General features: G+C 30.8%; 3 protein-coding genes across 4 annotated transcripts; 1 reads left to right on the top strand and 2 right to left on the bottom strand.

Annotated features, from left to right (window-relative positions):
• Window positions 1-10339: 10339 nt before the first annotated feature.
• On the bottom strand, window positions 10340-15140 carry LOC124938016 (solute carrier family 35 member F1-like). The gene is made up of 11 exons (XM_047478373.1): window positions 14749-15140; window positions 14586-14680; window positions 13578-13635; window positions 13109-13303; window positions 12509-12585; window positions 12245-12327; window positions 11440-11491; window positions 11284-11352; window positions 11084-11170; window positions 10938-10999; window positions 10340-10840 (listed from the first exon to the last, which is right to left on the bottom strand). Exons 1-11 carry the CDS (start codon window positions 14864-14866, stop codon window positions 10606-10608), a joined length of 1131 nt encoding a protein of 376 aa, XP_047334329.1. The 5' UTR covers window positions 14867-15140; the 3' UTR covers window positions 10340-10605.
• A 43315-nt stretch (window positions 15141-58455) lies between these two features.
• LOC124938622 (DNA-directed RNA polymerases II, IV and V subunit 6A-like) lies at window positions 58456-61427 on the top strand. Its single transcript, XM_047479094.1, has 6 exons — window positions 58456-58585; window positions 59803-59836; window positions 59927-60099; window positions 60187-60238; window positions 60961-61028; window positions 61147-61427. Exons 1-6 carry the CDS (start codon window positions 58557-58559, stop codon window positions 61214-61216), a joined length of 426 nt encoding a protein of 141 aa, XP_047335050.1. The 5' UTR covers window positions 58456-58556; the 3' UTR covers window positions 61217-61427.
• A 652-nt stretch (window positions 61428-62079) lies between these two features.
• Window positions 62080-67850, bottom strand: LOC124937460 (DNA topoisomerase 1-like). 2 transcript variants are annotated; one of them, XM_047477727.1, is made up of 10 exons: window positions 67626-67850; window positions 67406-67551; window positions 66675-67298; window positions 66143-66594; window positions 63835-65556; window positions 63185-63293; window positions 62997-63086; window positions 62738-62803; window positions 62550-62645; window positions 62080-62448 (listed from the first exon to the last, which is right to left on the bottom strand). In XM_047477727.1, exons 2-10 carry the CDS (start codon window positions 67502-67504, stop codon window positions 62317-62319), a joined length of 3390 nt encoding a protein of 1129 aa, XP_047333683.1. In that variant the 5' UTR covers window positions 67505-67551; window positions 67626-67850; the 3' UTR covers window positions 62080-62316. The 2 variants fall into 2 exon arrangements, with proteins under 2 accessions (XP_047333683.1, XP_047333684.1); XM_047477728.1 differs by having other exon boundaries at window positions 67406-67545.
• Window positions 67851-72089: the final 4239 nt, after the last annotated feature.

Genomic DNA, 72089 nt, shown 5'->3' with positions numbered 1-72089 from the left:
ATATTCGAATGAAAATATTCAAACAATATCAATGGGATTGAGAATGATTAATACTCATAACCAAACACTACACTTTTATTAATCATACTCATTCTCATTCCATTCATCTATCAATCTCATTTCTATTCTGATTCTCTTATTTGAACCAAGCGCACCCTTAATATTTTTCTTTATTTCATCTTATTTATCTTATCACTCATTTTATCCATTAAAATATCATTTATTTAATATTTTTTTATCTTTCTACTTCATATACTTTGAGGGTAAAATATCATTAAACTTTAAAAGTCTAATTTTTTAAATTAAGTTAAACAAAAAAAAACTATCCAAAACTCAAATAAAATCTAAAAAACCTGAATATCAAACAAAAAGGATGGATAGATGCAAAACAAACAAATACAATATAAGTTTGAGTCGGTTTAAAATATCCCCAATATTACTATATATATATATATATATATATATATATATATGCAAAATAAGGACAAAACTCATAATCAATTGAACTGGATTAGATCTGCTTTGAAAAGCGTAACAGTTGACTTGTTATTACTTGATTGATTCAAGGTATTAATGATAAAGTATTATTTGGATTAAATGATTTTATGTATTTTTATTATTTGATATTTTATTTTTAAGAAGTAGGAGTATATATTTTCAAGTTGTTTAGTATAGATTATTAAATGTAAATTGAGTTATTCGACGGGTAAAAGTCGACCAAAATGTTATGAGTTCAATTCAATCTCTAAATATTTTGAGTTTAAACGAGGGATAACTATGACGGTAACGTGTTATATTAGTTCTCCTTAATTAGAAATAAAATAATTATTAAATAATTAATAACACAACATTTCTAATACAAGTTAGGAAATAAATTAACCCTCTAATTAAGTTAAAAAAACATTCCAAGTAGCTTATAAACAATAACGATTCCTAAGCACACATAAATAATGTGCTGAATTAACATAAAACATTTTGTCATTCATCAAATATTGAATATATATATGTCTAGAAAAATAAATTAATTCCAAGATTCTTGAATGAGCTAAAATTAACATGGAAGTAAATACTCTTTACTCTTTTAAGTTAGTTTGTAAAAAAAAAAAAACTTGTTGTAGACATTTTTAAGTTTTTTATTCCTTGATTAATTGAGTTGATTATCCTTAATGTTTAGAAATAATAAAGTAAAGATGTTTTTAATAGTTTATTTGATATTTGTAATTGACTTGATGAAAGACATGATTAATTTTGAAATATTAGTTTAGCAAACTATATATAATTTATCATAGTGGTTCAAGTATAAGAGTTTTATTTGGAGAACAAATGTCATGAAACATTTTAAGTTAAAATTTAATTTAGACAAGAAAATATAGATAGCTTTCTAATTTAAAATAATAAATAAATAAATAAAGCTTCATTAAGACTGCAGTCCTAAAGTTTGTATTAACTATAAATAATTCAACTAATGTACCACAGCTTTAAACAGATAGACAAGATAAAGATTAAAGAAAAGGAAAGGAAATAAAAAATAAATAATAGTTAGAAAGGCATCATTATATACCATTCCCCTTTATTATTGTTATTTTGTTTTTTCTTTCTAAATTCATCTTAATGCAAAACTATTTTAAATGAGATTTTGCTTTTTCATTATATTATTATAGAATTATCTTCTAATTAAAACATTTGCATCTATTCACTTCACCAAATTGAATTGCATGTCATAATGAATAAACATCATTACAATTTGTAATTTTGAATTACAAAAAAAAGAACATAATAACCATTAACTACAATTGTCTTTAATTTAAGGTTGAAGACATAATTTTCTTTGAAAAAAACTTCTTGGGGAAGATAGAATTGATTCTTAATAGACTATAAGCAACCATAAAAATCAATGGTTGTTTAATAAGAAGAAGTGGAATTATCATTTTAAAGATCTTCGTTCTTACTATTTTGTTAAAATAAATTTGAATACTTGACTTAAAGTCATGATTTTTTTATTATTATTATTGAGAGGCAGTGTTCTGTTTGGGTTATTTAAATAACTTAAACCACTATAATATTTTTCTCCATCTATTATATCATTTAATTCATTAATAAAAATATTAAAATATATTTTATTTTAAAATATTATTATCTATTTTATTTATATATATCAATACCTTTTAAGTATTTTTATCAAAAATAATATCCTATCCTCAAAATCACCCATGATCGATATTTTTTTTTCTCAACATCAATTACTACCTGCTAATATTAATTAAGATTAGATATTATTTTAAAAGATATTTTAATTATACATATATTTAATATAAAAAAAAATTATATTCAAACTCAATTCCATTTCAATATGTTTTAATCTGATAAAAAAAATTAACTTTATTTTATATTAATGTTATAAATAATTTTTTTTAGTTGTTTTACTAGTACATTCAATATTTGTATGATTAAAGGGTGTGAATTATTTAATTTATTATCGAATTGTTTAAATTGTCAATTAAAATATTAAATACTTGTTTTTATAGTATTTTTTTTTAAAGGTACATGTATATTAAAATGATTTTATAATATTTTAAAATATTAAATAACTCATTTTTGATATTTTAATTAACAAAGTATAACTCAATATGCAATAACTAATTTTTTTTTATCAATCACATAATTGAAATTATCACCTAAATAATAAACTATATTAGAAACAAAACATTATGTATATATACTTCAAATATCTTAATTTATATTCAAACAATTTTTTTAAATAATTAATTGGTTATTTTTAAATAATTTTATTTGGCATATAAGTTATCTAAGATTAAGTTGTTTAGATCATTTTTTATTAAAAGTAAATATATAATATAAAGATATTGTTTTCTTAAAATATAAATAAAAAATATTTTAGTTTGATGGTTTGAATTATTTAATTGTTGATTGAATGTTAAGATATTTGAGACTATTTAGAGCTCATTTGATTTTGGGTTTTAAGGTATTATTTTTTATTATTTTATTATATTTTAAAAATTCAATTATTTAATTTATCAATTAAAATATTGAAATATGATTATTTTTTTATTAAATTTAAATTCTATATATAAGACATTTTATTAAATCATCGTACAAAAATTTGAAATAATTTTTTTTTATTAAAGAATAAAATTTTTAAAAGCCTGTAAAAATTCTAAAAAATCTTAAATCAAAATAATTAATACCTAAGTTATTTTCTCAAATTAAAAAACAAGTGCGGAAAAGATATCAGACATTATGTGCTCGTTTTATTTTATGTAGGGGTTTTGTTAAGTTTTTTAGGATTTTATTATAAAATTTAATTATCATTTCATCTATATTATATCAATCTAATCAATCTTTTTATATATTTAAATATCAAAATTATTCTTTATTTAATTATATAAATTTAATTTATTTTTAAAAAATAAAATATATTTTTTATTTTTAACCATAAAAACTGTTTTTTTTTTTTAAACAAAAATTAATCAAACATAACTTTTTAAGAAAAAAAACTTCTATAACCACTCCAACAACCCAGTCCAGATATGGTCAATTTAGGGCAGCCATGAATATTAAACTCTACTAATCTTTGTTTCATCTTGTTTTTTTTTGTTTGATAGTTAAATAATAATATGATAGAAATACAAAAGTGATAAAAATTCCAATAAAAACCCAAAAACTCATATTAAGCTAGCTCTAATAGTTAGCAACTTATCATTTAAAAGAAAAGAAAAGAAAAGAAAGTCACAGACTAAACCGAAAATGTTCTTATAATTTGCAAATAAAAAATTTCAATCTAATAACTTACTATATCGAACTAATGAAGTTTATGGCTCATCAAACCAAATCTTTCTTAATTGAATTTTAGAAAATTAATTTCAACCAAGTAATGAATTTTTCAGTGCAAAAAGACTCAACTAAACCAATATTCAACTATTCTTTTATTTATTTATATTTAATTGTAAGAATATAACAAAACTCTTCTCACCTAAACTCTCCTATTAAGTTTAACTAATATTCAACTAATTATTAAATCTGAAAATGATTATAACTAATATAATAACTGTCTATGTTAAAGATTTTAATCATTGGAATAATGAAAGACATTGTTGTCAAGGAATTTATGTGAGGTATGTTAATTTTGATTTTTTTTTTGTTTTGTTTTTAGATTCTTAGATTAATGATAGAGTAAATGAATTCATGTTCTAATCGTGATAAATTTACGTTAAGACTGAGAATGGGTGTCCACTCCGAAATTAAATTTTAATTTTTTAAATTGAATATGACATAACTTTTTAATTTTATTACTCATAATTTTTCTATTATTTTCTTCAAATTCATTTTAATTTTTTTCTAAACTCAATGATCACTCTAATTCATGAAAATATATATATATATATATATATATATATATATATATATATATATATATATATATATATATATATATATATATATATATATATATGAGAAATGATTAAGTGAGGGAATTTGGTAAAGGAATTTGGTGAGAGAATGATTTGGCATAATCTTATTTGCTGAAAAAATTAAATAATTTCTCTCTTTTCTCTCTTTCCTTCCACTCTTACATTTTCCAACCAATGAAGGTGATGTCAAGTCATTCACTCACCAAATTTCCCTTCTCTATCACTCCTCTCTCTATATATATAATATTAATAATGGAAGGAAACAATTAACTCATAACTCAGTTATGTGCAATTCGAACCGTACGGTGTATATATATAGAATCAAAATAGGTTTTTTCTTCTTATTATAGGTCAACTTCCAGCTGTTTTCTTGCTGTCTCGTGTTCCCACCCTCAGAAATTTCCTTCATCTTTCCTATTTTGCTTATTTCAATCATACTTATTTGAAAACTCAAAGACACTACTATAAAATTACTATATATCCAAATTTAAAATTTAAATTTATTCATTATAAAATTAAACATAATATCACTATGTACAAATATTTTACAAAAACTCAGAGTAACTTTAACTGAAGTGAAAAACAAATTACTTTAAGAGATAATAAAATAATAATAATAATAATAATTCTATTTGATTATATTTCAAAAATATATTTATTATTCATTAATAATTAAATAATAAGAGTGTCTTAATAATTAATTAATTAATACAAACGATCATTTTTTACATAAAAATAATTCAAAATCAAAACATGATTATATTCATAATCTACAAACCTTTAGTTTGGTATAACTCATGATTTAATATATATTTTTGCTAAGAAACTCATGATTTAATTCATTTTATATATTATTGTAATTTGTATACAAGAGTATGAGTTGTTTTATTTTTTTTAAAGAAATTAATTTTATTTGAAAAAATAAATCCTTTTTTTAAAGAGATTTAAATAAACTATTTAGAGAGGTCAATAATATGATGGTGGTTTGATTTTTAATATGTTGATATTTTTATTTATAAAAAACAAAATTGGTCTTTATATGAAAAAAAAATAGAAGGAATCCCAAAATAAAAGATTAAATTTACATACGAATAACCATAATCAACAAAAAAAAAAAAATAACAAAGAACTTAAAATAGATCAACAGAAATATTATCTAACATGTAATTTCTAAAAAAAAAGATTGATAAAAAATCTCGACTAGATTTGACGCTCTTTAAAGCGCACTTTAAAAAACATTATAATTATTTACCATGCACTATGAAAAAAATAAGTATTGTTGAAGAACGATAATTGTGTTCCAACAAAATAATCTATAAAAACTTAAGGAATATAATCTAATTGCTTATGTAATTTCATCATTCTCATCACTTCGGTCCATATTTTCAACCGTCTCAATAGTGTCTTGTCATTATTCATTAGATTCAATCAAGTGACTTCAAAGTAAATTTTATGGCAGTCTTTTGACAATTTAGAAGATTATATGTAGTCCTTATCTATTCTTACGATAGACAGTCCCGGACCTGCTGTGTAATATATAAGTGAGACAATTATCTCAGGCCCAAATATTTTTGGGTACCAAAATCTTCAAAAAAAAATTATAATGATATGTTAATGGGTTTATTTTTAAAAAGTCTATAAATAATAATTGATAACCTATCAATGATAAACCCTAACTTAATTTGTATCCAAAAAAATAAAAATAAAAAACACTATCTTACTCGAATCATGTGTCAATCTTCAAAATTTTTTAACACATGATGGGCACTCCAATGTTGATGAATCAGATTTATTTCTAGAACTAAAATTGTTAAGATATTCATTACCCGGAGAAACAAAAAGAGCGATTGATGTGCTGAATTATTTGAAAACGATGGATCGTTGTAATCTAAATTATTCCTATATCGCATATCGAGTTTTGCTGAATATATCAGTTACTGTTGTATCTGCGGAAAGGAGTTTTTCCAAATTGAAGTTGATTAAAACTTATCTTCGATCAACTATGTCGCAATAAAGACTAAATGGGTTAGCTATGTTATCTATCAAGAAAAAAATTATTAAGAAAATTGATTATGCAAACTTGATCAATACTTTCGCTTCATAAAATGCGAGACGAGTAATATTCAAGTGACTATGTATTAGTTCGGAACATGAATTTTATATTTTGTTTTTTTAGTATTAGTTATGACATATTGTTTTTTTTGATGATATTTTATTTCTAGAATTCATGTTATAAATATTATTATATTTAAATCGATAAAAAATATATGTATGAATATTAAGCTTTCAGTACACCAAATTTTGTGCTCGTCTCAGGCCTCGAAATCTCAGGTCCGACATTGACGTCACATTTGAGAACGACTTATTAAAATATATTCACGATTATCACTAAAAAAAAATTCTCTTATAAAAAAAAAATTAAATTTGAATGGGACATTCTTAATTAATTACCCTGGCCAAAGCAAAACTAAAGTAAACTTCTTATTGTATCGTCTCTGTACCCTCCACTTGAGCTTGTCACTAGTTTCAGCATTATCCTCAACTTGCTCACCATAAAAGTGAGTTTAGAGTGAGTCTTACTTTCGAGGATATATAGTGAGACCATATAAATTTGATATTACTAATGAAATGATAACTAGTATATTTAAATATTTTGATGCATTTTTACATATTGCAATAAACATGTTGGGAAAAACCTTTCCCATATCACAAATAAAGATTGATCCCGAAATATCTTCCAAAGCCTCAAAATACTTCCCTAAACACTACATCCTATGTCACGATCATATGGCCATTTAGTGAACCATTGCTGCAACTAATTTGGATCATACTTACTTCTTATCAAGAAAACTCACAAGCTCGGTAAAAAATATGTTTCACCGCTTAGATAACAAGACATTATTAAAACAAACCAGATCTCGAATGTCATGGTCGTCGCTATCCTAATGGTTTTAATTTCATCTTTATTCTTTATAACAAAATATCGTAGGAAGAATTTGTTGAACCCAAAAGAACTTCCACATTATTTTTTCGATCAAGTTGATAACATATTTAAATATTATGAAAAATGACATACATAAGTCTAAGTACTATTTAAGATATTAATTATACAAAATAAATAAATATGTATTCTTTTAGCTAATGTGTTCACGAATTCAACTAAAACAAATATAATAAAAAAAGAATAAAAGAACTTGTAATAAATTAAATAAAAAAGAGTATTTATTTCATCCCTACAAAACATATATTATTAAGTATACGAGATAAGACAATATAACTACATTAACATAAATTTGATGTTATGCCTCAATTTAAACAAATCGTGAATATTAACAAAGATAAATCTTAAAATCTACTTACGCCCTTCATAATCGGCCAAATATTTGTTTTAATTATCGACCTTATGAATCACCGCGAGTGAACTATATAAAATTGTGAATTTATGTAGAATGATATATAATAAATGTCATGACTAGCTAGGGATAAACATACAAAACTTTTACTTGTTGTGATCTTATCACAACCTCTTCAACTATTTATTGGACTTTATTAACATGATATTATATAATATACATGTGAGTAAAAATCATGAGCTAAGCTCAAATAAATTAAAAAAAACAACCTCATAAAAGTCCAAAATAGTATATAGAGCTACCCATAATATGCCCCGATCGTGGCTTAACATGGAACTATTGATTAATTAGTCAATATTTATATATGCTCAACGTGGGAATTAATGAAATGAGACTTACAATTTGATTAAAACAAATAATAATAATAATAATAATAATAATAATAATAATAATAATAATAATAATAATAATAATAATAATAATACAATAATGGAAACATAAGTGTTTTGATATTTTGTTACGTCAACTTAGATTTGTTGGGAAAGATCGAAACAGTATGTAAATTATAGTAGTATATATAAGTCAACAGAAACAGAAAACTTATCTTAAACTTATATATTATTATTATTATTATTTATATTTTATCCATGTGAAAAAAAAAAAAAAAAAAAAAAGATCTTTTGGGCTGGCGGTTGCAGGCAGTAATCTCTATACATATTCCGGCCTTTGGGAACCCTAAACGCCACCCCACCCCTTTCTTTACTCTGCCCAATTAATACTATTTCATTTTTATTTTTTTATTTTTATCTTTGAATGTGAGGTATATATAATAGGATCAAATTTGATTCTAATATATATATTTATTAATAAACTTGATAGAGTGTTGTTTAATTTACAACTTATTCGTCAAACTCAAGTCACAATAAACTTTTAATATTTTAATTTAATTAATTAATAACATTATTAATTACTATATTGTATATATCCTTATCTTTGTATTTAAATATTGGAATAAAATATAGTTTTATTCTAGTGTAAAATAATAAACATTTAACTGATTGAAGTTTATCAAAACAGATGATGAAGACAACTGACTCTTTTTCTTCATTTTATTATATTTACATGGATATCTTAGAACTTATCTATCTCTATTTTTTATGAATATTTATTATTATTTAGAAAGGGTTGATATTTATCTTCATCTAAATTTGATTTATTTATTATATTTGATTATGGAGAGATGATTTGCTTGTAATTTACATCATGTCATTTTGTTCTATGTAAAACTGACTCGATAAGTTTTTATGTTAGAGATAAAATAAATTATTAGTATTTTTATTTGCCAAATTCGCAATCAAATTGTGAAAATCCAATAAAATAATATATATATATATATATATATATATATATATATATATATATATATATATATATATATATATATATATATATATATATAAATAATAGTAGTGATAATATGATTTATCATTATAGACTGTCAAGATAAGTTAAACTGTTAAAGTGATGATATTAGAAAGTATAACGAGAATAATTATTAATAATTTTGTATAAAAAATAAGAAAGAATAAGAAAGAAAATAGTATATATATATATATATAGATATATATATATATATATATATCCAGAGAAGAGAAGGTTCTGGATTCGAGAAGCTCGTCTAGCTTAATCCGCGGTGTTTAATCGCACTTTAAATTAAAAAAAAAGTGAAACCGTTTTTATAAAATAACATTTACATTGCTAGTATTTATTGAAAAAAATTAATAAACAAAATATTACAAGTAATAACTAAAAAGAAACTTAATAGTAGAGAGAAGTATTTGGTCTTGATTTTTGATGAATTATATTATAATTCTTAGAAAAAATTGAATAATATATCTATATATAAAGAAAAAAGAGATCACCAATAAATGTTATTTGTTTGTCTGGTATTAATGATTTCACCACAAACAAAATAGCAACTCACGAGAGTTTATAATGATTTCATATTTATTTGTTTGTCTGGTATTAATCTTTTCAATGCGTTTGTCTTCTTTATCAACGTTCTAACTAAGCATTATAATTAATTCTTTAAAATAATATTTTGTCAATGTCAATCCATTCTTTAAGTCACTTTGTTGTCCAATCTTTCATACGGTTATAAGATCTTTCAACTGAAAATTTTAATCTTCGATTTACATGTATACGCATTATACATCTACGATAATATTTGGATCTTCCACGATCTAGGTAAAGTAATATCATGCTAAATAAATTATTTAAAAAGAAATAAAAAGATTAATTAAATCATTTATAAATATGAATTACTATACAAATTAAACAAATTGCAACTACCATACCAAAACATCCATTATAAATATTGCAAATAAGTTATCTTAAGACCAAATATTAATCTCCTCTTGAGTTTAGTACCTTAAACTTGTTTAGTACCAATATAAAATATTAATTCTTCTATTTGGCCATTACTCTTTCAAAATTAATTTTTTTTTACTAAAGTTAGACAAAATGTTCATTAATATTAACGTTTTCTTTTGCAACTAGGGAAAGTGTTTTTACTAATAAGATTATGATCAAAACTAGACCATGTTTATAATTGACAATGCATTCCACTTATGTTGGATCAGTATCCAATTGTCAGTCAATAAATCAAAATTTGGACCCCAAAAAAATTATACATATATATAATCAAAAGCTAATAAAAACTTTAAACAATCTTGATAACCCTTAATTTCTTTACTGGAACTCTTCAGATCTGATGCTTGATTTGGCAATTGATTGAAGTACCATTTCCCATATTGAAAAAATCAAAACCTTTTCTCTAATGTATTCTTCCCCAACTTCTTGTTTGCAACATTGTCCATATTTTCGACAATGCTAGAAGCAGAATCATTTTTGTTGTAAGTTTCTCCAGATCCCGAGCTTCCAGCTATGCTCTTTTGACCCTGATTTTGCAGCCCATCTTCCTCGTCAAAACGCTTACTTCTCTCAACCTCCTCATCAGCAACATCTGCCCGGTTCTGATCTTCTTCTTTATCATCTCTGTTAATAATAATAACCACAAACTAGATCAATTTTATGAGGCTATAATGAAACATAATATATAAGGCTAGAAAGAAACAGAGTATACTATACATACATTGAATAAACAACAAGTCCAACAGCCACAGCAGCAAAAGCAAGGAAATACATCCAATCAACCTGAAGCATGACAATAACAATACATCTATGTATTAGATTGGAAGATTTCGAGAAAGGATTGATTTAACTTTTCTTATTACAAACCTTCTGATGGTACGCAAAGATTCGGATAACAACAGTCCACATATCTGAAGTCAGCAATGATAGGTTAAGCATTGTGGATCCATTGATCTGCAACAACAAACATTATTATGGAATCACTTTCAAAATTGTCTCGTCTGTTCAAAGTTCAAACAATTTATAAACGTTAAGCAAGCTGTATGCGATAGCAAAGTACACAATACCTTGAGTAATATTGGAACAAGTGAGTAAAACATAAACATAGCCAGTGAAAATCCAAAGAAAGGGAGTGCCTACAATTAAAAGAATCATAAAGAAACTCATTTAAACATTACCCATCTGTTCAAATCTACATGAGTTTTGGAAAGAAAAAAACTTACTGCACCGGCAGACCAGTGGATAGATTTAAGCTCATTGCGCTCTAGTATCGATCTGAAAACTTCTTAAAGAATACAAAATTAAAAAATCACACTGCATGATTACAACCTCAATAGTGAATTTTAAGAGAAAATGCACACATGTATACACCCCTTAACTTTTTCAGATTTTGTTATTTTTTGCGTTGAAATCTTTCCATTTTTAATGGGACAATTTAACACTGTTAAATACTTGGTTCCTCCATCAGCCTTGTACGCCACATCAGCAGCTGGATCTTAGTTGGGTAGAAGGCTGGCAGAGCAGCCACATCATTAATTTGGTTGAAGTGGATGTCACATTTAAGGGATTAAATCATTCAATTAAAGATGGGGATTTCAAAGCAAAAAACATGTTTTGGGCCTTTTGGCATATATACAAAAATGACAATAGTTCAAGAGTATCTATCAGAATCTCAAAAAAAAAATAGTTCAGGGGTATATTTATGCATTTTCTCTGATTTCGTAAAATTGTTTGATCTTGGGTTATTCGAAAAAAACTCGTTATAACATCACATATCCTTCCAACAATCAAATAACTTAATTCATCAACTAAAATAATTAAATACCCTTAATTTTTTATAAAATTTAAATTTTAAAACAAAAGGACATTTTAGTAATTTGACCTAAATAATCCCAAAAAACCCACTTTTTATCAAACAAGATTTTGATTTCATAACCTAGAAGGCTAGAACTTTTTCCAAATAACCCCACATCAAACAAGAACATATATGTTAATATAGAAAGAACAATAGTCCACATGAAAGGATACATTTGACAGGCACTAACTATAGCACCAAAAAACCCTAGCATTGCCATGAGTTCAACTCTATCAGCACTTTTCACCAGAAATTCCTGTCCAATAGATAGAAGAGAACACATCGTGAAATCAGAAACAACTTTTGTCCATACAAGTTCACAAGAGTAGAAGAGTTAATGTAATGCAGATAAAAATATATATATATGAACTGTGAAGAAAAAGGAAGTTGTTGAAAATTGAAATAATAACATCTCAGAAGAAAATGGGGATCCTCACCTCACTGACATTACTGACAGCATAAAGTGTTGCACCAGCAAATACAAGCATGTCACCTTTAAGTGGGTTGCTCCCACCTGTGATAATGACCAGCAAAAAAGAAACACAACACAATGGATTTATGAAGGGGGAAATATGAACAATCGACGATGACAAATTTTTATAAAGATTGAACATATGAGAATTGAATTCAATTGAATGAAGCTATCTTTGTCACAGAAAACATATGTTGTTTGTTTAAATTGTTTTAATTGAGAAATTCATGTAAATTTCTTGTTTCTCTCCACTAGTTTCAATTCTTTCTCCCAGTTGGTATTCATAAATTCATGTGGGATCTTTCTTGGGCTATTACTAATGATCGCATTCTTTGTGACTTAACTTATCTTACTAAGAGAGAAATTGATGATCTAGTACAGGTGGGTAGGTGTTTTATGCCAAATCTAATAAAATTATTAGATTTTATGTCAAAATTCAGACCACAAGGTGGGTAAGCCTCTTACTCCAATTCTTTTGTCATATGAGCTACCGTGGTGGGTATTGTAATTGTTTATGTAAGTAAACGTATGTTCTAAAGTTAAAAAAAAAATAGCATTAACTAACCTGACCGGTCCGTTGCATGCACATCTGAAAAGACAACCATCACAAGACCACCAATGCAAATAGCAACACCCAAATATTTCCTCCACTTATACTTAGTTTTCAAGAAAGCCCAAGTAAGAAGCATCACACAAGGTATTGCCCAGCAATCCAGCAGCATAACGCTTGTTATTGGTGTGTATTGATATGCCTTCACGACTGCACATGTAAACTCAACAGGTTAACTGCCACGAAACATGTTTTAAAATCAAACAAGTTTTAACTTTTCGCATTATTAACTAACATCTTATAAGCAGGGAGCACAATCAAATAATTTCAATATAAAGACTCAATTATCTAACTAACATGCCAATTAAAAGTTGGTTGGAAGATCATAACATCTGTAGAAATTGAAGTTAGATCAAAATCACAATAAGCTCATAAAGATGAACAAATAAACTGAAATCTAGGCTAGCAAGACATACATACATACCAAGAAAGTTTGCTTCCACATCTACCAACGCCAGAAGAATGTAATAATACCATTTTGCCTGCAAAGAACAGGGCATGAATTCAGCCAAAATACATCATCACCGTGCAGGTGCTAACAGAAGACACTATATAATGCAGATGCCTCAAATGTGAAGAATACATGCTAAACAAGACACTTTTTTTCCACTTTAATTTTTTAGTTGGGCCTATTTCCAAAAGGTTGATAACAAGGTATAATGGAATTATAATACTTTAAGCAACTCTGTTTTTTTATAAATGTAAAACTTTAAGCAACTCAATTTTAAGAAAGAGTTTTCTTTTTTAAGGATGAATATATTTTCATTAATCCACAGTTTACGCGAAAGTCGCATGAACCATGGTGAAACGCCCACTAACAGACAAAAAACAAGCAAGTACAAGTCAGTCATCACATGGTTGTCATGGATTAATCAGAAAAATACAACCAAATCAAAAAACACCAGAAACAAAAAATTGCAGAAATAAAAATCCTATGAAATAGTTAAATGTATATGATCTTGACACATGTAAGAGCTTTACTTTCAAAATTGAAAACTCATTCATGTAGCCATGTTTACTTAATGATGTAAGCCAATATAATATCCTTCTCATCAACCAATTATTTACTTCAGAACAAAGTATGATTGCAACATAAAGAGTCAAATCAACCCAAAGAAGAGGACAAAAAGTATAGCAGGTAAGATTGATTTGTCTCAACAACCAAAAACAATCATCACTACATGACCAATGAAAAAATTGGCATCAAGATGAATGCTCAGTATAAACAAATTATACAATCTCTCAACCCTTGTGGTTCTGGACAGATGATCATGGTTATACCAAAAAAACAGTATTGACTAAAGCTTATATTAATATGTAAAAGCAAATTCTGAACAGAAAAAAAAACCCAAATAAGACTTTAACTCAAACAATCAAACATAATGATAAAATAACAAATTTTTTATATAAAGATGAGATATGGAATACTGACCTTGAGAGGTGTCCTCCTGTACAACATAGTGCCACCATAAACTAATGCTAGAAGAATATAATTTAGGAATGATTGGGATGTTGGTGCATTGATTCCTGACAGATATAAGAAGATTAAAGTCTAAGTTTAAGCAGATAATAATGGAGGATGAAGATATATATACCTCTTCTAGCAAGCTCTGATGATGAAAAACCAGTGGAAGTTATTAAAAGTGAAAGAAATTGCCCTAACCCAAGACCCACAAGTCTCTTCTTGGTCCAGAATCCCTTGAAGGCCAGCATCTTTCAGTCTCTGTGTGTGTGTCTCCAAATTAGAACGACCTAGTTCAGAGAAAAACGAATGAAGGAGTTCTAAAACTTCATCTCTTTTGAAAGTGTGTTATTGTCAATTTGATTAAGAAGACTGATAATGAAGTGGGTATCAAATCTGAAGCCTGCCCTTAAAAAAAAATCAATGGTTGTGAGCTTTTACCAATGTTCTCAAAGCTCTCCTTTTTATCTCTCTCTCTATCTTACAGAGTCTTTCTTCCTCGGCCGGCTGACTTCTTGAGACGTTACAAAAGAAGCAACAACGACATAATAAAGATTATTTGATTCGTCTAAAGCCTCGTTTTTTATATTTATTTGATAAGAAAATTATAAAATATTCTGCCGCATTTTCTTTCACTCTAGTCTCAATGTCTCATGATCTCATCCAACATCAAGACCTCCATTTATTTGTAATTTTTTTTAATCTAAAACTCATTTATTCTATTATATACATAATTTTGTTTTAAATTATATTTTTATATATATTTTTAAATTTATTCATTAAATAATTAAAATATTATAACATTATTAATTTATATTAAAAATATGCACAAATCTTCTTATATGTGCATGGCTGGCCCCAAAGTTTGGGAGCTAGACCAAAAAAATTGTTATTGTTTTTTATTTAATTGATTATATTCTTTAATTATTTAGAGATTATTTTTGGGACACAACAAAATAAATAAAGTTTAAATGTGGAGAAGACGAATGAGTATTAACATCGCCGACGTCTTAATCTGGAATATTATTGTCTGAAAATAGAACGAAAAAGTTGCATTGTTGTTTCAAGATGGAGGATGGAGATGAAGAAAATTATATGAAAACAGAGGATAGGTGAAATTTGTTTGTAGTAGAATTAAAAAAAAAAAGAACATTTAACATGTATATGAGGAATTTATGCATATTTTCAATAAAAATTAACGGTGTTGTAACATTTTAAATATTTAATGAGTAAATTTCAAACAAAAATAAATAAATTTAACTAAGCGAAATATTTCAAACTCACTTATATGTAAAGGGAAGAGAGGATCCTATTTTTTCAACTATCAAATAAATTAATTAATCAATTAAAATACATTTTATTTATTTTATAAAAATAAATTTTAAATATATAATAATAATTCATCTAATAAAAATACAAATAACATATTTCTTTATCAAAATACAATTATTTTTTAAAATTTAATAAATATCATATAACTAACCAACATCAAACAAGTGGAAAGTAAATCATGATTTAGATGATAGTGATTTTTTACTTGATTCGATATTTAAACTTTTTTTTTTAATTATGATTAGAAATACTAAGTAACAAATTAGATTTTTCAAAACCACTATTCACTTAAAATAGTTTTTCATGATTAAGAATTGAACATAAAATAGAAGAGAATAAAAGTGAAATGAAAAATATCCAAAAATAAAATTTTTTATAATTGTAAGTAACTTTTTAAATAATAAATAAATTATACATTACAACTTCGATAAATGAATACCTTTTGGACAAAAAAAATATTCATTTAAAGAGATTATTTATTTACCGATTAATGAATATAATATTTATTATTCCCTCTCAAATTTCCTCATTCAATCATCTCTTAATGTTTATTTATCGATAAATGAATAATAATTTATTTAGATGATATTTTAGAAAAAAATTTAATTATATCATTTTGTATATATTAAGTTCAAATAGGGATGTGCAAAAAAACGGGTAAACTGATCACTCAACCGAATCGATAGTTTACTGATTTCATTTTACCGGTTTATTGGTTAACCGGTTCTAACGGTCCAATTTAATCAACTTTTTACCGGTTAAACGATTCGGTTATCGGTTGAACTATTTTTCTAGCGATTTAACCGCTAAATCGGTAATAATTTAATCATATATATTTATATTATTTATTTTTGTAAATATTAGATATATTATAAATAATATTTAATAATTTATATATATATATTAGTTATTTTTAAATTTTAAATTATAATTTATATAGAATTATTTTTAAAAAAAATAATTTATATAAGTATTAGTTTGAAAATAAAATTTGTAAAATATATTATAGGATTACAATAATATAATATATTATAACATATTTCTAAATATATTTATGAAATATTATTATAATATATTATATAATAATATATATATATATATATATAGAAAATAGAAAATTTCTAAGAATTTTGAAATTATTATTTTTTTAATAAATTTAATAATTAATTTTAAAAATTAATTTATCAGTTCACGGTTAAACCGGTTAACCGATCGAAAATTAGTACAACAAAACCGGTAAAACCGATATCAATACTGGCCGAATAATCGGTTTGTAAAATAAGAGGTAAAACCGAATTTAACTAGAACCGTTTAACCGGTTAACCGACCGGTCGAACACCCCTAAATTCAAATGTACCTTAAACTCACGGTAATTATAATTTTTATGCAAACTTTAATTATATTCATATTTTAAGAATTCTAAATTAGTTGTACATGTATGCACGGGTAGATAAAATGCACAGTACCATATAATAATAATATTATTTGAAATACAGTGATTATTCATTTATATTTACATAGACCTATAAAGATTTTATTTGTATTTATTTGTTAATGCATTAAGCGATATTCTTCGTTAAGCCCATTGAACCAAATAAATTTATTCATTAGACGAGGTTATTCATTATCTAACATTCATTTATCGAGATTCTTAGGTATTTGTTTGGTTTAGAGAAAAATATTAAAAGTCATTGAAAATAAATATAAACATTTTTACAAGTTAAAACATTTCTTAAATAAAAGGGGATGTAGCTCAGATGGTAGAGCGCTCGCTTAGCATGCGAGAGGTACGGGGATCGATACCCTTTTTTTTAATGAAATAAATACTCTCATCATATCTCCATGTAAAAATCATAAATCATATGAGATTGTATTTGAATTGAACATGACACAAACTCAAAAGTCAATTAATGGATTCATATTATTCAATTTATAGACAAAGTGTTTGACATGCATATAAATGATAAAGTATATCATCCAACCACCATTATATATAATATAGATTAAGGAATTAAACTATAATAAGTTTATTGTTAGTCACCAGAAAAATAGGAAAAAGTCTAATATAACCCTCTAAATAGTACAGAGAAAACATTAAAAAAATGTATTATGAATAATTTCACTTTTTGACTTCCTAAAATCCCTCTAATTTGTAGAAAGCAAACAAAAAAAAGTTGATTAGCAAACTAATGCCACTCTTTTGACTTTCCTTAAATAATCTCAATAAATTAAGCACCAAGTGTTTTTCTTTGCAGAAAAAGATTGAACATTTTATTAATAAAGAAAGAAAAAACAATAATTTAAATAAATCAATAAAAATTATCATTAGCTAGTTCTACTTTTCAAATAAAGAAAAAAAATTGTTATTATACAACAAAATAAAGTTAGTTTTACAACATTTTTTAAAATATATTTTTAATTTCATGAAAAGTAACCAATTTTGAATAGTTAATAATTTTATTCCATATTTTTTTAAATAATCTTTAATATCCTTACAATTTATTTTAAAAAATTGTTTTTCATTTTACATATATTTAATTCCAAAGTTAGTTTATCGTTTTAGATTCAGAACAAATCTTTGCATGGGCGGAAAAAACGTAGGGAATGACATGACATGGTTACGTGTCAATTTTAATTAAATTATGTCTTTATTCTTCCGTTATTTTTTTCTCTTTCCTAAACCCGGTTATCTCTCCCCGTTTCTTTCTTTCTCCCCTGTTTTACAAAGTGATAGCTCAAATCCACAGACTCACTAAAAATCATTTTTGATTCATTCTTCGTCCGAAATCATTTTCGATTCAATCTTCGTTCAATTCGTTCGTTCTCGCACCTCGTCGTTTATCCCTTATTTCTGACTTTCACTTTCGACCTAACAGAAATATTCATCCACCGATTTTGCCGCTTCAATGTCTTCCGACACCGACCGATCAGAAATGTTACTTTTATTTGGTAGATCTATTGTTTCTGTATAGATTCTTTGTTTTTTCGTTCGTTTTGTGTATATTTGAAAGGTGTATCGAATGTATTGATAATCTGAAATGATTCACTGTAAGGATTTAGCTGCTTTTGTGTGGATTTTCTGTATAAATCATTTGTTTTTTCTTTATTTTGTATAGATTTGAAAGGTGTATCAAATGTATTGATAATCTGAAATGATTCGCTGTAAGGATTTAGCCGCTGCCATTAGAGCACATTAGTGTTGATATGTTTGAGAAGATGATGCTCCTTCAATTTTATGTATTAATTGAAAACTATTGTTAAACTTCATCTTAAACATTTGATATTAGATGAGATTGTTATTAGATTGAGAAATAAAAGCAGACCTACAAGGAGTCAACATTAAGTAGTTTTATCGGTCGGTCAATCTGAAGGATTCAATGTAGCTCCGACCATCAGCACAATATTTAAAACTCAAGAGAGATAAAGTAAAAAAAGAGATGAAAAGATATTGTTAAAAGGTGGAGCAGTAACAAAATTTTTTTTTTAATAATTTTATTTTGAAATCGATCTCACTTGTTGTTAGTAGAGCTTTCTAGATTCCAATTGATAAATAGTATTGCAAAGTACATGGTCCTTAAGGGGGAATACAAGACATCTTATATTTGGCATGACTACTAAACTTGGAAAGTACTACCCATTATTTGCACCTTAACCTCAATATCAATAAACAAACAATTACAAATCTTACGAGAACATTAACGTCATGATGGACATTCAACAAATCAATCAACCTTTTAATGGTGGACCAACAGAGAAAAATAATATAAGAACCCATGATCCCAGAAGACAAAAGACCTCTATTTACATCATTACAATCCCAATTACAGAAGCAATATAGAATATGTTGACATAAACAATCCGACAAAGAACAGTCTTACAAGAATTCAAAACATAAACAATGTTATCTACAATTTAATCGCAAAAACTTCCTAGTTAGATGAATAATTGAAGATAGATGAATTGAGTTCACCATTCCACTAACATCTCCACAAATGAGGATATGTAAAAACCTTTGTTGGCCATCATTTCCTTTTTTTGAACTTTGTTTGCAAATTCCAAAACCAACACCTTATGCATAGGACTTGTAAAAATCACGCAGTTCATTTTCTGATGAGAAGAGCATCCCAAGTTGTGGAGTTTTGACTTGATTTGTTATTGACGAACCACCCAAACATTGCACATCACTCTCATTCAATGACACACTTGAGTTGTTTGTTGTTTGGTCCATATTAGCTTAAAGCCTACACTCAAACAAAATGTTTATGTCAAATATAGATGCATCGATCATAAATATAAAAGACTGGATTATAGTGTCATTGACTTATAGTGATTCAGATTATCAATACATTCTATTTTAGCTCATATTAGATTTGTATAGATAGTTTAAGAAGCTTCATGTTCATATTTATAGATTCTTCATTAATATCTTATCAGATTCTTCATTCACATCTAAAATTGCTAATTAAGTGTGATTTAAATCCCAAACAAACTTTAAAATAATATTTAAAAAATCTGTCCAATTTTATGAAACAAGTTAATAAGTATTCATCTAATATCCAAGGTTTAAGATGAAGTTTATACAATAGTTTTCAATCAATACATTAAAAGTCAAGCAGTCTCATATTCTTAAACATATCAACACTAATGCCCTCTAACAGTAACAGCTAAATCCTTACAGTGAATCATTTCAGATTATCAATACATTCGATACATCTTTCAAATATACACAAAACGAACGAAAAAACAAAGAATCTATACAGAAACAATAAATCTACCAAATAAAAGTAACCTTTCTGATCGGTCGGTGCCGGAAGACATTGAAGCGGCAGAATCGATGAATGAATATTTCTGTTAGGTCGAAAGCGGAAGTCAGAAATAAGAGATAAACGACGAGGTGCGAGAACGAACGAATCAAACGAAGATTGAATCGAAAATGATTTCGGACGAAGAATGAATCAAAAATTATTTTTAGTGAGTATGTGGATTTAAGCTATCACTTTGTAAGAACATGGGAGAAAGAAAGAAACGGGAAGTGATAACCGGGTTTAGGAGAGAGAAAAAAGTAACGGAAGAATAAAGACAGAATTTAATTAAAATTGACACGTAACCATGTCATGTCATTCCCTACTTTTTTTTTCCGCCCAAATTTACTGCTATGTATCATTTCATTTTTTTTAAAACATATATTTTCAATTCCAAGAAAAGTAACCATTAACCAATTTTGAATAGTTAATAATTTTATTCCATATTTTATTTTAAATAATCTTTATTATCCTTACAATTTATTTTAAAATTTTGTTTTCATTTTATATATATTTCATTCTAAAGTTAGTTTATGGTTTATAGATTCAGAACAACAAAATCTTTGCAATCTTTATTTAATTTAGTTTTTATTTTTTTTAAAACATATATTTTCAATTCCTTGAAAAGTAACCAATTTTGAATAGTTAATAATTTTATTCCATATTTAATTTAAATAATCTTTAATATCCTTAAAATTTATTTTAAAATTTTGTTCTTCATTTTATATATTTTTCATTCCAAAGTTTATTTATCGATTCTAGATTCGAAACAATCAAATTTTTGCAATCTTTGTTTGCTTTAATTTTTGTTTTGTTTTTATTTTTTATTTTTTTAAGCTCTCTTTATTACAATAATATTATTCTAACTATTAAATCCCTTAACTAAAATATCAAAATATTCTTACTTTATTTTTTATTAAATTTAAATTTTAAATAAAAAATATTTTAATAGTTTATCTTAAACACATTTAAAATAACACTTCTTTTATCAAACAATTAAAAAAATCAGTATCAAATTTATTTTTATTAAATTTAAATATATAAAAAAAAGTAATAATATATTTTAAACAAATTTCAAATAACATTTTTTTTTATCAAACAATTTAACAACAAAAAAGATCAAACAAGCTCCAAGTGTATATACTAAGGCATTGTATTTGTTTGATTTTTTTCACAATATTATGAATTTAAAAATTATCCTATTACTTATAATTAAGTCTTATTTTGATTTTTAAATTTAAATATGGTAGAAAATTAAGAAATTTTCAAATCTACATCAAAATGCATCATCTTTTAAAATATGATCATATTTGAATATGACAAATATGATTAAATAACTCAATGTCTTACCCACTTGAGACAATAATTCTATCAATGTTGTACACACTTGTCCAATTAAAGTCAAATTTAGTTATCTATCCATACACCTCATGAGCATGTACAATGAATGAATGAAAACATTATGCAAGTACAATGATGGAACATTTGGGTTGACTTAATTTTATTTATTTATATATGAAAAACTAAGTTCATTCTCAAATATTATCTTATCTAGATTCATAGTAACATAATTTGGATCCAAAAAAATATTTTCAAATGAAATAATTCTATATTGAGTAAAATATTATCTAAGTATGCAACATTTAGGTTGACATTTTTAAAATATTATCTTACCTAAATTCATGACAGAACCAGAAATTAGAGTTAGAATATTTGAATATAATCTAAATATTTTCAAATGAAATAATTCTATATTGAGTAAAATATTATCTAAGTACGCAACATTTAGGTTGACATTTTTAATATATTATCTTACCTAAATTCATGACAGAACCAGAAATTAGAGTTAGAAAATTTGAATATAATCTAAATAAAAAACTTAGAAGTTTAACTTAATATAGAAACAAATTTCAAAAAACGAAATTAAATTTAGATAAATTGAGACAAAATATACATTTGATAGAAATTTAAATTGTTTATCTTTAAAACCAATACTAGCTAGACTATTATAACTTTTAATATATTTAATGAATAAAAAGTTATTTATTTTTAGACCGAGGTTAAGCCCCTTAATAGATTCGCTCATGACTAGATAAGATGTCTAGATCCATAGTATGATGAATATAATCCCAAGTAAAAATTATTAACACGCCATTAAACTTTGTTCTAATCTAGATTTTAATTATTCTCTCATTGTTAACTTATTCAGATTTATACCTCCACATTATAAAATTCATGAAAAATTACCCCAGATTTGATAGAAACAATTAATAAATGGAATATTTCTTCAATACGTATCCATTATGCAAAATTTCAAAGGTGTAAATAAAACACATCGACATATACTCATGTCAACGAAAGAGATGATGTAAGTTTTAATTTGAACACGAATTTGTGCAAATGTTTTTTTTTTGTTATATTATGTTTAATATGGGGTTAGGCTCGCGATACAATAATATAAAATCTTAATTGTTTGATATTTAGGCTCACTAGGTCTAGTTATATGACCTATAAATATATGGCTTTAGTTAGAGTTTTATACGTATAATATTTGTTATTATTCTTTTTCTATAAGTTGTAATCTTCTCTTGTAGTTTTCTCCTCTGGTCATAATTTTTTTCATTTTGGGTTAACACATAAATCTTGTGTTATTATCGTGCTTTATTTGTTTATACTTCATTCATTATTTATCTTGATTAATATCTGATTTATATATATTTTTTCAATAATTGGTATCAAAGGCTTCAACTTTTTTTTTTATTATGAGACTATATATGTTTTTCGTAGATTTTGAGTATAAAGTACGATATTCCATTGTTGGATTGCACCACTATATTTTCTTTATGGTAGGTAAAGATGAGATCAACACTAAGATAGATTTGGACGAAACTTTATTAGAGTTTGATAAGATGCCTATTTCGTGGACAGTAGAAGAGAAAAGGAGGAAAGATCGCAAGGCTATGTCTCATATACATCTTAATTTGTCGAATAATATTCTACAGGAAGTTCTAAAGGATACGAGTGCTGGTGAGTTATGACTGAAGCTAGAATAACTAGGTATGACAAAAAATCTTACTAATAAGTTGAATTTGAAGTAGTGATTATAGCCATAAGGTACATTTTTATAAGAGCATTTAAAGAAACTATTATTGATTTAGAGGTCTTGGAAGTCAAGTATGATGGAGATTTAAATTTGATTATTCTATGTATGTTTCCCTATCGTATACCATGTTTCGTGACATTATTTTATTAAGTTGTGATGTTGTCAAAACTAATGATTGTGTATGATGCATTATTCTCTAAGGATAAGATGAAACATCTTGTTAATCATTCTAATGGTCCGACATATAGCCTTATTATTGTAGAGAGAACACAAGAAAGAGTTTCAAAAGGTTATTAGACAAATTGATTAAATTCAAGAAAACTTTGAAATTGAGTGTTGAAAACTACAAAATAAAGTTAAGAAAGATGATGATATTCTAACTTAAAAGTAGATAGAAAATTGCGGCGAAACTAGTATTACTGACACCGAAGATAGTGAACTCATCATGACTTTTGTCTACGATGTAAGATCGCAAGATGATTGGATACTTGATTTTGGTTGTATGTATCATACGTGTCCCAATTGAGACTGATTTTCAACATATGATATAATATCTAAAGGTGTTGTGTTAATGAGAAACAATTCATCATATTAAGGTCGCGGGTATAAAAATAATAAAAATCAAGATAGTTGATAAAGTTGTTCGAACACTTGATGATGTGAGACATGTTCCTCATTTGAAGAGAAATATTTTTTCTCTTAGTACTCTCAATTCAAAAGATACAAGTACACTATTGAATGTGAAATTTTAAAGATCGGTAGAGTTATTCTTGTTGTGATAAAGGTAAAAGAAAACATGACATATTATATGTTTTTAAAGACTCTAAAATTGTAGGCAATGTTGTTTTCATCACCTCATCGTTATATAATTATGATGTCACAAAGTTGTGTTGTATGTGACTTAGTCATATGAGTGAGAGTGCATGACTAAGTTGAGCAAGCAAGGACTTCTTAATGGGTAGGGTACTAGTTAATTGAAGTTTTGTGAGTATTGCGTACTCGATAAGTAGAAAATAGTTAGGTTCTCTAAATTTAAAGAGTGGAAGATTATGATTGAGAATCAGACTAGGAAGCCAATAAAATATTTGCATATCGATATTGGTTTGGAGTTATGTTCTGAAGAGTTCAATATTCTATACAGGACTGAAGGAATCACGAGGCAATATAATGTCTAAAAATTCACAGCATAATGGTGTGGCAGAGAGGAAGAATAAGACTTTGATGCATAATGTGCGTTGTATGCTCCTTAATGTTGATTTACCAAAGTCGTTTTAGGCTGAAGCTACAGCTTCAGCATGTTTCATTGTCAACCGTTCTCTTTCGACTACAATTAATAAAAAAACTCCGCAAGAGTTATGGTATAATTGTCCTTCTAATTATTCTAGTTTGAGAATTTTTGGTTGTTCTGTGTATGCTAATGTTTAGGAAGTAAAATTGGAGGATCGATCTATGAAGTATATTTTCATGAGTTACAAGTCTAGTGTAAAGGGATATAAGTTATGGTGTCCTAAAAATCAGAAAGGTAATTATTATTCAAAATATTATTTTTGATGTGACATTTATGTTAAAAACTACACCCCTTATATCTTTTTGTGATAAGATTGAACAAAAGTCAAATCCTTCTCAATATAAGATTTAACAAAAATTTAACAAGCACGTAGAGTTTGAGATCAAATCGGAATCTGAACATATGATAGTGTCGTTAACTAAACTAGGGTTGTTAGATACTTCACCACTTACACCATAATATCATATAACTACAGATAATCCCATATCTCAAAATTAGACTTCCTCAAAGACTCGATGAGAAAGATTATAGTCATATTCCGGAGATTGATTTTACTAATGTGTTTTCTCTAATTGTGAAATATATTTTGATTCAAACATTATTTGACATCGTGGTGATGCATATTTAGAGTTTGAGCAGCTAGATGTGAAGTCCGTGTTTCTACATAGAGTTTTAGGTGAAAACATCTATATGTACCAACCTAAATGATTTATAGTTTTAAGAGAAAATGAATGCATTTATTATTTGAAGAAATTCCTTTATGGTTTAAAATAATCTCCAAGGCAGTGGTATAAAAGTTGTAACTTTTATCCACTCTTCTAGCCTAGCGACAACAAAATGTGGATATCCCAACCTCCTTGATCATTGAGAGGTTCTGGGTTCGAGCCCATCAGTCGGCAAGTTCTCCACCTAGTTAAATGGTTAAGTGTGTTTGCGGGATATATGCTTAACCCCCTTGTGGCCACATTTTTTCTCCTAAAAAAGTTTTAACTCTTTTATCACCACTTATAACTTCAAGAGAAGTAATTTTAATAATTGTATCTACTTCAAAATTCTTTATTTGTTCAAAAAAATTTATGACAGCCTTGTGAGTTCTCAATTAGTAACTCATTTTAAACTATCTTATATTATGTCATATGAATCTCATGAAAATATCGAGTATATATTTCGAGCTCCATATTTCATTGTAGTTGATTCACTTATGTATATAATGGTTTGCACTCGATCAAATTTGACATATTTAGTAAATGCAGTTAGTAGATACCTGACAAGTTCAGGTAAAGAATATTGGAGAGTTCAGTGGATCTTATGTTTTTTAAGAAGTTCAATGGATGTTCACCTACAGTTTGGGAGGACTAGAGATGGAGTTGTCCGTTATGTCGAATCGGATTATGATGACGATCTTGACAGAAAAAGATCACTCACATGTTTTGTTTTTTTGTATTGGCGGTTGTGCAATTAGTTAGAAAGTTACTCTATATAGTACAATCGCGTTGTCTACTACCAATGTAGAATACATAGTCATTACAGAAGTTTATAAAGAAGCTATTTGACTGAAAGGCCTATTTGGGGAATTCAATAAAGATTCACATATGACGACAATCTTTTATGATAGTCAAAGTGCTATTTTTCTGACGAAATATGTTTCATGAAAGAGATAAGCACATTGATGCATGATATTATTTTGTATGTGATGTTATTGATGTGAGAAAAATTAATATTATTGATAATCATGCTGATATGGTGACGAAGACGCTCCCCATTACTAAGTTTGAACATTGCTTGAATTAGTTGATCTTGGTTATTGAGTAAGCCCATTAAGACTTTTTGAAGAGTTGAAGACTATTATGTTATTTTGAAGACAATTTTTTCTTTTGATACAATGTATCTGTGTCAAGGTGAAGATTGTTAGATTATGCCATTATGATGACTAAAATGAGTTTTGACCGGGGTCTGACTCGCGGTGCAATCAAAATAAAATTACATTTGTTTCATATTTGGGTCTACTAGGCTTAATTATATAACCTATAAATATATAGTCTTAATTAGGATTTTATACATAAAATATTTATCATTATTTTTCTCTCTCTAAGTTGTAATATTATTTTGTCAATGAATTATGTTTTTCAACCGTTTTCATTTTATCTCTAAACTTACCCTTTGACTTCTTTTCTTATTTAATTTATAAAATTGTCTACAACTACCTACTTTATTCCAAGGTTAACTTCCTTTCAGCATAAGATTTAATAGAAGATTAAAGTAGAAGAATTGTTGAGTTTTGATCAACATAGAAAGAAAAAATGGATCATATGAAACAATATATACTATTTCTGTGTCACCCATTAATTTCATCCATTAATTGGATCATATTTCAAGACTTGGGGAGCTTTTCATATGACATGTAAGGAGACTTCAATTACGAATAAATGATTTCGGTTGTGTTCTCCATAAATTATTTCGGCTGTGTTCTATAGTGGATTCTACTTGTGATATGTTGACTTACTTATTACTCTTAAATCTCATTAGCTCTACCTCTACTTTGTGATGGGAAAATGTATTCTTCAAAACAGAACACTTTCTCAACTAAGAGATACGATATGAGTAAAATAGAATGAAATTGAAACAACAATACAGAAAATTTTAGCGTGGAAAAATCTATATTCAAATTGAGAGTAACAAACCACATTACCTAAACAGGCGATGTTACAAGTAATGATTAACTCTAGATATAACCAAATAAGAGTATAATTAATTGCATCAAGATCACACAAAAATCTTGATAAATTATAACAAATAGCAGAAAAAGCAAGATCAACCAACCTTATCAATTATGCAATTCTGGTTTCTTTTAGACTAACTTAGAAGTCTAAGAAAATAGATCTTCACCGTTCAGAACATAACCCCAAAAATAACCAACAACTTATCAATCTTTGAAGTCGATCAAACGATGCAAACTCGGGAAAATATAAATCTTCTTCAGTTTCTACCTCAAATTCTTAAATCTGTTTTTGTTATGTTCTCTCTTGTTGTTCTCAAAACTCAGTTAACCTAAATGAAAAATAATGACTCTTCACATTATATACTATGGCCTATAAAACCCACATCAAGTTCAGTCTCTCCAACTAGGAGGAGAAAAACCAACAAACTCCCCCAACTGACTAGTTGAAGGGCAATATCAACCCGACAACTGAGCGACATGACTCGAACTTGTTTCGTGACAACACTATTGTCTTCATATCTGATCCATTATCATATTTTCTTTGTAATAAGTCTTTTACAACCAACGAGTCTTATATCTATGTTGTGAATTATGCTCATCTTGCTCCAACCGATAAAATCACAGATTTTTCAAAGCCTTATTTTTCTTAGACAACTTTGTTAGCTCAAAAGTGTTATTCTCACGAAGAGATTGCATCTCATTCTCCATGGAATACATCCATTCTTTTTTATTTTCACTTTCTAATGTTTCTTGAAATCTCTCAGATTCTTCAGTATCACTGAAAAATACATACTCATTTGTTGGGTATCTAACTGGAAGACGTCTCTCTCGAGTAAACAATCTTGGTTCATTAAAAGAAATTGACTCATCAACATTTTCATTCCCTTGTGGATTGTCATTTCTAACATTAGATTCACTGCTAAAGCCAACATTAACAAAATCATTTGTATTTAAAGGATGACTAACATGTCAATCCATACATTGATTTTTAGTTTGATCGTTGTTGGTAATTATAAAGTTATGAGAAACTAGAATTGAATTCATTTCAACAATCTCTTCACTTACTTGAGTGGGAACAACCTCGTCTACCTTGTCGATATCTTCAATGGTATAATTCTTCATAAATACAACATCACGGCTATGAATAAGCTTCTTATTAACCGAATTAAAAAACCGATATCCAAACTCATTTAGTCCAGAGCCGACAAACACACAATTCTTGGTCTTGTCTTCTAACTCTGACCTCTCATCTTTAGGAACATGCACATAAGTTATACACCCAAATACTCTAAGATGATCATAAGAGACATTTTTACCACTCCAAATATGGTTTAGCACATTAAAGTTCAAAGGAACACATGGTGTGAGATTTAACACATGTACCATTGTACTCAATGCTTCACCCCAAAAGTATTTTGGCAACTTTGTTTGTGAAAACACATATCTCACTTTTTCCACTAGTGTCTTATTCATTCTTTCAACCAACCCATTTAACTATGGTGTTTTCATATGCGATTTTTGTTGACGAATACCCTGTTGTCGATAATACTCATCAAAAGATCAAATGTACTCTCCCCGATATCCGTTCGAATACACTTTATCTTTTTTCCAGTTTCCCTCTCAATTGAGGCTTGAAACACTTTGAATGTGTCTAGCACTTAATCTTTAGTCTTCAATATATAAGCTCAAACTTTCGGGAATAGTCATCAATGAATGTTATAAAGTAGTATACTCCACAAAGTGATATTGATTTCATTGGACCACATGCATCAGAATGCACAAAGTCTAGTAATTCAGACTTTCTTTTCGATTCAAATGATTTAAATGACACTCGTCTTTCTTTTCCAGCCAAACAATCTGGACATATCTTCAAGTGCACATTTGAAACCTCAGATAGTATATTCTACTTAGACAACATAACTAAGTTTTTCTCGCTAATATGAGTCAAACGTTTGTTCCACAACTCGGGAAGAAGCATCAGTTTCACAAGTGTTGATGTAACATTTAGATATTTCAGAAAGAACAATATACAAATTCGATAGTCTCTTACTTTTAGCAACAATCATTGATCCTCTTTTAAGCTCCATTCACCAGCAGAAAAAAAATTACAAAAGCTTTCATCATCCAATCTTCCAACCGATAAAAAATTGAAGCGAATAATAGGAATATGCTTAACCCATTTTAGAATAAGAGTAATGACATTGGTCATCTTAACACAAACATTACCAATTCCAACCACTTTAGCTTTACTAGTATTTCCCATACAAGCAATACCAAAATCATCAGCCTCATATGTTAAAAATCTCGTCGTGATGTTAAATCAGTAAAAGCACCACTATCCACAATCCAATTCATCTCATCTCATCACAAAACACATTAACATTCTCAACATTATTATAACAAATAGTAAGAAAATCATCAACAATAACAACATTATCATGATTTTTACCTTCTTTGTAGTTGGGAGTACTAAGTGTGTTATTTGTTTTCTCATTGTTCCCCTTATTCAATTTAAAACATGTTTTCTTGATATGTCCCTTCAGGCTAAAATGATGACACTCAACATTTTCCCACTTATTAGAAGCCCCTCGAGATTTTCTATGGTTACTTACATCTTGCCATTACTTCTCTCCCTGAATTATGTATCCAAGACCTCATATTGTAAAGAACAATCTTGTGTCTTTCGTCTCATCTCTTTATTCAATACACTACTTTTTTTAAATCAATTAGAGAACACCATCTATAGAAGAATTATATATGGTTGTTCTAAAAGTCTCCCATAAGTTAGGAGAAGTACCAAGTACACATAAGTCATGTATCTCATCATCGAAATTGAGTTTCATTGCTTCCAATTGATTAATAATTCCCACAAAATTATTCAAGTGGTCAGTCATCGGAGAACCAACATGATACCTTAAGGACATCAATTGCTTTATCAAAAACAACTTATTATTACATGTCTTTCTCTTATATAATTCTTCAAGTTTAGTCCAAAGGGTACAAACATCAGTAATAGAAATCACATGGTTAAGAACATTATCATCAACCCAATGATGAATATAACTACATACTTGTCTGTGCAAAAATTTACAATCATCCACACTTTTTTCTGCAGGTTTAACTGAAGAGAACACTAACAAATACAAACTTTTTACATACAACAAATCTTCCATTTTAGCCTTCCATATATTATAATAAGAGCAATTCAAGCTCATCAGTCTGGATGTGTTAGCCTCCATCCTTATACTCAAATAAAACCAAGAGCTCTGATACCACCTTGATGAGAAATATATTCAAAACATAATACCAACTAATTGAGTATAAGAGATGAGAAAAACATAAGGAAATTGAATCGATAGTGCAATACAATTTTAACGAGGAAATCTCTCTCTTCAAATCGAGAGTAAAACCACGGGACATGAACATGCACTTAACAATCCACTATCATCAGCAAGGTTACAAGTAAGGGTTCACTATAGATATAACCAAACTATAGTATGATCAATTGTATCAAGATCACACAACAATCTTGACAAACAACAACAATTAGTAAAAAGAGCAAGATCAACCAATCTTATCAATTCTGCAATTTTGGTTTCTCTTAGACTAACTTAGAAGCCTTAGAAAACAGATCTTCACCGTCCAAAACATAGCCCCAGAAATAACCAACAAGCTGTCAACGTTTGAAGTCGATCAAACTATCATATTCCGACAAACATAAATCTTTTTCAGCTACTACCTTAAATCCCTAAATCTGTTTTTTCTCTATTCTCTCTCTTATTGTTCTCAAAACTCAGTTAACCTAAATGAAAATTTTTATCTCTTCATATTATATACCGTAGGCCTAAATAAAACTCACATCAAGTTGGGTCTCTCTAACTAGGAGGACAAAACCCAACATTTTAAACTATTTTTGTTGCGACTTTCTATTCAAGACCGTTAATTAAAATGATATTTGTTTAAAAAGAAAGAAAAAAATCACTTTATCATTTTTATATATCTTGTTAGATATAGAATGGAACATTATGTTTTCTTTTGAATGTAAACAAGAAATCTCTATAGTGGGATTTTTCTTTTTCTTGGTGGAAAGCAAGTAATGAACAAATATATTTAAAATGCAAATTTATCTTTTTTTTAATGCATCGAGTAGACAATCAAACACTTATACATAGTAAATGTAACTTTAAATAAGCTACAATAAAGGGTTACCTACTATACATTAATTGTATTATAACAAAGTTAAATTTGAAAACTAACTAAACATTTATTTTATTGGGATTTAAATTATTTAATAGCATAACATTGTACCCAATAGTACACATTATGGTGCATATTAAAATATTATGATTAGTTTTATAAAAAATTAAAAAATTATATTATTATTTTCTAAAACAAAATCAGATTTTATAAACACAACAAATTCTTCTAACAAACCGAGATTGTGAGCAAAAACCGAGAAATGTGTGGAACATATGCTTGAGTTGGACAACTCACTACTCCAAAAATATTGGTCATGGCGTTCAATATGAAAACCTCATAAATTATGTGGATAAACAATTAGTTCAACGCATCGAAAAGATTGTGAAAAATGAAAAAAATGTTAAAAACATTGTTCACAAAAAGAGAAGTATGTACAAAACTACATTGATGTTTAACTACGCTAGAGAAAAAGCAAATAAACGAGCTTACAAGGAAGTCGATGCAAAATATAACGATTGACTGGTGTTTTGAGATGTTAGTAAGTTGATTGATAATTGTTGTATTGTCATTAGGCCCGGACCTCACACCTGAGATTCTTGTAGCCCTATGCAACTTTTATTTGTTTTAATCTAACATTTTTAAAAATAATATAGAAATATATAATATTTTAACATTCAAATTAATATAAATAACTTAGCTTAGTTAGTTTTCTTCAAATATAATGAAACAGGTAATATTGTAAAATGAGAGTTTCAAATAAATAAAAAAGATTGCACATTCAAATAAAATATTAAAAAATGAAAGAAAATAAAACTACTAAACTAATAGATAGGCATTTTCAACTTTATAGTGCCACTTTTGGCTGATGATGGACTTTTTTGGCCGCGCATCAGAAGAGAACACATAGATGCCTCATTTTGTGCATCTTTTCATCATTATTTGAGGGAAAATCAAACTTTTGAGAAGCAAGCCTTTGTTTTTTATTTGACTCATCATAAAAGTGAAAAAGCACACAAAATGGGTGAAGGGAATATGTCCTCTCTTTTATTCCATTTGACTGCAATTTTCTTTTCCTATTCTTAAGCATAATTACAATGTTGACATCTTCAATGGTTGAGCTATGATCTTACATACATGCCCCTTAGGGACTTGTTTGATTCTAAAATAAAAGCAATTGTGGGTCTTTCGAACAGCCAAAACACCCATCCTCAATTTCAAATTACTGGAGTTTGAAATAACTTTGGCTTGATTTATTTCCTTGCCGTGTGTTTTTGAAATAACTTTTTTTTTGTTAGGTATAAAGTTTAATATATGATATGTATTTATAATCAATTATGGTATCAAGTGTAAAGACTTTATTACTTAGCTATTGTATGAGAAAGTACAAAGGGTTTTGTTTAAGAAAAACATGTCAAATGTCATTGTCTGTGATGGGCTTGTGGTTGGGTGGTGGGTTTGGCCAAGGGTCATATGTCATTGTTTTGTGATGTTTGTTTGAAGCTTTGTCTATCCGATCAACATTATTTTTGCTTCATATTGAAAAGGTTTTTGTGACATCCATTTGGCATGATGTATTAGGTGGAAATGGCACTTTTTAACTTTCCTTTATTTTTTTTTATGTCTTTACCATTAATGATATATATAAATTTTGTATGGAATAGACTTTAATATTTGAGTTTTTTTAATAGTCGGCCCGAATTCTATATTTGTTAGGGTTTAATGAGATTGAGTGTTATATAAACTAATGTCATAACCCTAATAGTTTGTTAGGTTGTTATCTCTGTTTTGATGTCCTCAATAATATTCACTCTTCATGGTGGATTTATTACATTAAATTCATTTGGTTTATCATGGGTGGACTTGATGACATTTTGTAATTGAATTGATCAAGTCACGGTTTTTCGTTCGCCTGTTAGAAATGTGAGTTGATGTTCTTGTTTGAAGGACAATATATTTTTAAGTTTGATTTGCTTTTTCAATTTCAATTCCTAATTTTGTTGAATAATGTGAACATGATCAAGGATATGTGACATTATATCATGTATATAAATTATAGTTTTCTCATTGCTTTCATTAAATGCAATTGAATTTAACAAAAATGTAACTTTAATTGTCAAAACTAATTATTAGGCTCATTAGGCAGTAATTTTTGCAATTTTGAATCTTAACTACTCATAATCATAGTAGATGAAAATTAGGTAGGTTGAGATTTTTTTCACAAATTTGATTGTAACGTACTACTCATAGTTGATGACATAGGAATTTTGAACTAATTGAAATCAATCAGTGACGTATTTAATAACTAGAGTTTGGGATAAGTTTGAAAATAAAATTGGATGGACATAAAAAATAATAGGAAAATTATGAATAAAACCAAAAAAACAAATGTGAATTTTGTAATTCTTTTAAAATTAAAGAAGCAAATAATAAATTAAATTTAAAAAAAAAATTTAAGTCATGTCAAATCTCTACTATAATTTTTTATTTTTTTTTAACTCACTTTAGTATTAATATATATCCGTTCATAAACATATCAGTGATATTTGGAGATGTGGTTGGCCAAGAAATATTTGAGATTCTCTCAAACATAACTTTTTCTTAGGATTGATATGAAATTTCTACTTGTTGAGGTTTAAAATAATGTTATTCGGTTACGTTCTAATGGTTGGGAATTTTAAAACGAAGATTACTTTTATACTGTAATCTAGCAATGTGAGATGGGAAAATGCACAGGTTATCCAAGTCTAAAATAGAAGATCAAACACAGAACAAAACAACACCAGATTTACGTGGAAAACCCTTTCAACCTGGAGGGTAAAAAACCACGGGGCCAACCAACAAATTTCACTATAAAAAATAAACAAATACAAGTGTTCTTCTCAACTTTAAATCCAAAGTTGAGGTATACAAACAGAGAAAACTAATTTCATTCAGACTCAAGCTATTCTAGATATAAGACAACAAGAAATTGGAACCTGAAGGTGAAAATGTAAGAGATCTATTGTCTCCTTCTCTTCTTCTTCATCCGTTTCTTTTCTTCTTTGCAGAATGTTCTCTCTCTAGAAGTGATAAAATGAACAACATTCTTAGGTATTTCTTGTTTAATTGAATGCTTGATTGGACTAGACCCAAAGGCCCAACAATCTCCCCCTCCAGCCCACGGAGAGAAGCACACCGATCTTCAAGTCATCACTTGGTATTCATGCCGACAAGCCGACAACAGACCTCGAGCTTGTCTTTTAGAATAATCTTCGTAAACATGTCTGATGGGTTCTTATCTGTGTGGATTTTCTTCAGCTTCATCTGTTGGTTTTCTATTACATCTCTTAACCAATGAAATCTCACATCAATATGCTTAGTTCTGGAATGATATGTAGCATTCTTGCTCAAATCTATGGCACTCTGGCTATCACAGAAAACAATTGCATCTTCTTGTTGCATACTAAGCTCTAGGAGAAATCTAATCATCCACAATAACTCCTTACCAGCTTCAGTTGCTACAATGTATTCTACTTCTGTTGTTGACAAATCCACACATTTCTACAACTTGGATTGCCATGACACGGCTCCCCCTGCAAAAGTAAACACATAACCCGAAGTGAATTTTCTGTGATCTAGATCTCCATCCATATCAGCATCTGCGTAACCTTCTAACACAGCTTCACCATTTCCAAAACTCAAACACAAATTGGAAGTGTCTCTTAGATATCTAAGAATCCACTTCACTGCTTCCCAATGTTGTTTTCTTGGATTAGAGAGGAACCTACTTACCACACCAACTGCATGCGCTATATCTGGCATAGTGCAAATCATTTCATACATCAAACTTCCTACAGCCGAGTAGTATGGAACACTTAACATTTCATTATTTTCTTTCTCTGTTGATGAACACATCTTCTTTCTCAATTTAAAATAGCTAGGAAGTGGACAACTTACTTCCTTTGCTCCTTGCATGTTGAATCTTTCAAGCACCCTTTCAATGTACTTCTCTTGTGACAACCAAAGTCTCTTAGCCTTTCTGTCACGAGTAATCTGCATTCCCAATATCTGATGTGCTTGGCCCATGTCCTTCATGTCAAATGTCTTGGACATCTCATTCTTCAACATGGCTATTATCTGAGCATCATGTCCTACAATCAACATATCATCAACATAAAGTAAAAGGATTAGAAACGTTCCATTAGAAAATCTTTTAAAATAAACACACGGATCTGTCTTGGTTCTCTGGTACCCATGACTCATCATAAAAGAGTCAAATTTCTTATACCACTTCCTCAGAGCTTGTTTCAAACCGTATAGACTCTTCTTCAATTTGCAAACCATGTTCTCCTTTTCTTTCACTTCAAATTCCTCTAGTTGCATCAAGTACATCTCTTATTCAAAGTTACCATGAAGAAATGCAGTTTTTACATCAAGTTGCTCAAGCTCAAGGTCTAAGTTAGCTATTAGACCTAACACTATACGAATAGAAGTCATCTTTACCACTGGTGAGAAAATCTCCTCAAAGTCGATGCCCTGTTTCTGTCCAAAACCCTTTACAACAAGTCGAGCTTTGTACTTCATAATTTTTCCATTTTTATCTCTCTTTAGCTTGAACACCCATTTGTTTCTCAATGCCTTTCAGTCCTTAGGAAGTTCCACCAGCTTATATGTGCTCATCTCTTGCAATGACTTCATCTCATCTTTCATTGTATTCTGCCACTTAGCTTTGTCTTTATGAATTTGTGCCTCCTAAAAACTTTTTGGCTCTCCTTCTTCTGTCAATAGTATATACTCTGAAGAAGGGTACCTTTTAGAAGGTTAGTGCTCTCTTTCAGACCTTCTTAATGTGGGCTCTTCTAGCTCCTCTTGATGATGTTTCTCCCCTGCTCAGAAACATCATAAATAGTCTCATCATAATTACTATCATTCATGTCGGAGGTTTCCTCAGTGACTTCTTCATTATGTTCATCTTCATCTGTTAATGTTGATTGTACATGTGAAGGAATTAGTATGAGTTCTAGGGACTCATCAACTCTCTTTAACTTCTCGTTGATTTCTAGATTTATCCCATTCTGTCCCTCGAAGAACACAACATCTCTGCATCTAACAATTCTTTTCTTTTCAGGGTCTCATAATCTGTACCCAAATTCCTCATTTCCATATCCAATGAAAATACATGGAATGGATTTATCATCAAACTTGGATCTTTGCTTCTTTGAAATATGCACATATGCTTTGTATCCAAACACCCTTAGATGCGAGTATGAAATATTCTTCTTAGACCATACTCTTTCTGGTATTTCAAACTTCAAAGGAATAGTGGGTGACCTGTTTATGAGATAGCAAGTTGTGCGAACTGCTTCTGTCCAAAACTGTTTTGGCAACTTTGTCATCTTCAGCATGCATCTCACCTTTTCTACAATGGTGCGATTTATTCTCTCAGCCACACCATTGTGTTGTGGAGTTCCAGACACTGTTTTCTCATGTCGAATTCTATATTTTACACAATATACTTTAAAATCCTTGGAGGTATACTCTCCCCCGTTATTAGAGCGAAGACATTTCAGCTTATTGTCTGTCTCTCTTTCTACCATGACATGGAACTCTTGAAAATAATTAAATACCTGGTCTTTCGTTCTCATGAAATAAACCCACACATTTCTAGATGCATCATCAATAAATGTTAGAAAGTATCAATTGCCACCCGATGACTCCTCATCAAAAGGACCACACACATCAGAATAAACCAAGTCCAGCACATTATGTTTCCTTTCTGATATTTGACTAAAAGAGACTCTGTATTGCTTACCAAATGGGCAGTAGTCGCATAAATTCAGAGCCTCATCTTTGGTTGAGGGGATGTGAAGCTTCCTCACCAGAATTCGCAGCCCTTTCTCACTCATGTGGCTGAGACATTGATGCCACAGATTTAGAGAGTTTTCAGTTTGAGTATCTTCACATGGGTTCTGTATAAGAAGTTCCACGACTTCCCTTTTGCTACAATCATTGATCCTTTGCTGAGCTTCCATTCTCCACTACCAAGGTAATGCTTGAATCTATCTTTGTCTAATGCATCACCTGATATCAAGTTTAGACGCAAATAAGGAATATGTCGCACATCTTTTAGTGTTAACTGATGTCCCAGCTCTGTCTGCAAATAAATATCACCAATACCCACAATGCTCGAGTGACTAGTATTACCCATCTTCACTGTACCAAGATCTCTAGCCTTTTGAGTCGTGAAGAACTCTCTATTTGGTGTAGAATGATAGCAAGAACCTGTATCAACTATCCACTCAACTCCTTGGTGACCTTCTACATGTAGATATTGTTCATTTTCACAAGAAAAAATCATTACATCATCTGCAGTTACTGTGGCTGTGGTATTTTTATTTTCATCATCTTTTTCCTGATTTTTGTCTTCATTCTATAGTCTTTTCCAGGCTATACAATTTTTCTTCATGTGACCTTCCTTACCACAGTGATAACACTGTTTTCCCTTAGATTTTGATCTTGCTATGGCCTCTTGATTGTTGTCGATATTCATCACTTTCCCTGTTCTCTGTGACATCTCTGTGACAAGGGCCTGTGCACTATTTGTATTAGTTGACTTCCTTCTTGTCTCCTCATTGAACAAGCTTCTAGTAACTATACTCATAGTAAGAACACCATTCGAAGTTGCATTACTGACTGTCACAACCAATGTCTCCCAACTGTCGGGCAATGATCCCAAAAGCAATAAGGTTTGTAGCTCATCTTCTAAGGTTATCTCCATCACTGACAATTGATTAATCAAGCTCTGGAACTCATTTAAATGCTCAACAACACCTGCTTCTTCTCTGAATTTCAGATTTACTAACTTTCGAATCAGAAACGCTTTGTTACTTGTTGTTTTCTGCTCATACAATGACTCCAGCTTCTTCCACAACTCATATGCACTCTTCTCACTTGCTACATGGCGGTACACGCTATCATCAAGCCATTGTCTGATTGTGCCAACTGCTTTCCGGTTCAATTTTGTCCAATCACCGTCAGACATATCTTTTGGCTTCGCACTATCTCCTTCAACCAGCTCATACAAGTCTTTACAATAAAGAATATTCTCCATATTGGATTTCCAAATCTTCCAATTATTATTTGTCAACCTGATCATTGTGCTATTGCCTTCCATCTCAACCTACAAAAACACTCTTCAAAAAATAAACCTAACAGCTCTGATACCACTTGTTGGGAATTTTGACGAAGATTACTTTTATACTGTAATCTAGCAATGTGAGATGGGAAAATGCACAGGTTATCCAAGTCTAAAACAGAAGATCAAGTACAGAACAAAACAACACTAAATTTACGTGGAAAACCATCTCAACCTGGAGGGTAAGAAACCACCAGACCAACCAGTAAATTTCACTATAAACAAGAAACAAATACAAATGTTCTTCTCAACTTTAAACCCAAAGTTGAGGTATACAAACAGAGAAAACCAATTTCATTTAGACTCAAGCTAGTCTAGATATAAGACAACAAGAAATTGGAACCTAAAAGTGAAAATGTAAGAGATCTATTGCCTCTTCTCTTCTTATTCCTCTGTTTCTTTTTCTTCTTTGCAGAATGTTCTCTCTTTAGAAGTGATATAATGAACAACATTTTTAGGTTTTGCTTGTTTAATTGAATGCTTGATTGGGCTGGACCCAAAGGCCCAACACCCATCTATATTTAAAATAAACAATGTAATTCATATTTCAAAAGTTAATAAATTTGTAACTAAAAAATAAAGGTGTTAGTGTTTTATTTTTATTTAAAAACATAAAGTAAAATCATGAAATAAACTAATTATTATGAATCATGTTATTTTCTTAAACAATATAAATATATATAGTTGAAAATGAGATTTATATAGTGTTAAAATTTTAATGGTTGCCTTATGTCGGATGGATTAATGGACATATATATATATATAAAGAGAATCATTGTAGAGTTATTAATTAATTAATTCACTAATTTTCAGGCTCCATTCTAAATACTTATATCTTTCTTTCTATTAATGAGTACAATTTATGAACTATTGAATCACAACAAACAAACTAGGTTAAATGTGAATAATTTTGGATTATTTTAAAATAGATCACTATCCACTGGAATAACTATTGCTTCCTAAGTTTTATCATTAAAATGATAAATCAAATAACAAGTTACCTTTAATTTATTTTTATAACATATTTAAATATTATTTTATCTAAATAAACCATTTTACATAAACTTTTCTATTATAAAAATAAATTAGTTGCAAACAAATCTATAATTAAATCAACCTTAAGAATATTTCTAAATTTTAATAAATAATTAAGCAAAAATTCACACCATGGGCACTGGACAGATTTGTTTATATAATACCAAAAGCAGACCATTGTGAAAAAATAACAAAATATGAAATATTATATCAAAATAGATACTGTAATTCACAAATGCAACTGATAATAATCATATCAAACCCGATAAGGTTACCTTAAACTCTTGATTATCATATTGTTGTTGCCTAATTCAATAACAGATCTATATAGAAATAACAGATAAAGAAATCCTCCAATCCCACCCGTTAAGAAAGTTAACGTGACATCTTCACCAACAAAGATAAACGAAAATGTTGAACCGAAAATAAGTAAGGTATTGTAAAACAACAAAGTAGACTTCAGATCCGAACTCTTTCATGTTGTCTTCATTTGATATTCCTAAACTAGCATATTCAAGTCCAACACACAAACGGGTGAGATCATTGTTGGTGAATTCTAAAACCGAGCAAGGTCTAAGTTCCACCATGGGAGAACTTTGTCTACCTTCTACGAGCAAGACACTAGTAAAAATGAGCCTTTTTTCGAAAGTAAAATATGTCGGTAAAGGTCTTTTGCCGACGGGTCATCAAACTGTCGGCATTTGTCGTTATTACTCTTGTCGGTAAAGGTGTTGACGCCTTAGCCGACATATTGCAAAACTGTCGGTAGAACATATACCGAGAGATTTATATATATCTTTCGGCATATCCTTTTTCGATAGAAATTATTAGATCTATCGGTATTAATTATAAAATGACATTATCATATTTCTTTCAATTAGGCTGACAACAACTCAGATATATGAAAACCGAATAGGCTATTTGATCTTTTTTCAGATAAATAGCGAAAGATTTATTGAAATCTTTCGAAAATAATTTTACCGAAAGAGGTATGGAAAATCCTTCGGTAACGGCTTTACCGAAAGATTTATTGAAATCTTTCGGTATTATCTATATTGAGAGATATATCTCTTACCGACAAAAGTATACAAACTGTCGGTATTGGGCTTTACCGACAGATATGCATAAACTATCGTTATTGAGATTTTCCGACAGATATATATATATATATGTCGGAATTATGTACATACTATTTTCTGACAAATTCATTGATATCTTTCGACATTCCCTCTTTACAGATTTTTAATTATTTTATTTATTTTTTGAATAACCTTAACCTGTTAATTATCAGAAAAACAAAAAAATAAAATACAATCCATTAACAAAAAAAATCATTACATTTCCAAAATTCTTAATCCAATACGAAATATAGTATACTAATCCAAAAAGTACTTACTCCAAACTCGATAAACTAAACCACATCCAAAAAGTACATAATGCATGAAAAAAACATTTACTGAAATGTACTAACTCCAGGGTGGTGGCGGGAGTGGTGGTTGATTCAGTAACTGTGATAATATAAATGCAATTTGTCGTTTAGATTCCGCCAATTCAGCTTGCATTAATTTGCTGTTACTTTCGAGTTCATTAACCCGTGTCCGGATCTATTGGTTCTCCTCCCTTAACAACGACCCTCCACGTTGATAATTGTTTCCCCTCCGTCAATCCCCGTGAAAACTGATAGATAAATTTTTGGAAAATTTTTTTCAAAATTTTCCAAACAAAATATTTTCCAAAATACACCTTCTTTAAACCGGCCAACAATTACAAGTTTTGAATATTTTAAATAAAATAATCAAAAAGGGAGAAATTGTTAGATAAAATTGACCGGTCAAATAAAGAACTTAACTTAAATAAACTTATTGTCCAGGAACGGTCAAGAACTACAACCGGTCAGAATATCAAACCGGCCAGAAGAAGCAAATGAACAAACCTGAAGTTATCAGGTTGAATATAAAACCGGCCAGAAGAAGAAAATGAACAAACCTGGAGTTATCAGATTAAATATCAAACCGGCCAGAAGAAACAAATGAACAAACCTGAAGTTATCAGGTTGAATATCAAACCGGCCAGAAGAAGCAAATGAGCAAACCTAAAATTATCAGGTTGAATATCAAACCGGCCAGAAGAAGTAAATGAACAAACCTGAAGTTATCAGGTTGAATATCAAACCGGCTAGAAGAAGCAAATGAACAAACCTGAAGTTATCAGGTTGAATATCAAACCGGCCAGAAGAAGCAAATGAACAAACCTGAAGTTATCAGGTTGAATATCAAACCGGCCAGAAGAAGCAAATGAACAAACCTGAAGTTATCAAGTTGAATATCAAACCGGCCAGAAGAAGCAAATGAACAAACCTGAAGTTATCAGGTTGAATATCAAACCGGCCAGAAAAAGCAAATGAACAAACCTGAAGTTATCAAGTTGAATATCAAACCGGCCAGAAGAAGCAAATGAACAAACCTGAAGTTATCAGGTTGAATATCAAATCGGCCAGAAGAAGCAAATGAACAAACCTGAAGTTATCAGGATGAATATCAAATCGGCCAGAAGAAGCAAATGAACAAACCTGAAGTTATCAGGTTGAATTTGAACAACCGGTAGACTTAATGAACCGAAATGAAGAGAAGACTACTTAGAGAAAGAAGTCAAGAATATCAAACTAAGTACAACTTACAAATCGGTGCAAACAGATACTTTGTGTATTTGCAGAAGATAACATCAAAGGATAAGACTGTGACATTGCCATATCCATACAAGTCTGATGATACTCTGCAGGCTGCAGAAGATTTCCTGAAGAGATCTTTCCACTCTAGGATAAGTCAGAGGCGCAACCTTCCAGGTGTAGGGAACTGTCCAACCGATAGTTGCTATATTAAGGAAAAGACAAATCTAGTCGGTTTGACCTATGCCTTGGAAACTAGAACCGCATTTAATGCAAGGTTGAACCTCTGCTCAACCAATCAGACTCAAGGATGACCCTGAAGGTATCCGTTGAAGAAATGTGACCGTTGGCACATTTCATCTATAAAAGGAGCTGAAGAGGCAAAGCATACTAGACACGAAAAACCAAGATACAAGACAAGATAAATTAAGTGTGTTTATCTCTCTACAAGATTGAGAGCTTAAGTGTGATTACAATTTCTGTGAAAATTGTAAAAGTGATTATCGAGCAGTAAATAAGACTCGATTGTGTAGTGTGGTTGAGTATTCCTTAGTGAATATCTTTCTCGCGGTTTCGAGAAAATGGGTGACGTAGGAGTTTTATCTCCGAACATCCATAAAAACTTGTGTCTTGTTCTTTACTTTCTTTCAGGTCTATTTTCCAACCGACTCAATATCCTAACCGACTCTATTTTCCAATCGACTCAATATCCTAACCGACTCGTAATATCCTAACCGATTCGTACTATCCTAACCGACTTACATCATTCTAACCGATTCACTAAACCTAAAACCGACCTCCTAATCTCCAAACCGATATTCTCCAAAACCTATCTCTATTCATCTTGTGTGTGTGTTGCTTCAGTCTGAAACAAACCACTTCCGCACTTGAACTCGGTTCAAGGGTTTGTGACAGTATGTGTAGTATTGAAACCCGGTGTTAATCTTTAACCGGATTAAACACCAACCGTTGAGTGTTGTTAGAAAGTGTTAACCGGCCGGACCCCGGTTCCCCATCCGCGATCTAGATCCTAACAAAAACGCGTTGGCCGCATGCCTGACCCCATACTCATCACCATCCCGTGTCGTTGGGGCCCGAACAATTTTTCGGTCACTTCAAAGTCGGAGATATTGAGCGTGTCGTTAATCACTTGTTCAATTCCCCCTGCACATTTCAAAGTTTCATTGTATAAGATGTGTAGTTCTATTAAATTTTCAATTAAACTTATTTATTAACTTACGATCTTCTCTTGTGACATTGGGTTCAACGTCAGGATCGGGTTGTCTTTGGTGGGTCTTGGAGTTTGAGTCTTTCTAAACCTTTCTTTGATAGTTGGTGGACGTCCGAGTTTAGTCGTCTGTTCAAATAATTTAGTGTTCATCAGTAAATTAGTTAAATTATTTATAATAGGTATAATTGAATAATGTACATACAAATTCTTCTTCTAAGCGCGAAAATGGTTTACTGCCCGTATGGTGCGGAAACTTCACTTGTTTTATGTTGCCAACATTGATTGAGCTTTTTTTCTGCATTTAAAATAAAAAAGAAGTTAGAATAAAACTCGTCAATACATATTTTAATTTTGAAATTATACGTACCTTGAAATTCTCGGTGAAGAAGTGGTGTCTTTAGAGGAACTCCCAATCTGCTAGATCATAACATGGTGGTGGATGCGCAAGCATAGCCGCCTCATCTCCGTTATGAATCCGGACATAATCCCGACTCAAATTAGAGTGCCACCTATCCTATATTTGTTTGGCGTGTGCCATCCCGACTTCTCTAAACGTATCAATATACATATATGTATTCTCAAATGGATCCTTAAAAATAAAACCACCGAATTTATAAAAACTTCATTTTAATGTTAATTAAGGTTCAATTTCTTACCGTCATAGCACGCCACAATGAATCGAGTTGGTCGGTACTCAAAGCTCTCCACTTTAATTGGCGATGTGAGATGAGTTAAGGGTCCTGCACCATCAACCCCACATGTCGAGACCACATACGCCTCGCATCACCATCTGGCCTCCCATCCATGTCTCCAAAACTCAGTTGCACTTTAGATCCTTGAGCCCTTTTAGCAAGCTCGATATTCTTATTCCGACCTCATCTCTGCATGGAGGAAGAACCTGTAAAAGAAACAAATTATTATTATTAGATAAAAAATATTATAAACATTATAAACAATAAAAATTTATAAAAATTTACCGGTACCAGCCGTGTCCGGAGTGGACTGGTCATCCTCATGATGCTCCTGCTCATGCTCAGCCTCCTCATCCTCCTGATCCTGCTCTGCCCCCGGAAACGTACTCTCAATGAAATCATGAGCATAATCCTCCTCTTGTGGCTGATTTGGTATGAAAGAAGATATTGAGACAAGATTTAATATTGGACCCCCTGAAGGCACCGAGTCCCCTAAATGCTCTCACCGGCTCCCTAAAGACCCCCCTCGGGTCATAAGGTCGCCTACTTGTGAAATCATCCCCTTGAATGTCTTGATGAGTTTTTTTGGCGGCATTGTACGTACATGTTAACAAAAATAGTACGAGAATATTTATTAGTATGAAATCAATATGATGTGAAATTTAAGGTAAAAAAATAATCTATTCTTAACTAGATATTTGTAAAACGTGGATTTATTTTTGTCACAATCTTCCAACCGGGTCGTGATTCCATATCAGGGGCATAAAATACTTGTTCTATTTGACTTGCCAAAATATAAGGTTCTTGCATTTGGGTTTTTAAAAGTCGATTTACATTTATACTTTCGAAACCATATTTATCCACTTTCACCCTACGTTCCCCAGAATGTGCATCAAACCACTGACACTTGAAGAGGACAACCCGTCTATGAGAAAAGTATTGTACTTGGATTATTTCCGTTAAAACTCCGTAGTATGATAGAGTATCTGATTCATTGTTGCCTACAACAACAACTCCGTTGTTTTGAGTGGTTAGACCTTCGTCGTGTTTTTCTGTACAGAATTTGTATCCGTTTATTTTACATCAAACAAAACTAAATGAGTACATAGTTGGACTAGAGCTTAAGATCTTAAGGTCTCTTGTTATATCGCTATTGTCTGTTAATTGGGCGACCTATATACGTAAATTAAGACTCAATTCGCGATATAAATTAACAATACCGAAAGGTATAGATAAAACTTTCGGTATTTCCTTTAATTAAAGGGCGACAGTTTTAACTATATCTTTCGGCTTTGAGCTTATAGAGGCCGAAAGATATACCTATATCTATTGGCTTTGGCCTAATTTACCCTGATACTTTACAACTGCCGGAAAAGAGGCAAAACTGAAAGATATGAATAAATCTTTCGGCTTTACCATTAAATACCGAAAGATTTTCCTTAAATCTTTCGGTATCTGATTTTTTATAATTTCATTTTCAATCTGATTGAAGCCTAAATATATCCTATCCTTCACAAATTAAATACATTCCTCTATTTAGAAATGAAACACAACACCTACACATACAAACAAAAACCATAAACTCACATTCTAATTAATTAAATTCAAACTCAAAACTTATACATGTTTATATAATCAAACACAAATTTATACTTGTAAAACAAATCACAATCCCTATATATACTTGTACAATTAAACAAGATTCATGTACTTAGAAACCAAAACACCAATTCAAAAGGAGAAATAAATTAGTTAAGAGTGACCAAAACCGAAAGATTTACTACATATCTTTCGGTATTCTTTAACAAAACCGACAGATACACCTAAATCTTTCGGGTTTGGTTTAAATAGCCAAAAAAACAAAATGCTTGGGAAATGGGCAAACCTGAAAGATTTATATAAATCTTTCGATATTCAATGGTAATCCGAAAGATATAGGATATATCTTTCGGTATTAGGCTATTTTCAAATTTATTATTTTACTGGATTGAAGCATTATTATATTTTATCCTTAAAACCTAAACACAATCATATATTTATAGATCATACAAAACCCCTATACATAGAAATATAAAACATAATCACTCATTCATAATCAAACACAAACCTTGTACATCATACCATAATCAAACACAAACCTATACTTGTAACTTTAATCACAATCCCCTATTTGGAATATTGAATCACAATGGATATGTTTAAACAATTAAACAAGATTCATGTACCTAGAAACCAAAACACCAATTCAAAAGGGGAAATAAATTGGTTAAGAGTGACCAAAACAGAGAGATTTACTACAAATCTTTCAGTATTCTTTAATAAAATCAACAGATAATACCTATATCTTTCGGTTTTGGTCTTAAATAACCTAAAAAATAAGTACTGGGAAGTGGGCAAAACCGAAACATATAGTGTATATCTTTCGGTATTACCCTTTAAGAAAAACCAACAACTTAACCGTTTTTGAAATTCTTTTTGAAAGGGATTTCGGTATATCACTCAAAGAAAATCCAACACTTAGCCGTTTTTCTAAATTTTTTTTAAAATGATCAAACCAGAAAGATATATGCTATATCTTTCGGTATATACCTTAAAGAAAATCCATGTACTTAGCCATTTTTCTGTTTTTTTTTGAAAAGGATCAAATCCGAAAGATATAGTTCATATCTTTCTGTATATACCTTAAAGAAAATCCAATACTTAGTCGTTTTCTGATTTTTTTTTAAAAGGATCAAACCCGAAAGATATATACTATATCTTTCGATATATATCTTATAGAAAACTCAGTATTTATCTGTTTTTCTGAAAATGTTTTGGAATGAATCAAAGCCGAAAGATATAGTATATATCTTTCGGTATATACCTTAAAGGAAACCTAGTACTTAGCCATTTTTCTGAAATTTTTTTGGAAGGGATCAAAGCCGAAAGATATAGTATATATCTTTCGGTACTTAACCTTCAAAAAAAAAAACTATTTTTTAGATGGACTAAAAACCGAAAGATATTGTCTAATATCTTTCGGTATTGTACCTAAATATCGAAAGAATTGCAGATACTGTCGGGTTTTTTTTTTCTCATTTGTGACACTTTTTTTTTCAACACCTATACCGACAGATATATAAATTTGTCGAAAAAATCTTTCGATAAAACTCTTTTTTTTAGTCTCCATTGACCCTATTCAACACTTAACCATACAACTTCAATGTTTCCAAGTGACTAAAAGTGTTGATAGATATGAAGGTATGTGTGATATCTCAAACAAATTCAGGGGTATATTTGGAATTCACTCTAAAGATATTTTTGTATATTGCAATTTGTTAATAATTTTATGTATTTTTTTGTTAGGATTATTTGAAATCATTTGTATTTATTAATTTTTCTCAAATTTAAGTTTGTTCTATTTTTCTTTAATAATAATGGGTCAGTCTATTAGACATGATACAACAAGGCACGGTATATTGGTAGAACTCGGCATTGTCTCACACAATCACGAATATAAAAATATCAACTCTATATTCTAAATATATATATATATATATTATATCAAAATAAGCCAAAACATTAATCTTCCATTATCATTCTCTTGTTTCTTTTTACAGTAAAATAAAAAAGAACTTAATTTTATATTTGTACAAACAAATGTGATCAATAAATGAAGTTAATTCATTTGTGCTTAATCCAAATAATATAGTTTAAAAGTTTCAGAAAGAAGAGATTTGATCAATTCCACCTTTATTGAAGTATACTCAAATTTCAAGAAACAATAATCTTTTCTCATTAGATAGCTTTTTCACCCCATATATAGATAATATTTGAACTCTAAAAAAATTCTTAAAATTTAAATTTAAAAAAAAAAATTATTTTAAAATAATAATAAAATAATTTTAAAATAAAATTAATATATATATAATTCATTTATAATTATAATTTTTAAAATTAATTATTTTAAATAACAATTTATTTTATTTTTTTAATTAAATAAATTTTTCTAAATTGAATCCAGATCCGGAATAGCAGTTGCAAATATATAATATACTTTGTTGGAACAAATTATTTTGATAATTAAGAGAATAAACATATTCTATGCCAACTCTATTTTGATGGTATGTGATTAAAACTTAATGGTGATTAAACTTAGTTAAGAATAAAGCTAAGTTGCCTATTTGTTGTGTGCAACACGTCTAATATTTATTCCAAATATTTTAATAAGAGTATGCTATATTAGACGTGGTCTAAGTAGGCTAAATAGATGTGTTGCGAAGTTAGACGTTGAGGTCTAACTCCATTAGACGTGGTAGTCTAATGGGAAACGTAGTTAGACGTTGGCGTCTAACACCTTCAGACAAGTCTGAAGTGATACGTAGTTAGACGTTGTAGTCTAACAAATACGTAGCTAGACGTTGAAGTCTAACTCCATTAGACGTGATAGTCTAATGGGAAACGTAGTTAGACATTGGCGTCTAACTCCTTCAGACAAGTCCGAAGTGATGCGTAGTTAGACGTTGCAGTCTAACAGATACGTAGTTAGACGTTGAAGTCTAACTCCATTAGGCGTGGTAGTCTAATGGGAAACGTAGTTAGACGTTGACGTCTAACTCTTTCAGACAAGTCTGAAGTGATGTGTAGTTATATGTTGCAGTCTAACAGATACAGAGTTAGACGTTGAAGTCTAACTTCATTAGACGTGGTAGTCTAATGGGAAACGTAGTTAGACGTTGGCGTCTAACTCCTTCAGACAAGTCTGAAGTGATGCGTAATTAGACTCTGTAGTCTAACAGATACGTAGACGTTGAATTCTAACTCCATTAGACGTGGTAGTCTAATGGGAAACGTAGTTAGACATTGGCGTTTAACTCCTTCCGACAAGTCTGAAATGATGTGTAGTTACATGTTGCAGTCTGATAGATACGTAGTTAGATATTGAAGTCTATCCCCATTAGACGTGGTAGTCTAATGGGAAACGTAGTTAGACGTTGGCGTCTAACTCCTTCAGACAAGTCTGAAGTGATACGTAGTTAAACGTTGAAGTCTAACTCCATTAGACTTGTTAGTCTAATGGAACACATAGTTAGACGTTGACGTCTAACTCACTTAGACTTGGAAGTCTAATGAAGCACGTCTAATGACTCGCTTCAGCAGTCGTTTGAAGTTAGCATACGTCTATCCACGATCAACTAGTTGTCTATTACTCTACTCCACTCACTCTTGTGTAGTCTGACAAACCAGCTAATTGTATCCAATGAACGAACGTCATGTATGTAAATGTCCTTCCAACAGTTTGTCCAGTACAAGACAATATCAGAAAGGATATTCGGCGCACTACCAGTTAGGTACGGCCACGATCCATTTGCTCAAAGTTTAATGTACTCTTGTACTATGGGCGGCCTTCCAATAGACGCTTGCCATGTGTCCATGAAGAAGATTCGACCGTTAGTGTCCTTCTACTACAAATAGATGCCCAAGGACAACGGACGAATCATCAGTTACCCAACCGATTACCAATCTTACAAGCTAACTCTCGCACTTACTAATTTCTTACATCATTCAAGCTCAAGATAAAAAGAATCAAACTAATGTCTAGCTGTGAGAATATTGTTGATAATATTGTAAGTTGAACAGAGGTTGTTATGTTTGACAGAGTGTTAGCTAGTTAAGTAAGCTGTATTTGATTCAAAGAATTTAGTGAAATTCTTTCGGCTGTGGAAGAAGGGTGACGTAGGAGGGTTTACTCCGAACATTCATAAAAAACTCATTGTGTTCTTTATTTTCTGTCATTCATCTTTAATTGGTGATATAACCAAATCTTTTGAGATTTAGCAACGACTTATCCAAAATAAGTTAATAGAATTGAGAAATGTAGGAAATTTGTGTAGAGTTATCCAAATATGTTATTAATTAGCTTTTTGTGTTTGATTTATAAGTAACTTAATTAATTTGCTTTAACCAATCATATTATTTATAAACATAGTTTTAAAATACGTTATTTAGACCGTTGGTTCAACCGGTTCGACGGCTAAACAGTTGAGTAAGCGGTTAGATTTTTGACTTTAATACGATTATCTTTCGAAACGATCAAAATCCGGTTAGTAAACTGAAAATTTTTAGTTTGAAAAGTTTCTATAAAATTTTCTCCATTTTTTGTCCCTCTTTCTTTATCTTTGTATGTCCTGCCTCTCTATATGTCTGCAAATATTTCCCCGGAAGAAAACATAGACAGTCCAAATAGCACTATGGGTTGCTCAAATTCCCTAAGGTTACGTCGTAGAGGTCGCCTTCATAGATCTTAAGGTTAAAGGAGATGTCTGGCAACATTGCTACGTTATTTCCAACGGCGTTTACGAGAATATTGTAACGAAGTCACAATCAGGACTTCAATGATCGAACCGTGAAGAAATATATATATGAAATTGAATAGAAACTCTAGATAATGAAACACAAAACTGGAATGAGATTTTGTCTATTAAACTTGATAGAAAATAACACGATTACAATCCTTAAATAAAGTAAACATAACTAAGACTCTTAAACTAAGACATGAAGAGTCTCATTTATTTGATAAGATCAAGAGTCTTGGACAATCCAAGAGGCTCTTTAACAACCAAAGACTCCTTAATTATTATTATTATTACTTTAATTTCTAACACTCCCCCTTAAAGTGATGCCTGATGAACTAGTCTCAACTTAGATCGTAGATTTTCGAAAGGACCTTTAGGAAGTGCTTTTGTGAAGATATCAGCAACATTGTCTTCACTCCTTACTGCAACCATCTCAAAGATTCCCTCTAATACTTTTTCACGAATAAAGTGATGCTCCAACTCAATGTGTTTTGTCCTCGCATGAAACACATGATTTGATGAAACACATGATTTGAAGTCAATTTAATAGCACTCAAATTATCTCCATGTATAGGAACTGGATAATCAAACTTGACATGAAAATCCTCCCATAGTCTACGAAGCCATATGCACTCCTGTGCTGCGTGAGTTGATGCTTTGTATTCCGCTTCTGTTGTAGACAAGGATACCGATCCTTGTTTTCTACTACTCCAAGATATGCTAGTATTTCCACAAAGAAAAACAAACCCAGATGTGGACCTTTGATCGTCTCGATCTCCAGCAAAGTCAGCATCTGCATATCCTTGCAAGACAAATTTCGCATCTTTCTCATATAGTAGACCAATATCTAGTGAGGTATTAATATACTTCAAAATTTTCTTCGCTTCTTCGAGGTGTGGTTTCCTTGGCTCCTGCATGTATCGACTCACCACTCCAACTGCATAAGCGATGTCAGGCCTTGTTATAGTCAGATAAATCAAACTTCCCACAAGAGCACGATAAGGACGAGGATCTGATAGACATGTTCCTTCATCTCGACTAAGTCTGGGATTTACGTCGAGAGGAGTATAGTTCTTTTTTCCATCAGTCATACCAAAGTTTTCTACCAACTTCTTTGCATAGTTGATCTGCGATACAAACAACCCTTTATCGTAATTTTCGATTTGCAGACCAAGGAATGTTCTAAGTTCACCAAGCTTCTTCATCTCAAAACGAAGCGAGAGCTCATCTTGTAGAGGAGCAACCTCATCATAGTTACTGCCCGTCAAGATTATATCATCCACATAAAGAAGCACCACCACCATCTGTCCATGATTCTTCTTTATAAATAGACTTGAATCATATTTTGAAGCCTTGTACCCACAAAATTGAAGATATTCTGCAATCTTTCCATACCAAGCACGCGGGGCTTACTTTAATCCATATAGTGTCTTCTTAAGTCTACAGACCAACTGGAAACCATCAGTCTTCTCGAATCCAGGTGGTTGTTCCATATATATTGGACGATCAAGTTCTCCGTAGAGAAATGCATTCTTGACATCCAATTGCCACAGCTTCCATTGAGAACTTGCTGCTAAGGCCAACACAATGCGAATTGACGTCATCTTCCCAACTGGGCTGAATGTCTCCTCGTAATCTTCTCCATACTTCTGTGAGAATCCTCGAGCGACCAATATAGCTTTGTATCGATCTATGCTTCCATCAGCCTTTCGCTTGATTCGATACACCCACTTACATGTGACTTCTTGAGTATCAGGAGGCTTCGGAATAACGTCCCATGTCTCATTCTTCTTGAGAGCATGCATTTCCTCCTCCATTGCTGCCACCCATTCCTTGACATTTTTTGCTTCATTATAAGAAGTGGGTTCCTCGTCATCTATTGCGTTTGCCAAGAAACAAGAAAATGTTGTCACAAAATTATCATCCTTGAATCGACAAGGCCTTACAATATTCCTTTTTGGTCTAGATTCCCCATTCTGTTGTTGACTTGATTCTTCCTGATGTGGACTTCCTGGTAACCTTTCACCTTTGGCTCCTTCATCGACTGAAGTATCTTGAGCTAAGTCAGGGCTCCCCCTGTCACTATTATTACTACTACAGGAGCTTCCCGTAGACATGGGAATGGGAAGATCAGTCTGAACAGTTTCTTCAACATCCTTCATATAGTACAAAGAAATTTCGTCGAAAACAACATCTCTTGACACAGTGCATTTGTGAGTTGATGGATCCATACACCGCCACCCTTTCCTTCTCTGGTCATAGCCGACAAACACGCATTTGACTGCCTTCGCATCTAATTTGCTCCTTCTCGAGTCTGGAATATGGACATAACAAGTAGATCCAAAAACTTGAAAATGTTTAACATTTGGCTTAAAACCAAAAAGCATCTCGAATGGAGATTTGAACTCATTCGGGCTAAGCGGAACTCGATTGATGACATGAGCAGCACAACTCATGCCTTCTGCCCATAACTGCCTTGGTATATTCTTCATATGCAACCAAGACTTACAAGTCTCTGTAAGGTGTCGAATCTTCCTTTCGGCTATCCCATTCTGTTGCGGGGTCTCGGGGCAGGAGAGTTCTCTTTTTATCCCATTTTGCCTACAAAACAATTCAAACTCTTTTGAGCAAAATTCCCCACCATTGTCTGTCCGCAATACTCGAATTTTCCTTTCCTGTTCTCCTTTTACCGTCTCCTTGAACTCGAGAAATTTATAGAACACTTCAGACTTCTCTTTCACAAAGTACACCCAAGTGAACCAAGAGAAATCATCCACAAATAGCAACATATATTTACTTCCCGAGTATGAGGCAGTTCGAGTTGGTCCAATCAAGTCACTATGAACTCGATCCAAAGGACCCTTACTTCTCGATACAGAGTTGTCGAAAGGAAGTCGATGAGCCTTCCCATATTGACATCCTTCACACACACTGCCCTCCTCAATTCTCAGATCTTCAGGTAGACCTTCGACAAGTTTCTTTTGAGACATAACACTGAGCTTAGTCATATTGACATGCCCAAGTCTTGCATGCCATAGAAAGGAGGTGCTTTTGTCGTTCACCCTTTCTATGTACAAATTTGAAGCTGAAAGGACAAAGAGATCATTTACCCGAGTTCCAGTATGAACCACATCCGCCTTGATTTCTTTCACGTTCCTTAAAAACTTCACATCATGTGGACCGAACAACACCAAATTTCCAGCGTCTACAGCATTTGCAACCGAGAAGAGATTCTTCTAAATTCCTGGAACGTGATAAACATTCTTCAGAGTAATAGATTCTCCTTTATCGCTTTCAATGACAACTGATCCTTCCTTTTTAACTTCGTGAACCGAGTTATCTGCCGTGACAATGCCACCGCCCCCATTATGAACTCGACTCGATGAGAACACAGAATCATCTCCAGTAACATGATGTCCGCACCCTAAATCGACGATCCACCTTTGATCGATCTCCTATTTACCATGAGAAGCCTCTGTTTTCTTTTCCTTCGAAGTCGTCACATCGACATGAAAAGCCTTGTCCCAGTCCTCCTCAACACGCTGGTTAGACTTTTCTCCGAGATTTGAACCAGAAAAATTACCATTCAAATTTACTCGACAGTCTCTCTTGAAGTGTCCAGTCTTGCCGTACCTGAAACACTTAAGGGGCTTTTTAGGAATATTTGAAGAATCCTGACCTGTTTCTTCCTTCTTCGACTTTCCCTTTTTCCAGCTCGATTTCTTCACGAACAACGCGTTGTTTGACTCCTCATTTATACTCGTTCCAACCATTTGTGCGGCCAACGACTCTTGAGATGACAAGAGATTTTCAAACTCCTCGAGTGAAGCTTGTTGAGCCCAACCTTGAATCGAGGTGATGAATGGTGTATATTCAGGTCGAAGTCCTCGAACAATATGTCTCTTTGTTCGAGCCTCTAAGATTTTCTCATCTGGGTTTAATAAAGAAATTTCTGAGCATATGTTCTTTACCTTAAGAAAGAACTCCGAGACAGATCTGATTTGCTTTGCGGCTTTCAACTCGTTTTCAAGCATCTAGAGACGAGCTTAGTTCTTCTTATTGAAAAGACGATCATGCGTTTCCCAGATCTCACAAGCAGATCCACAACCGATGATGTGTTCGAACAGATTGTGGGAGATTGACCTCTTCAACACAAATTCTGCCTTTGCGTTGAGTCTCTTCCGCTTCTTCGATGCTTCCGCATTTTCAGCAACATCCTCAGTAGCTACATCATCATCGTCTACGACGATGTCCCACAAATCTTCCCCAACCAGGTACGATTCCATACAGGTTTTCCATATCCGGTAGTTTGACTAGTTTAACAACTCCAAACCGAGTCCAGCTACACGACCACTACTTTCCATATCGAATAACAACGATACATTCTTCAACAATATTACCAAAGCTCTGATACCATGTAACGAAGTCACAATCAGGACTTCGATGATCGAACCGTGAAGAAATATATATGAATGTGAATAGAAACTCTAGATAATGAAACATAAAACTGGAATGAGATTTTGTCTATTAAACTTGATAGAAAATAACACGATTACAATCCTTAAATAAAGTAAACATAACTAAGACTCTTAAACTAAGACATGAAGAGTCTCATTTATTTGATAAGATCAAGAGTCTTGGACAATCCAAGAGGCTCTTTAACAACCAAAGATTCCTTAATTATTATTATTATTATTACTTTAATTTCTAACAAATATGTTATTTTTCCGGTGATTTAGCTTGTGAAAGACATATATCTTGGAGTTAATAAGAATGTTAGATGACCGATGTTTATGATCTAGATCATTTTGTCTATCCAAAATTCAAAGGTCTATTATTCAAAAATCTTCCTTATCTGGGTTTTCATACATAAATATTATAAAGTAAAAGGGAGTGACCTAATGAATATGATCTATATTATGAGTTTATTTTGTAGGGAGTTATGTATATTTAATATAATATTAATTTAATTGATAAATTATTAAGTTTAATTATATTTATTTAATTATTATTTTTTATATGTATAAGGATTATATATACCATTTATATACTAATATATTTAAAATAAAAATAAAATCCGGTTCAACCGGTTGGACCAGGACGACCGAATTAAGAAAAAAAAAAAAAAAAAAACTAATTGCTTATAAATATAGAAATTTGAAAATATTTTATTCTCAATAAAATTGACTTTTAGAATGAACAAATAAGATATTCCTATTTTTTTTGTTGATAATTAAATTTGACAGTTTTGGTTTAAAAAATGGTTGTTATCATTGAGAATATATAAATTCCTATTTTAAAATTATAATTTTATTTTATATTCAATTTATTTGAATGGTTAAATGTATAATTAAGTTAGTTTTTATTTTTCCAGCTTATTTATTAATGCTCATTTATGTTTAATTTTATTTTACGCGGTAATTTATTTATTAAAACTACTACTCTAACAACTTATGTTTATAAACCGAATTAAACTAACTCTTATAATTTTTTTAATTTTTTTTAAATAGGAAATTATATATTCCCCAAGCAAGATAATAGAACCATTCTATCCCTAATTCAACTTGTAAGTAAAGTTTATTAGATAATAATTTTTTCATTTTCTGCATATCTCTCATCCATTGTAAAAGTATAGCAAAATATAAACTGTCATAAAATTCATATCAAATAATAATACAAATATATAAAGTAAACTCAAAAGTTTAGTATAATTATAATAGTTTAAGCTAAAAACTAATTTGTATTTTTTCTGTACCTCAATTCAATGTGCATTCATGTATTTTTATATTATCTGTTATAGAGAATTTAAAGTTGTTGTTTGTTGATGCACATCAACATTCTGCCAAGTTACTATACATGAAACAATTTAAAACACAAACATAAGAAAAACGTTAAACTAACAAAATTAGTGTAACTTATAATATATTAAATTAGGACAGAAAAAAATGACATTCTGTTAGGGTCTAAAATCAAGGCATCGGTCCTAAAATAAATTTCATCAACCTTTCTCGACACCCGGTCTCGGTCTTATGGTGCACATGGGCCAGATTTCTGTTTTGTTGTTTTATTATTTTGTTTTGCTTTCCTTCTCTACTTTACAAACTGAATTCTGTTATTTTCTAGTTATTGTTGTAACCGAATATTTTGGGGCAAGACATCACCTATGTAAGACTGATCTTTCTTCCCCAAGGACCCATGAATAGAATGATGAAGATGTGACTTCGTCCATATTCGTCTATTATTATTATTTATTATGGACTGTTTGGTGTAGACCAACAGTATTTCTCTTCGCACCCTTGGTTCTTCTATCCCCTCCCCCAAATTCTCTATCGAAAACCTTTCGTTGTCCTTTGATTGTAGTTTTCACCGGTCTTATAGATCAAGAACTTGATTCTTGAACCCAAAACACACCTTACGAAACAAGTCGTAACACATTCTTTCACTGTTGGATTGTTGGATGTGCGGTTATGTATTTTTTCAGCTCTTAGTTAGAACTCATGAATCTTTGTTTGTTGATGCACATTCAAATGTCATCTATTATTATAAATAAAATAACTTTAGGACATAATTATAAACAAATAAATTGACAATAAACTCAAGTTTTTAGTGTAACTATAATACATTTATCTATAAAAAAAATATATTTTTTATATTGTTTCACTATTTGAATAGAGACATATGGATTGTACTAAACTTTAGTCTTGAAAAAAAAAAAAACTATTTTGTATATATTCAAACTTTTTAAAAATAATAATTATTATATTAGTTGTCTAAATAGATATGTTATAATTTTCAATTCATTTTTGAATTAAGTGTTTAAAATAATTGTATGACATCAAAGTAAGAAAGTTGATTATACTATTATGTAAGATTTGATACATATAACATTAATATGTTCAATTCAACTATGTCTAACTATTTAGGTTATTAGAATAATAAATAAGAAAATATATATAAAATACTTGTACATTTGTGTTTGACAAAAATATTATTAAATTTGTTAATATATATATATATATATATATATTCTCAAATTCATATCAATTTCCATGTTTTTTAAATTGGGCCAATAATTTTAAATAAAATAATAAAAAAATATTAAAATATTTTATAAATGTAATTATATTTATATATATATATATATATATTTAAACGATTTGATAAGATAAAATAAAATAAAATAAATAATTTGTAATTAAATAATAAATTAATTTTGGATTAAATTCACAACAAACAAGACCTTAACAAATGTTGGCTCGACAGAAAGTGTATTTAATTGTAGTGTTTTACCTCACAGTTTATTGTCGTGCCCTAAATCGAAAGCTCTCGCACAGCAAGAGAAAGGGCGACCATCTATTCTCAACAATGGCGGACGAAGATTACGAGATCGACACGTAATTTCTTTCTTCTTCATTCCTTCACTAATCTCTTTTCCATTTTATGCTTTACCTATTGATTCACCACGCCTTCGACTGGCTGGAATTCCGTTTTTCTGTTTAGTTTGTACAAGCGAGAATCCTTATCAATATCACAACATCTTGTTCTTACTCATACCTGCTGATATTCTCCAGAATCCAGTTCATTTTTTCAATTCGCATGTTTTGATTCATGTTCATGATGTGTTAGGGTTTAGGGTTTGTAGTATTATAGTTTATAAAGTATTGAGAATTATGGCATCACCGATAATAAGCACGTTCTGGATTCAAGATGAGTTGAATGAGTAGTGTTCAATTCGTGAAGATTCCATAGAATGTATGAATAACCATCATATGAGTCCTAACTTATTTGAGAATAAAACAACTTGCTACCCATTTGTCTTTTTCAAATATTTCTTAAAACTTGTACGTAGATTAGTATATATTGCTCTTTCCCATTTGGGTATGGCAATGGGTCGGGCACAGGATCAGACATTGCAGGCCTGATGAGGCTCAACAGTCAACATGATTGATCTGTTGGTGCCCAACTTAAACCCGAACCTGTTGAGGCTGTCAGAGATTGCTTTTTTCTCACCTCTCCACCAAAAAGAATATAGGTTTAGGTGATGTACTTATAGCAGAAGAAAATACTTGTCTGCCAACCTCTGGTTCAGTAACAGCCTTCTTTCTTCCTCATTAAGAAATTTATTGTTTGTCATTGAACTTCTTCCACTCTAAGCTCCGAATTAAGAGCAACAAGTGCCACTCTACATGGAGATGAAATTTGTTTATGGCTTTGTCCATATGAGCAGAAGAAGATCTTTAGCCTTTACAGAATCAACCCATATTGCCCATTCCTTTTGTCTCCTTCCTCTTTATCAACACCAATGACCCTTATGCCATGAACTTACCTATTCATTGTTACCTATACCCTCCTCAAAAACATCATGTTAGTCCTGAAATATTGCTTACCTTCTCCAGTTCCAGTAGTCTGATTCCTTTGTGTCAATTTTACCCTCCCTATTCTTGAGTATGTAATGACTACGTTATAGATAACCTAGTCACAAAGAATATTATTTTGAAGAATCTGACTTGGTCGCTACATTTGTTAGGTTTCTTTAAATTAAGATATTGAATCTTGTTTGGAAGAATAGGAATGTTTGTTTCTCAGTCTGATTAATATCGTGAATGTATAGGTATGAAGATGAGCCACAAGAACCTGAGCCTGAGGTGACTGACTTTTCTTTGAAACTCAATATGCTAATTGGAAACAAGGCTCTTTGCCTATTGATGACTTGATATATGTGGATAATGTTGCAGGAAGGGGCAGAAGAGGAACTTGATAACGATAACAATGAAGAGGCCGCGGATGCTGTTTTAGCTGATGGTGAGGATAAAGAACCGGAGCCCATTGAACGAGAACGTAAAACATCAAAATATATGACTAAATATGAACGTGCCAGAATTCTCGGTACCAGGGCATTGCAAATCAGGTAAAAAAGCAAAGCAATTAACTATCAAAGCTTTTGTGAATGAAAAGATTTCTTAATTGCATTGACTCTTTTAACTTCTGTGAGCAGCATGAATGCACCTGTGATGGTTGAGTTGGAAGGGGAAACTGATCCACTTGAGGTTAGCCTCTTAATAGAGTAGTATACAAGTGATATGTTATCTCAAAGATACGAGTAAAAAGCCTAGAGAAGTGCTAATAAACATCGTTTAAGTTTTTGTAGGTCAAGGGTTTGTTTGATGTAGGATCTTTGTGTTCTGTTCTAAATAATCTGATATTTTGGGAAAAACTTGTTTGATGAAAAAGTCGATTATGTGCGATTATTGGGTTAAATGATTTGATTGTGATGGGATGTGAACCCTTCATCAAACAAGGCCTAGGATTACATGAAAACTATATTATTTTCCTTTACATATTCTCAAATAATATGTTAATGTATATAAGTATATTTATATTTAATGTGTTTGTGCATAGTTTCTGGCAATTTGGGTAACCTTTGGACTTCATTATGTAGTTCTAAGTTCCCTTTTAGAGATTTGGCTGCACTTGAAATTGCATTGATTATTACATCATTTTGAATCTATTTGAAAATTAGTATTTTGCATTATCTCTTTGAAAAATTTTCAAAAGTTGAAATTGAAAGAGATATTTTTATTTCGGTATAAGATATTTTTTTATCTTCCACTTGGTATAGAGATATTTTTCTCAATTCAGATTTTTTTTAATCATTGTGATGTTTTTGACAAATATGACATGTAGATTTTATATATCACGATCAACATGAAAAGAAAAAGGGTTGATAAAAAAGTTGCTTCATTTGGTTGCATTCATATTTTGTTTCTAGATTGCAATGAAAGAGCTTCGACAGCGTAAGATACCTTTCACAATTCGTCGCTATCTGCCTGATGGAAGGTACGATTCTTCTTAATAAAAAAACACCAAACATAGATTTTTTTACTTTTTGGTAATGGATCAATCTGCCTTGTGTTTTCCTACTTTCCAAAATGTAACTGTAATCTGTCGCATCCAGTTACGAAGATTGGGGAGTCGATGAGCTGATTGTTGAAGACTCGTGGAAGAGGCAAGTTGGCGGTGATTAATTGGATGATTTGCGTCTTTAATCTGTTATGTTAGGGATGATATGTATCGCACTTATTATAACTAATATTTTGTCCAGTAATGTGAATGTCTAGTAATCATAATATTGTGTTCAAACTAATTATATGATTATCCAAAATTTTTGCCTTATGCAAGAGTTAACTATGTTTTTATTAACTGTTTGTCTGAATTTCTCATGGGGCCACTTTGTCTGAGCTATTTTGTTGTCAAGTTGCAAAGTTTGAGGTCTTAAATATTTTGTTCAATCGTTAATGAAAAGGGTATTTTGTTCATCCTCAAACAGTTTATAGGTGTGATTGTATGTAATTATTTTTTGTTTCTATAGTCAAACATTTATTAGGGAGCCCTAATAAAGAGTTACAAACATCAATATCCCAAAACATAGAGTGGCTTATGCATGTAGGAGTCGATATCTTTTGTTATTTAGTGAAGAAAAAGTGTTCTCCAACATGAAAATACTATTGTCACCCAAACTTTGAAGTTTGTGTTGTCATTTTGAAAGTGTGGTTATAGTATAGGTGAGGAAGTTCTCGGAGTGGCGAGATGAAGAAACTCGTTTCTAGAATAATCGTGAAACTCGCAAAGTAGCCCCATCTTATTTCATGCCGGATACCTAGATAGAGATATTAATTTGAACTAAAAAATGTCAATAAATGTCTAGTTAAGTTTAATGTTTAAACTTTATCTCATCTAAATCAACATCGATACTTATAAAAAAAAAACAAAAGTGTTCCTAAATAAATTTATTGACAGTTCTTCATTGTCCAAAGCCAGATCCGGCTCCAAAATAGGGTTTATGAATAGGCCTAATATATTTACAAGAATAAGATTATAGTAATTCCTATATGAAAAATGATTTTATTTTGGATTCTGAGTCTAATGTAGAAACAAATAGTGCCGCTAGCCTACAAATCACAACAAAATTGATTTATAGATGCTTCTATGGTTACAATTTTCCTCTGAAAACAGAGTTTGTGTCACCCTATCCTCTAAGTTGAATGAGGCCTTTTGATCAACTAACTTGTTTGCAGAAATATTGAGAAAAAAACTTTAATAAAAATGGAACTGATGTGACTTAAATCTACAAAGAAGAATCCTCCATGGCTTCTTCAGGTTTAGGTGCTGCTCTCTTAGGTCGACCACATCGCTTTACATCTTTTCCTTGTAAAAGCTTCAACGCCTTCTCCAGGGTTATTTCGGTTGGATTTGCATTCTGAAGATAAAAAATATTCAAAAGTTGGGAATGAATGAAAATAAGAATCAAATTCTCAAAGATTATTCTTAAATCAGCAAAAACCCCAGAGAAAAAGGAACCTTGGACAGAGGTGCAAATGAACTTCTGTGTCTGATAGTAAATCCGCTCTTCCCAAGCCTTATCACAACCGGATGGTTATCGCCCGGATGATTTCCCTATTATAATGTGGTGTTAATATTAATACTATTGGATTTAATAACCATACAAATAATATTACTACATAAGAAAGAAATTTGAGTTTGTTTACCAATGTTATTGGATATTTCAGCAACTCCAACGCATCTTCAAGTGTAATAGATTTCACATTTTTTACCTAATAAAAATGCAAATGAAATATTGAGATTGAAGAGCTGCAAGAATTGTGTAAATATGATTGAAGAACTTAACTGAGTTAACCAATAAATTATTTGATCCATTTTTAAAACGAGACATTCATAGAAGTTGGTGAAGCAACATGAACTTCTTTCCAAAATAAATCGTGCATATGGATGATATGAAGTTCTTACTTGGGAAAGAGATGCTCGTTTTGGCAAGTATCCTTTTCTATCTTCGCCAAGTTGAACATAGGAACCGTAAGGGCCAGTCTTCAATAGGATCTGAAAAACAAAATAAATTTTAAATTTAACAAAAAAAGCTGGAAACTAGCTGTTACATAATAGACATTCAAATTTAACTGAGAAATAAATCAAAATACCTTTTCCCCAGAAATGGTATGAAGACCAAGTATTTTGGGCACATCAACAGCCTTATTATCAGGAGTATCATCTTCTTCATCCTCACCATATAATGTCTTGGCAATATACCTGTACAAAAATTCAAATCGACAAAAGAAAAATAGAATAAGGAATCAAAAACATAAATCATAAGTGCAAGACTTTGTTTACTGCCTTCATGACAAAAAAAAATATGTTAACACAATTTATATATATGAACTCCAACATGCCACAGCAAGAACTACAAATTTTCCAGTGAGCGTGAAGGTCAACAAAGTCCACAGACCATCCTCTCCAAGACCAATCCAAAAACAAACAGGAAAAAACAAACTTGGCCAACATACCGAAGCTTATGAACACAAGGATATTTTAGTCACTTTAACCAAATTAACCACTTTTTCACAGATTTTTCAAAAACTATTTGATTGGAGAAAACCAAGATCAAACAAGCTCAACTTCCTAAGGAAACTTAACTTTAGCCATTGCAATTGAATAAATTACAAGCACACGTCACATTCACCAGTAAAGACAGAACACTTACCACCAAAGGAAACAACAAAACAGATAAGGATGCATATTTCAAGTTTCTACATGGGAATACAAGTAAAAGTTAAAGCAACACTACACTTACTTGCACTTTGGATGTTGATTACAGCCTATAAAATATCCAGCTCCAAACCTACTAACTTTGAAAATGAGAGTCCCTTCCAGACAAATTGGGCACGTTCTGCTTTTGCCAGGTAGTGAAGCAAATAAGAAATCCCCAAATGTTTTCTCCAGCATTTTTTCCACTTGATGGATATGAACACTAGCAGTAAGTTCACAGTACTCACTAAATCTTGTCCAATAATCTCTAAGTAACCCCTTCCATTCCGTCAGTCCAGCAGAAACATTATCAAGCTCGGTTTCCATGTCAGCGGTAAAAGAATAATCAGTAACCTCAGAGAAATGGTGAGAGAGGAATGCCGAGACCATTCGTCCACGAAACTCTGGATATAATACTCTACTCTTTACTTGGACATAATGTCTATCTTGTAAAACTTTCAGTGTAGAAGCATAAGTTGAAGGCCTTCCAATACCAAGTTCTTCCAGCTTCTTTACTAATGAAGCTTCAGAAAAGCGTGATGGAGGTTGTGTATGGTGCTCACTAAGTTTCACCTTTGTAGCACATAATGTATCTCCAGAGTTTAGATCACAAAGAAGCTTGAAAAGCTCTTTACGCTCATCGTCTTCATTATCAGTGTAGTTTAGCATTTTGGCTTCCATATCCCTGTAAACAGTCTGGTAACCGAAAAAATCAACTGTCGAGCAGGTGGATCTAAACGCAACTGACTGGTCTATACTCCTGATATCTAATTGTATCTGATCTATCTTAACAGGTTCCATTTGGCATGCCATTGTCCGAACCCATATAAGAGCATATAACTTCAACGCATCTTCATCGAGGATTCCCTCGAGTGAAGAAGGTAATCTCCGAATATTTGTGGGTCTAATAGCCTCATGAGCCTCTTGAGCGTTTTTTATCTTTTTAAAATACGTACGAGCAGTATCGGGTGTGTATTCCCCTCCATACCTTTCAATGACAAAGGAACGAATATCCTTAGCAGCTTCATCTGAAATGTGTAATCCATCTGTTCTCATGTATGTTATCAATCCTGTTGTACTGGCATCTGATAATTGAACACCTTCGTATAGTTTCTGAGCAAGTTTCATTGTGTACATGGCTGAAAAATGTAGCTTGTTAGCAGCGTCTTGTTGAAGTGATGATGTTATAAATGGTGTCGGAGGGTTCCTCTTCACCTTGCTTCTTTTGGAACCGAGAACTTCAAATTCGGATGAATTTATGTTATTTTCAATGTCGTTTGCTTGTTCTCGAGAGCTAATAGAGAGTTGGCTTACCTTTTCCGAACCAACATGAGTCAAAGAGGATAAGAAGGCATATTTATTATCTTCGTTCTTCTTGTTAAACTGGACCTCTACAGTCCAGTATTCACGTGGTTCAAATGCATCGATTTCCATTTCTCTGTCACATATGAGAGACAAAGCAGCAGATTGGACACGGCCAGCTGACTGGCAACCAGGTAATTTCCTCCATAACAATGGTGAAATATTGAATCCAATCAAATAGTCAAGAGCTCTCCGTGCTAAATAAGCTTGAACCAAGTTCACGTCGATTACTCTAGGAGTTTGCAAAGCATTTTTGATTGATGCCTCTGTTACTTCATTAAATACAACCCTTGCAACTGTTATGTCATCGTGCAATGCCCCTTGTTGTTGCAGCATCTCAATGATATGCCATGCTATAGCTTCTCCTTCCCTGTCTGGATCTGACGCAAGGATAAGGTTTTCAGCACTAAAAGAACACAAAAAATCCAAAAAAAATATAATTAGTAGCTAACATACAAGAAAATATGTTTTTAACCATAAAATGAAGATTTGAACCAAGCAATTCTAATATAGAACTTCTACAGTGATATTGCTGTGAGTGTATGAAGGGTTGTAATGAGAATGATAATGGATAGAATGCAGATGAAATAATCCCTAGTATTAAACAAACTATATTCCTTTGTTAGTATATAGGGTAGGGAGAGTAGCTTCACAATAATGTCTTTTTAAGAAACAGAATTATTCATCTGGAATAACTTGCTTACGCGTTAAAAGTTAGGCATGTACATGATCCCTAAAATCTCTATATCATCTCCCCTTGAAACCCAAAAATCTCCAGCAAAACTATCAATTGTCCAATACAAATCCAATGTTCCAAAATGGCCTATTCGTGTCCAAAAGTATGTAGTATGCTTAGAAATGATGTGGTGGTCTATCTTCTCTTCTATATCAATCTAAGTCCCTCCTTTTCTCTATGTGTCTTTTATATTATATATTCTACTTGTTACAGATATCAGGAAGAAAACAATATATATATATATGCAACAGCATACCCGTTTAGTGCGATCTTGATACTCTTTAGATGTGTCCAGGCAGTAGAAGGAACTTCCCACACCATACTGAAATCATCATCGGGCCGAACAGATCCAGATCTTGCAGCGAGATCTCTGACATGTCCATAGCTAGGTAAAACTTCAAACATGTCACCCAGATACTTCTGAATAACTTTTGCCTTTGTCAAAGACTCCACGACAAGAACTGATTTCCCAGAAGGAGGGTACAGGGACTTAAATTCCTTTTTAACCAGAACCTTCGATTTACTCTTGATTCGGCTTTCTGGTTTAAGATCTAGTTTATCCACAACTAAAACTGGAGATGCTTCAACCTTACCTACTTTTTCAGGTTTTGCCTTCTTGCTAGACTTGGCAGTTTTTCTTTTGGCTGGACTCTTCACTAAAGGCAAACTGTTAATAAGCTCCTCCTTGTTAATACTTCCGATGTTTTCCTGAACAGCTGGAGGGTTAACAAAATTGAAAGAAAACAAATAAGAAAATCCCAAACCACACAATGAAATCATCTTCTAACCTCTGAAGTAACATTAGTATCTTGGATTGGTTGAGAAGCTCCATTTGTACTAGAACCAGTCAACTCATCCTCCTTTTTTTTTCTTATCGATGGCTGCTTCTTTTTCCTAGGAGACTTTTGGACATTGTTAGCATTGCCCAACAATGAACTTGAGGAAGCAGCTTCCTTCACGTCTTCAGATGGTTGTGATGCATCAGAGTCCTTACTTGCTGATACTCCAGCCTTGGAAATGTTCTTCCCTCTATTCCAGGCTACACTCAACTTGCCCAAAGCTGAAGTACTCCCACTTCTTATAAAACTATCGTCATTTCTATTTGTGTCGGCTTTAGTGGAAAAAGGTCTCTTAAGTGAAGCAGTCTGGTAATATGAACTCAACTTGATTCTACCTTGAAGTGAACCATAATCAAATGCATTCATGGAAATAAGAGGTTTGGACCTACAAACAAGGCTACTTGCAGCACGAGAGGTTCGTTCAGCGATAAGAGAAAGGGCTTGTTGTGGGTTCCTTCCAATGGAGTAGAGTCTGACATTTCCAAATCCAACGAAACATAAAGACCCAGACATATCAGCTGCTGGGTTTTTTAAAGAAACATTATGGTATGTCTGTAATACACTGTTCTGCAACTGCAATACCGATTTTTACACAAACATGGAGAATTAGACAAATGAATGATGAACATCATGGAAGAACAACCCACAAACGACTAAAAGAAAGAAATTTGAGCGTTCACCATTTTAGTTTTCCGTAGCTTCGATATGTTCCAGCAGGAAAATTGAGAGTTTAATGAAGCAGCAAATAAGCTTCTCTGCCGGCGATAAACAACCGTCATCGGAGATATCCAACAACTGGGTCATAAACACGGATTCTCACCTGCAACTGGAAAAGTCTCAATGAAAAGTGAAGAAAAATGAAAGGGTGGTTTTAAGTATTGGAGGGAAGAGGAGGCTCACCATTGTCTCACTCTCCAATTCCTTGTTGCTGACATTACAAGGGTTTTTGGAAGACGCGAATACTATACTATTTTAACAGATAAATAGGTTTGTTTTATCCTCTAATTTCTATTTCATTCTTCATCGTAGACTATAGCGCAACCCATGAAGCTGGACGCTGTCGGACGGGATTCAATCTCGGAGCTGGGCAGTGACAGATAGGACTTGGGGAGAGAGAGGGAGGGTTTGAAGTTTGAACAAAGAAAGTAGGCCAAGGGATTCAGGGAAAGGAAATGTGGGCTCTGCACAAAAAGAAGACTTGGGCTGTTGGGCCTGGTATTAGAAATGACTTAAACTCCATACTTGTTGAGAATTATGTTTTTTGAAAACCAGCAGGCAAATTGAAAGAGATGAACAAATTGAAAGCTGACTGGCATGAGGCATATTAGAAACTGTTTATGTTATTCAACTTCTTTCACCTCTATATGGAGATGAAATTGGTTTATGGATTGGTCCATATTAGCCTGCCTCTTCATTGTTACCTATACCCTCCTCAAAAACATCATATTAGTCCTGAAATATTGCTTACCTTCACTAGTTCTAGTTGTTTGAAATAATATTTTGGTTTTTGGGAAGAATAAAAACTTTTAGTGGATTAAAGGATACAATATTCCTCTTTTAGGAAATTAATCATGAACATTATTCCTTAAAGGCTGTTAGATTAATCATAAAGAACCTATTAAGTATACTAGACAATTGACCCAATCTCCTAGATCTTCTGTTACAGATTAAACTATGTCTATGTTCTGGACCAATCAAAATACAATATTAATATATTATATTATTAAAAATACATTCGGGTTAAAGAAAAACTGAAATCCAAAAATAATGACGCTTCAATCGAGGTTCAACCTGAAGTGCTAATATAGGTGAAGCGTGTTCTCAAGTGAAACGCACTAACGCTTCAACTAAAGCAGTAATACATATGAAGCGCATTTTCAAGTGAATTGCGCTCAACCTCTATCTTTTTTTTTTTTTAATAAAAGAGAGCTAGCATGACACCCCGCTTAAACTCAAAGCGCTTCCAGATGAAATCGAACCCGTGACCTTTTGGTCTCTTAAGCTGATTCTTACCACTAGGCTACCTCACCTAAATCATTAATTTAAGTGATAATCTAATTAATAATAAAATATAAATATATATCAGGTGAGAAAGTGTTTCATTTGTATTAACGCTTCAGGTAAAGTGTTAATAAGATAAAAGTGAAGCGTCACTTGTGAACGCGCTTCACATGTATTAACATCTCAGGTGAAGCGCTTCACTTGAGAACGCACTTCACATATATTAATGTTTCATGTGAAAGCGTTAATTAGAGACAGGTGAAACGTGTTTCCCTTTAGAACGCGCTTCACCTATATTAAAGCTTTAAGTTGAATCCGTAATGAAGCGGTCATTTTTTCTGATTTCGGGTTTTCTTTAACCCTAATGTATTTTAATAATATAATATATTAATGTTATATTTTGATTAGTCTAGAATAGAGGCATGGGGGAATCCATAAAAGAAGATTCGGACTATGACCCAATACCCAATTATTTCAAACCTTCTTATTCATATTAGGGATAAAATTATGGGTGACAATGGGCATCTGTATACCCGATACACGTGGGTACCCGATAGTTGGATTCGGGTATTTTAAATCGGGGTCGGGATGGGGAGTGTGCAAAACTCAAACCCGATATTTTAAATATTAATATTAAAATATATATATATATATATATTAAAGTTTAAAATAACTTTTCAAATTACACATCATTACAAATATATATATATAATGATACTTAATTTTCAAAGTGTCTGGATTGTCGGGTCGAAAATTGTGGTTAATTTGGATATATATGTGAGAGTAAATGTATACTTGAGTCGGATTGTGGATTGACCCGCCCATAAATTTAAAACGGTTAAAAATAAAATTAAAAATGCTATAGGTATGTTTCGAATTTGCAACATAACAAAACAAGTACAATTATTTAACAAATTAGACTAATAAGACTTTGTATTTTAAATTCAATACCATATTTGATGAACGCGAAACGTTTTAACAATATAAGTTCAACTTTTAACTAACTAATCTACATATATATATATATATATAATTATAATGATGCTTAATTTTCAAAGTGTCCAAATTGTCGGGTCGAGAGTTGTGGTCAATTTGGATATATACGTGAGAGTAAATTAAAAATGTTATCACATTTTAACCGTAATTTTTTTTCTCGGTTTTTATTTTATTAATTGTGCAAATGCACGGGCTACATGCTAGTTTACAATAAATATATTATTTATGTTATCTATACTCACACTCCACTCCAACATCATCTATATATATATATAATAATGCTTAATTTTTAAAGTGTCCGGATTGCCGTGTCGAGAGTTGTGGTTAATTTGAATACTTTGGTCGGATTGTGGGTTGACACGCATTTAAATTTAAAACGGTTAAAAATAAAATTAAAAATGCTAGAGGTATGTTTCGAATTTGCAACCTAACAAAACAAGTACAACTCTTTAACCAACTAGGCTATTAAGACTTTATATTTTAAATTCAACACCAAATTTGATAAACGCGAGACGTTTTAATATTAATATAAGTTCAACTTTTTAACTAACTAATATATAATGATGTTGAGTAAATGGATACTTGGGTCGGATTGTGGGTTGACCCACCCATAAACTTAAAACGGTTAAAAATAAAATTAAAAATGTTATCCGTAAATTTTTTCACGATTTTTTATATTATTACTCGTGCAAATGCACGGGCTAAATGCTAGTTAATTTTAATTTCTCTTTCCCATAACTCTTAATCTTCACTTTTTTTATAACAGAATGTTTTATTTCTCTTTTTTCACTCTTCACTTTTTATTTTCAAGTTCAACAATCTTTTAACTTTCTCCGCTCTCTCTCTCTCATTTTTGTTGAACTCCAATATGTAATAACAACAAAGTTATTATATTTTTCAGCTTTTACAACATAATTGTGGTAATTATATTTTCATTTTTAATATTTAGTATAAATAATAAATATAAATTCTTATTTTAATCGAATAATGGGGTACCTGGCGAATCGGGGATGAGATACAAATAGAGATACCCGTCGGGTTTAGGGTTGGAATCGTGTAGTAAAATGAAAATCTGGAATGGGTACTTTACTACCCGACGGGTAGGGTACCCATTACCTTCCCTAGATGAAATGGCCAATTGTCCCTCTAATTATTCTTGTATGTATTTCACTTATTGGATCGGAGAATAGGGTCGAAGATAAATAATTCAAATAGAGTTGAGGCTAGGAATAAAATCTGAGTATATTTGAAATACCTATCAGAGTTTAGGTTTAGAAAAAAGTAGTGATTGATAATGTCTAAGAAACTCATACCCGACTTGTACATAAAAGAGAAATGATAGAGACCGGAAAAAATAATGACAAGAAAGTGTAGAGAAATGATGTGTCATCCCTTAACTAGATTGAAAATCTAAAAATTCTCTCTCCTATTAAATTTTCAATCCACTCAAGGGATGACACATCATTTCCTTATATTTTCATGTCAATATTTTACCGTTCTCTATCATTTCTCTACATAAAAATAGCTGATAATATTATATTCATATATATATATATGATACATATAAATAGTTTTTTTTGTTCTTGTTCTAAATTGACAAGCATTATTGAAGAGAAAAATGTAAGAATATCAAATACCCATTCGAGATTGGGCATCTATGTTATCGGGGATGAGGATTAAATATGAGGCATACATCAGGGAATGAATACCTACGTTAAACTCGAGTACGAAGTCGTGTATAATACTATCCAACGTGTAAGGTACCAGTTGACATTCCTAATCCACATTGTCATTCAAATCAAGTCGTATCTCATTTTAATAAAGAACCACTCGCCAAAATCTTAAAGCAAATTAAAGAACAACTAAATGGTTCCTTAAACTAATTAAACTCTTATTTTAAATTTATAATCCAAAGATTTTATGCGTTTATAAAATATTACTAATTCAAATAAATAAATTCATCTAATTGGTTTTGTAATTATGATTTTATAATGTAGAAAATTAACCTGACTTCCATTTTGTTTATCTCATTATTTTTAAAATTATTTTTATATTTAATTATATATAAATATATATTTTTTTAAAATTTTTAAAATTATATAAATGATAAATAATTTTAAATAACCAAATTATAAAATTGAGGCTCCTTACTGAAATCAATTTGGATTTCGAGCATCTTCTTTTAAATATCACAATTTGAGTTTTTTTATTATTAAATTATATAAGGATGAATTTTTGTTTTCTAACACGGTTAACTTAATATCTATGTGACATTATTTATAAAAAATAAAAAAATACACGTCACTAATTTAACGACATGTCACTTTTTTTAGTGGTTAATATATATATTGTAGACACTCATTTTCA

Source organism: Impatiens glandulifera, chromosome 5 (assembly GCF_907164915.1).
Source record: "Impatiens glandulifera chromosome 5, dImpGla2.1, whole genome shotgun sequence".
NCBI lineage: Eukaryota > Viridiplantae > Streptophyta > Magnoliopsida > Ericales > Balsaminaceae > Impatiens > Impatiens glandulifera.
This window is presented reverse-complemented; position numbering and strand designations above follow the sequence as displayed.

What these genes read in the sequence shown, in the direction of transcription:
- LOC124938016 (XM_047478373.1), bottom strand. Translation starts at nt 14,866, where the DNA reads ATGCTGGCCTTCAAGGGATTCTGGACCAAGAAGAGACTTGTGGGTCTT. An exon ending in GCATGCAACGGACCGGTCAG is followed by an intron (nt 12,586 to 13,108) that starts GTTAGTTAATGC and finishes TCATTATCACAG; the next exon opens with GTGGGAGCAACCCACTTAAA. An exon ending in TTGTTCCAATATTACTCAAG is followed by an intron (nt 11,171 to 11,283) that starts GTATTGTGTACT and finishes TTGTTGTTGCAG; the next exon opens with ATCAATGGATCCACAATGCT.
- LOC124938622 (XM_047479094.1), top strand. Translation starts at nt 58,557, where the DNA reads ATGGCGGACGAAGATTACGAGATCGACAC. An exon ending in CACAAGAACCTGAGCCTGAG is followed by an intron (nt 59,837 to 59,926) that starts GTGACTGACTTT and finishes ATAATGTTGCAG; the next exon opens with GAAGGGGCAGAAGAGGAACT. An exon ending in CGCTATCTGCCTGATGGAAG is followed by an intron (nt 61,029 to 61,146) that starts GTACGATTCTTC and finishes TGTCGCATCCAG; the next exon opens with TTACGAAGATTGGGGAGTCG.
- LOC124937460 (XM_047477727.1), bottom strand. Translation starts at nt 67,504, where the DNA reads ATGACGGTTGTTTATCGCCGGCAGAGAAGCTTATTTGCTGCTTCATTA. An exon ending in ATACTAATGTTACTTCAGAG is followed by an intron (nt 66,595 to 66,674) that starts GTTAGAAGATGA and finishes CCAGCTGTTCAG; the next exon opens with GAAAACATCGGAAGTATTAA. An exon ending in AACGAGCATCTCTTTCCCAA is followed by an intron (nt 62,804 to 62,996) that starts GTAAGAACTTCA and finishes CATTTTTATTAG; the next exon opens with GTAAAAAATGTGAAATCTAT.